This window comes from Apium graveolens, chromosome 6 (assembly GCF_009905375.1).
Source record: "Apium graveolens cultivar Ventura chromosome 6, ASM990537v1, whole genome shotgun sequence".
Classification (NCBI taxonomy): Eukaryota; Viridiplantae; Streptophyta; class Magnoliopsida; order Apiales; family Apiaceae; genus Apium; species Apium graveolens.
The window spans coordinates 3,911,924-3,984,012 of NC_133652.1; the positions used below are offsets into that span (position 1 = coordinate 3,911,924).

Genomic DNA, 72,089 nt, shown 5'->3' on the forward strand with positions numbered 1-72,089 from the left:
CACAGCTAGACCTCCCAGGACTAAACAATTACCTGCTCATTTTAAAGATTTCACTGGCTTACCATCTTCTACTGTAGGGCTTCCATCTCTGTCTACTTCTTCACCTGCAGCAAGTATGTTGTTATTCCTAGAGGACTAACAATGAGATTTACAGAAGGGGGGTTGAATGTAAATCTCAAAACTTTTTCAGGTTTTGAGAAGTTTATTAAAGCAGTGTGTTCTAGATGAACAAGTGTATGAATTGCTTTGAGCTAATGCAGACAGATATATATTCAAACACAAAATGTAAAGAACACAACAAACTTTAAAAACTTTTCTGGTGGATTTGTTGTTCCACCAGAGATGGTATATTAGAAAATCTGTGTTCAACAATGTTGATCACAGCTGCATCCTAGTACAAACTAGATGAATTTTCTCTCAAGATATTTCTTAACAGCTCTGGAAAATCTCTCTCTAATTACTAGCTTCTTCTTGGTTTATATATTACCAAGTGTACAAGTGAAAAACAATATAAAATTACAATAGTAAAATAAGTTCTTCACTTGCTTCTTTTCCTGTTCACTCCAGTACTTTGTTGACTATTGCATCTTTGTACTAAAGAAGAACGGCTGCTTTTTCTGTTGATCCTGAAATTCGGCTACCACATCTCAGTTTTCTCTGTCAACCCATGTGCCTCTGTCTGTAGGTACAACTACCACTTATCAACGGCTAATTAGCAGAACATCCGTTGAAGCTTTCATCCGTTAATGACTTCATCCGTTGAAGGATGTTATCCGTTGAAGTTTTCATCCGTTGATGCATTTATCCATTGATGCTCTCATCCGTTGAAGGATGTTATCCGTTGAAGCTTTAGAGACATCCGTTGAAGCTTAGCTTCTCATCCGTTGAAGGTCTTTAAGTCATCCGTTGATACCACTTCATTTATACAAAATTACAAGGCATAAAATATTTACAATTGGCCTTCCTATCTGCATATCATCTAGTAGTCAACATGACTTATAGTTTCTCTCAACTTCTAAGAATTACATTTTAAATACAGAGACTGAAATATGCTACAATACTAGACTTATTTCTAAGTAAAGCTACACCATCAACGGATAGCCAAAGTGGTCTTATCCGTTGAGGCTACTGACACTAAATTTCTACTTAAGTATTTTATTAAACATATCATCAAACTAATGCACATATATTCCTAACAATCTCCCCCTATTTATGTCTATAAGAATTGTAGGCATAAATTCAGGGTTAACTTGATGATAACAAAACACTTTAACAAATATTTGAATTGAAACTAAGTAGAAATATAAAAGTGCTGCAAAAGTGTATGTACTAGGAGGTAATTGAAGATTTACAGTATTTCCAAGGGTGCTCCTCTAGCCTGAGCAAATCATTATTTTCTTCTTTGTTCCCTGGTTTTCTTTCCTAGCCCTTTGTCATTTTCCTCAAATTGGAGTTGGAGTTGTCTGAAGAATTCAGCTTCATCTTCATCACTGATATCCAACTTAGATTGCATTTCTTTGAGAGTTTCATTGCTGGCAATCTTGAGTTGGTCTTCAAGTCTGAAAAATCTTCTGACTCCTTTGTCATCTCTAAATTCCATCAACCAATGAGGTGATTTGTGAATTTTAGTTCCCCTTTCTTGTATGAGTAAGGTTCTGGGCAAAGCATTTGGTTCCCTCCAAGTCTTCCTTATGTTGGCAATCTTGTTGAGAATTTCAGTCTTGGCTGTTCTGGTAAAGCCAGAATCCTTTTTGATGGCTGAAAAGACTCTGATCAAGGTAGAGTAGCCTTCATTTAGAATCCTGTAGAGAGGCCATGTTCTTTCCCCAGCTCCCTTATATCTGAAAACCAATCTCTCTGGTAGCTGTCTGTAGGCAGCTATTCCCCTTACTTCCTCCAGCTCATCCAGATAGAGATTAATGTCTGAAGCTTCTTTTATGTCACAGATGTGAACATAATCATCTTTAGAAATGGGTGGCTTAGGGTTAGGTTTTTGTTTTTGAGTGAATTTCTTAGAGGTTAGGGGAGGTGTAGATTTAGATTTTCTTTTCTGTTTCTTTGGTAGTGGTAGAGTGGTTAAAAAGGTAGGCAATGTGATGTTGTCCCAATCAATAGGTTCCTCTTTTGGAATGATTGGTTCACCATGGATATTTATAGAGGGATCAGCAACAAAAGGTTTAGGTATGGAAGGTAGTGGTTTAGATATAGATTTGGTATCTTCAGGGTTATCTTCACTCCTTCTGTGTGCCTTGGCCTTTCTTCTGTTTCCCTTCTGCCATTCCTCTCTTTCTTCCATATTTTCACCAAATATGCTCCCAAGAACCTCATCTAAGTTAGCAATCTTTTCTTCACCCCTGACTTCAATTCCTTTCATTTCTTCAACTTGGCTTGACTTTAGCTGTTTTTCAAGCTTTGCTTGTGCTCTTTTGTCAGCCTTGAGTTTTACAGCTTCTTTCTTCAACCTTCTGGTTTCTTCCCTTTTGGCCTTTAGAAATTTGGGATGTCCTTGCATCACACAGATACTCTTTCCCTCTCTATAGATAAAGGCCATGTCCATTCTCTCACCCTTGTCCTTGGTCTCCTTCTTCTTTATGATGCTTGCACTTAGAACTTTGTCTCCATCAGGTTTTGGAAGAGGAAAGTCTACTTCCTGCATCTGAGCAAAGTCTAGGGGATTCTTTGTGGAGTCCATACTGGATCTAGTGTTAGGCTTTAGAACCATAGGTTTTAAATTCTTGAAAGAAGTCTCTCCAACCTTATTTCTCCCTACTGGCTTGAGCTCCATGTTGATTGGTTCAATCTTTGTGCTAAATTTCACAGATGTTGATTTATTTTGTGTAGAACCAAACACCAATTGCAACCTTTCATCAATTCTCCTCCATTGTTCTTTCATTTGTATTTCAGCTGCTGCTAGCTGAATCAAATCAATTCCATCAGGTTTTCCCTTGATTTGAATAATTGGAGAGGTAGTGATGGCAGGAACTAGCACTTTAGATATCTGAATCTTTGTAGTGGGCTCTCCTTCCCCTTCCCTTTTATTCTCCCCCTTTTTGTTATCATCAAGGAGAGGGGTCAAGCCTTGTGCTTTTGCCAGCTGCATTAGGAGATTGGTTTGAGATTGTTGGTTGAGAAGAAGGGTGGCCACAGAATCTTCAATTCCTTGAACTCTGTCTTCCAACTTGGCCAGCCTTTGTTCAGTAACTGATTCCTTTTTCAATCTCGAAACCAAGTCCTGCAAAGTACCATAGGGCATGACTGAATCCAATTTTTCTGAAGTGAAGGATTTCAAGTCAGCAATATCTTTCCTGAGATCATCTAGACTCATATCTTGCTTTACTTTCTGCAACTTCATGAGATGCAGTGAGTCCAGGTGAGCTTGGAGGATAGCCTTGATATTTGCATTTGAAGTGTTCTGAATGGCCTGTTGAATAGTGATGATTTGTTTGACCAAGTGGACATTGAATTCACCTGTTCTATGCTCCTTAGTCAAGGCCCATTCAGGTAGATTAGGAATGGAATTAGGGTCTTCATCTCCCCCTATGTTCATGCTTCCATCAGAAGAAATAGAGTCATCATCATCAGAATTTACTCCAAATTCCTCAGATGGCTCACCAGCTGTAGAAGGCATCCTGTTAATAGCAGCTTTATCCCTTTGAAGAGATTCTGTTGAGTGCACTAGATGTAGTGTCCTCTCTGCCTCCTCATTGCCCTGAGCAGCCAACAGTTGATAGGCTGTCACAGGATGAGTAAAAGTGTCAGCATCCAAGGAAATGTTATCAATTACAGCTTTGTAATGTTGCTGAAATTGTCTTTCCTTTTCAGCATCATCCACAATCATTGACTCATGAGCAATGGCTGGTTCCACCCTTGTATCAACTGTACCTGCTTTTCTCTCTTTTTCTCTATGTTCTTGCATCAGGGGCTCCCCCTGGCTCACACATCTCACTCCCTCACCTTCACCTTCTAAGGTGGTACTCCACTCACTGACTTTTGCCATGCTGGAAGAAATAGCATGCATTTTTGTGCTCTCAATCTCTCCTTTTGCCTGGGAGCAACCCAGCCTCTCACTCAAATTTTCACTCCCTGCCCTCAATCCTAAAAGTGATTGCACAGTATTCATGTCTTCTACACTTGGAATCATTTCAGTTATTTGTGTAGAGACTATCAACGGATGTGGAATATCCGTTGAAGTTGAAACTGTTGTTATCAACGGATAACTGCTGTTAAGCTTATCCGTTGAAGAGCAACCACTTGTCAACGGATGAGTGATATCCGTTGAAGAAGGAAAAGAAGATGAAATTGAAAGTGATATAATTGTTGAATCTGTATAGATTGATTTGATATGTGTTGATACAGATCCTTCAATTATATCTGAAAGAATTTGCGGGTGATCCAACAAATCATCTAAAAGATGATGATCACCTGTATTTGAGTGGGGCTCCTCCCTGAGTTGTAAAGAGGGAGAATCAGGAATTGATGGGAATAACATATCCACATCCAGAGATGGTGAAGAAGTATTTGGTGATTGATGTGTAGTTATTGTGAGAGAATGGGGCTGTGACTCCACATTTATTGGAGTCACATCAAACTGAGTTTGAGAAGGCACAGAGACAGATGGATGTATCTGTGCAGTGTGTGCACCCTGTGTAGAAGATTGGGTTCTAGCCTTCTTCCTTCTAATAAAAGCTTTTGTAGGTGAGTGTGTGGCTTTAGTGTCCCTCCCTCTTTTGTTCTGTGTTCCTGGTTGGGAACTCTTTTCAATAGTAACATCCTTTTGGGAGGATGCTACTAGGGATGTGCTAGAAACCTTTTCAACCACCACAGCTTTTTGAGAAACTGGGGCTTGGCTAGCTTGGGAAGCACTCAACTCTCCTTCCTTATCCTGGGGGTTTCTTTGATGTTCACCCCTCCCCTCACCACTCACACCCTGTTCACTTCCCTCAGGGTTAATGGTTGTTGTTACAACTGTTGTCTTTTGAGAAACAACAGAGGTGGTTTTCTTTGTCTTGGATTTTGAAAGTTTAGATTTGGTGACCTTGGTAGAAATCTGTTGGGGCATTGACACAGATTTCATGGCCACACTAGAAGATAAAGAAATAGAGGGGTTGGAAGAAGTAGGAGTTGTAGAAGCAATTACCTCACCTACCTGGGGTGCATTCATGATTGGTAAATATACCAATTGCACACTGCTGTTTAGATCCATTCTCTTCAAGTCTGCAAGAACTCTTTTCTCTTGTGCCCAGCACTTGAGTTTATTATTCTCATTGATTATGACTAAACCTTCAGCAACATGGTTAGCCAATAACATAAAGAATCTAGCATAATAGATGTTATTAAGTCTATTAGCTTTGTTACCTAATCTAGTACCTAATTCTAGCATCACATAGTTGCTAAAGTTAAAGTACCTATCAGAAACAAGCATATAGAACATATTAACAAGAGATGAAGTTATGGCATCAAAATTACTAATTTTCCCAGAGAAAACCTTTATGAAGGCATCCCCAAGAAAACTCCATTCTTTCCTAAGGCCTTTTCGTCTAATACCCCCTAAATTAGCAGAGTTAAGAGAGTAACCTATGGAATCTAACATGCTGGATACATCACTATCAGTGTGTGGTGTCATGGCATTGTTCTCAGGTAATTTAAAACATGCTTGTAAGTCATCACAGTTAATACAGTGATTTTTACCTTTGAGAGTGAAGGAGATAGTCATATCCATGGAGTTGAACTCAGCAGTTGTCCAAATCTCCTCAACTACTTCACAGAAAATCGTTGGGGCTTCCAGCATTGCATAGCTAAGTTTACAGTTTTTGATGAAGTCCATCATTTTGTGATAATCTGAGTGGGCTTCATTCTTTTCTACCAGAGCTATGAAATTGTTCTTCTCGTAGATGAACCCAGATTGAGACATAATCTTCACGACTGGTGCCATTGTTGTGAGTAGAAATTGCAGAGAATAACTTGAAGGTTTTGCAGAGAGAAAATGGTAAATGCTTGAAATTCTAAGAAAGCGTAAAGTAATAATGAACAATCAGAAGGGCTTATATGCTTTCAAAGAAAAAGAAATAAATAAAGGATTAATCAATAAATAGGTGTTAGTGAATTTCAGCCGTTTAAGAATAAACTGTAAGTATTCTAATAACTACCTTTAAAACCAATACATACAGATGTATGTATGGTATCAACGGTTAAGAAAATAGAATCAACGGCTGTGAAACACCTCAAACGTCTGATGTGACATTTCAACGGATAATGTAAATTGTCATCCGTTGAAAGGTACTTCAGCTTTATCCGTTGACGGATAAAAGTTCCAGAGATATACTTGTCTTTCAACGGATAATGAATATCCGTTGATAGAGCAATTTTGACTTTCAACGGATAGGGAACATCCGTTGATGGAATATACTTTGTTAAAAGTCAAATTTGTTCTAGCAACTAATATATTTCAGGCTTCTCATCAAATTGCAAAGAAGACATGAATTTTAAGAGTAATTAAGCATACCTAGCTCACTTACCAATCTTGTGAATGTTGATTCATCAAGTGGCTTGGTAAATATGTCAGCAATTTGTTGTTCACTTGGAACAAAATGTAGTTCCACTGTACCATTCATGACATGCTCCCTAATGAAGTGGTACTTGATATCAATGTGCTTGGTCCTTGAGTGCTGTACAGGATTCTCTGTTATGGCTATGGCACTTGTGTTGTCACAAAAGATAGGTATTCTATCAACATGAAGTCCATAATCAAGGAGTTGATTCCTCATCCATAACATTTGAGAACAGCAACTTCCAGCAGCAATGTATTCAGCCTCAGCTGTAGAAGTAGAGACTGAATTTTGCTTTTTGCTAAACCATGATACAAGCTTGTTTCCCAGGAATTGGCAGGAGCCTGTTGTACTTTTCCTGTCTATTTTGCAACCTGCATAGTTTGCATCTGAATAACCAATTAGATCAAAGCCAGATTCTCTAGGATACCAAATTCCTAAATTTGGTGTACCCTTGAGATATCTGAAAATTCTCTTGATAGCAATTAAGTGAGACTCCCTAGGATCAGCTTGAAATCTAGCACACAGACATGTAGCAAACATTATATCTGGTCTGCTAGCAGTTAAATATAAAAGTGAACCAACCATGCCTCTATAACTTGTAATGTCCACAGACCTTTCAGTCTTATTTAATTCAAGTTTGGTGGCAGTGGCCATGGGAGTTTTTGCTGATGAGCATTCCATTAAGTCAAACTTCTTTAAAAGATCATAAATATATTTAGTTTGACTAATGAAAATTCCATCACTAACTTGTTTAACTTGTAAACCAAGAAAATAGGTTAGTTCTCCCATTAGGCTCATTTCATATTTACTTTGCATTAGCTTAGCAAACTTTTTGCAAAGTTTATCATCTATAGAGCCAAATATTATGTCATCTACATAAATTTGAACAAGTATACTAGAGCCATTAACATCCCTAAAGAAGAGAGTTTTATCAACAGTACCTCTAGTGAAGTGATTCTCCAAAAGAAATTTTGATAAGGTTTCATACCAGGCTCTAGGTGCTTGCTTCAGTCCATAGAGTGCTTTCAACAGATAATACACATAGTCTGGAAAATTTGGATCTTCAAATCCTGGAGGTTGACTTACATAGACTTCTTCCTCTAATTTCCCATTTAGAAATGCACTCTTGACATCCATTTGATAGACTTTGAAATTGGCATGGGCTGCATGGGCTAGAAATATTCTGATGGCTTCAAGTCTTGCAACAGGAGCATATGTTTCATCAAAATCTATTCCCTCTTGCTGAGAATAGCCTTTAGCAACCAGTCTGGCTTTATTCTTTATGATAATGCCATTTTCATCCATCTTGTTTCTGAATACCCACTTTGTGTCAATAGGACTCTTGTTCTTTGGTTTGGGTACCAGCTTCCAAACTTGGTTTCTCTCAAATTGGTTTAGCTCTTCCTGCATAGCTAATATCCAATCTGGATCCAATAGAGCTTCTTCCACTTTCTTAGGTTCCTCCTGAGATAGAAAACTACTGTACAGACATTCATCTTGAGTAGCTCTTCTTGTTTGCACTTTAGATGATGCATCACCAATGATCAGTTCAAAGGGATGATTCTTGGTCCATTTCCTTTGTGGTGGAAGATGTGCTCTAGATGAGGTGGCCTCAGTATTGTCATGATGTGAGACAGAGTGTTGACTAGTTGAAACTCCCCCTGAGTTGTTGGTCCTTTGCAGGGAACTTGGAGTTCTATCAACTGATGATGTAAATCGATTATCCGTTGATGAACTATGATCAACGGATGCTTCATTTTGTACTTCAACGGATGATGCACTATGTCTTTCAACGGATACTGCATTGCTTCTATCAATGGATGCAGTATTTTGTGCATTATCCAGGGGCATGTTTTGAATCCCTTTTGAAGTGTCATCTCCATCAGTCTCCTCTTCACTATCATCACAATATATCTTAATATTGTCAAATTTGAGTCTCTCATTATGTCCCTCATCTGTTAGTCCATCAATCTTTTTATCATCAAACACAACATGCACAGATTCCATAACAATGTTGGTTCTTAGATTGTAGACCCTATAAGATTTTCCAGCTGAATAACCAACAAATATTCCTTCATCAGCCTTTGCATCAAACTTCCCTTTATGGTCAGATTGATTCCTCAGTATAAAGCATTTACATCCAAAGACATGAAGAAAGTTTAGAGTTGGTTTTCTTCTCTTGAACAACTGATAAGGAGTCATGCCTTTAGCTTGATTGATCAAAGAAATATTCTGAGTGAAGCAGGCACAATTAACAGCTTCATCCCAGAAATATGTTGGTAACTTTGATTCTTCAAGCATTGTTCTGGCAGCTTCAATTAAAGATCTGTTCTTTCTTTCAACAACCCCATTTTGTTGAGGTGTTCTTGGAGCTGAGAACTCATGCATGATTCCATTTTCTTCACAGAACAGCCTTAATGTCAAATTCTTGAACTCAGTTCCATTGTCACTCCTGATATTTCTAACCTTCAAGTCAGGATGATTGTTGACTTGCCTGATGTGATTGATAATGATTTCACTTGCTTCATCCTTTGATCCAAGAAAACAGACCCATGAGAACTTAGAGAAATCATCTACAATCACTAAGCAATATCTTTTTCTTGCTATTGACAATACATTGACTGGTCCAAACAAATCCATATGTAGCAGCTGTAATGGTTCATCAATTGTTGTTTCAAGCTTCTTCTGAAATGATGCTTTCCTTTGTTTGCCTTTCTGACAAGCATCACACAGACCATCCCTTGAGAATTCAACAAGAGGAATTCCTCTTACTAAGTCCTTTTTGACTAGATCATTCATTGTTTTGAAATTCAAATGGGATAGCTTCTTGTGCCATAGCCAACTCTCAACTGAACTTGCTTTGCTGAAGAGACAAGTAATAGATTCTGCATCTGTAGAGTTGAAGTCAGCTAAGTACACATTTCCTTTTCTAACTCCAGTTAGAACCACTTTGTTGTCTTCCTTACTAGTGACAACACAGGCTTCAGAATTGAAGGAAACTGTATTCCCTCTATCACATAGTTGACTGATACTCAGTAAGTTGTGCTTGAGACCATCAACTAATGCAACTTCTTCAATGATGACATTCCTTGTTGAAATCAAGCCATATCCCATAGTAAACCCTTTGCTGTCATCTCCAAAGGTTATGCTGGGGCCAGCTCTCTCTTTAAACTCTGTGAGCAGGGAGAAATCTCCAGTCATGTGTCTTGAACAGCCACTGTCCAAGTACCATAGATTTCTTCTATTTTCCTGCACACCACAAAATCAATCAATTTGATTTTGGTACCCAAGTTTCCTTGGGTCCATTCTTGTTAGCCTTTCTCCTAGACTTCATTCCTCCTGCATCTTTAGACTTAGGTGAGTTTGAGTCAACCTTGGTCTTAGATGTGGTTGGTTGAGGTGTAGGGTTAGTCACAACATTATCCATCACATTTATAGAATTATTAGGCATGGATTGTGCATACATGTTATTCCACATTGGCATATTGTATGGCATTTGAGGCATACTGAATGCAGCAAGATAAGGATTGTTAAAATATGGCATGTTTGCAAAATGTGCATAAGGATTTTGTTGAGACATAACAGGCATAGCATGTAGAGGTGATACAGACATGTTAGGCATGGAAGAGGGTACAGTTATGGGAGATTTCTTAATAGATTTACAGTTAGCAGATAGATGATTAACACTACTACAATGCACACAGCTTTTTCTAGGAGCATACTTGTCAGGTGTGTAATTGTTATGTTTGTTAACTCCTACCTTCCCATTTCTGTTGGATTTCCTTTTGGATTCCTTTTTATCCTCAACCATCTTGAGCCTATTGTTTAACTGTTCTAAGGTCATGTGCCCTATATTCACCTTTCTGACATCTTTGGATGTGCTTGCTCCTTCTTTGACAAAGTTCTTTGAAGTTGAACCAAACTTTTTGTTGAGTTTCTTTAGATTTTCTCTTTTAGAAACATCTGCCTGTTTTAATTGAGGAACCTTCAACGGATGTTCCTTTTCTTCCTTCAACGGATAACTTTCATCATCCGTTGATTCCACATCCGTTGACAGTCCATCAATTAATTCCAGTTTCTTTTTATTTTTATCCCAGGCAGTTTCACAGAATGATTCAATTCCTTGGACTTTGGCAATTTGAGCACTTACATCCCTAGATGTTTTCCAGGCTTTAATCACCTCTTGCTCTTTCTCTAATTGATTGGAAAGTATTTCTACTTTCTTAACAGATTCAGCTAGTTCATTTTCAACAGATATACAATGCAATTTGGTTTTCTCTAGGTCAATCAACTTATTTTCTAACACAGTATTTCTATTACTTAAAAACAGATTGTTCTCTTTGATCCTACTATTTTCTTTAGCAAGAGATTTAAGAGACACACGCAAATGATACAATTCAGTAGACATGTCATTGAAAGCATCATTGCACTCTTCTTTAGTAAGCTGTGTTAAATCAGTAGTGATTACCTGATTGCTTGATGAACTAACTTCGTTTTCTTCAGAATCAGCCATGAGAGCAAGGTTGACATAATCCACATCTTCATCCTCTTCATCTCCATCAGCTGCCCAATCCTTTTCTTGAGTAATGAAAGCCCTTTCCTTCTGTTTGAGTAGATCAAAATATTTCTTTTTGTAATCTACTTGTTCAAATTTCTTCTTTTCAGAGGTTGGCTTTCTGCACTCACTTGCAAAGTGTCCACTTATACCACAATTAAAACACTTGAACTTGGATTTGTCCACCATGTTCTTATAGGGTTTAGTGGTTCTAGTGTTTTTCCTGAACTTCATCTTTGTAAATCTCCTGGACAGAAATGCAAGATGCTCATCAATACCATCAGAGTCATCTTGACTGGAGTTGTCTTCATTTTCAGCAACTTGCTCTTTACCCTTGTCTGATTCTGGATTTCTTACACCATCTTTGGAGCTTGATGTAGATCTCACAGTTTCTTTTCTGCATTCTTTCTCATTTTCAGCTACCAATGCAACTGAACCTCCTTTCTTTCTCCCCCTCTCCAATACCTCATCCTGTTCCAACTCTAGTTCATAAGTCTTCAAGATTCCATATAATCTTTCAAGAGTAAAGTCCTTATAATCCTGAGAGTTTCTTAAGGAAACAGTCATGGGTTTCCATTCCTTTGGTAAGGATCTCAAAAATTTAAGATTTGAATCCTTCACCTGGTACACTCTACCATACAGCTTCAGTCCATTCAACAGCTTTTGGAATCTATTAAATGTGTCATTTAAAGATTCATTCTCTTCAAAATGAAAGTACTCATACTGTTGAATGAGAAGCTGCATTTTGTTCTCTTTTACTTGTTCTGTACCTTCACACAGCAACTGAACTGTGTCCCAAACCTCTTTGGCAGTTGAACAATTTATCACATTATCAAACATATCCTTGTCAAGACCATTAAACAAAATGTTCATAGCCTTCTTATCCTTGTGGACTTCTTCTGTGTCTTCCATTGTCCATTCTGCTCTAGGTTTTGGAATGGATTGACCAACAGCAATTGTGGCCGTAGCAACTGTGGCTACTTTGTGGGGAATGTGAGGACCATTCTCAATGCAGTTTACATAACCTTCATCTTGGGAGAGTAGATGAAGGTGCATTTTCACCTTCCAGTGGTGATAACTGTCTTTGTCAAGAACTGGGATCTTTACTCCAATATCCTTCTTACTCATCTTTGTTAGATTCCAAGATCTTTAAACTCTTTGTGTGTCAAGAGCTTGCTCTGATACCAATTGTTATTCCTAGAGGACTAACAATGAGATTTACAGAAGGGGGGTTGAATGTAAATCTCAAAACTTTTTCAGGTTTTGAGAAGTTTATTAAAGCAGTGTGTTCTAGATGAACAAGTGTATGAATTGCTTTGAGCTAATGCAGACAGATATATATTCAAACACAAAATGTAAAGAACATAACAAACTTTAAAAACTTTTCTGGTGGATTTGTTGTTCCACCAGAGATGGTATATTAGAAAATCTGTGTTCAACAATGTTGATCACAGCTGCATCCTAGTACAAACTAGATGAATTTTCTCTCAAGATATTTCTTAACAGCTCTGGAAAATCTCTCTCTAATTACTAGCTTCTTCTTGGTTTATATATTACCAAGTGTACAAGTGAAAAACAATATAAAATTACAATAGTAAAATAAGTTCTTCACTTGCTTCTTTTCCTGTTCACTCCAGTACTTTGTTGACTATTGCATCTTTGTACTAAAGAAGAACGGCTGCTTTTTCTGTTGATCCTGAAATTCGGCTACCACATCTCAGTTTTCTCTGTCAACCCATGTGCCTCTGTCTGTAGGTACAACTACCACTTATCAACGGCTAATTAGCAGAACATCCGTTGAAGCTTTCATCCGTTAATGACTTCATCCGTTGAAGGATGTTATCCGTTGAAGCTTTCATCCGTTGATGCATTTATCCATTGATGCTCTCATCCGTTGAAGGATGTTATCCGTTGAAGCTTTAGAGACATCCGTTGAAGCTTAGCTTCTCATCCGTTGAAGGTCTTTAAGTCATCCGTTGATACCACTTCATTTATACAAAATTACAAGGCATAAATATTTACAATTGGCCTTCCTATCTGCATATCATCTAGTAGTCAACATGACTTATAGTTTCTCTCAACTTCTAAGAATTACATTTTAAATACAGAGACTGAAATATGCTACAATACTAGACTTATTTCTAAGTAAAGCTACACCATCAACGGATAGCCAAAGTGGTCTTATCCGTTGAGGCTACTGACACTAAATTTCTACTTAAGTATTTTGTTAAACATATCATCAAACTAATGCACATATATTCCTAACATATGTGTTCTGTTCCTTATCCTATCCAAAATCATCTTTGCTATACTCATTTTGCACCTAAATATCAAGCCTTCATTGTTGTTGTTTCCACTATTCCTACACCCTATACTTTTCAACAAGCTGCCCCTCATGCTCACTGGTTTAAGGCTATGAAAGCTGAAATTCAGGCCTTGGAGGACAACCACACTTGGGATTTGGTACTAAAACCCAAAAATCAACATATTGTTGATTGTAAGTGGCTTTTTAAAGTCAAATATCACTCTAATGGAACTATTGAACGTTACAAAGCTAGGCTTGTAGCTCGAGGTTTTACTCAAACTCTGGGTATAGACTATTATGATACGTATGCTCCAGTTGCCAAGATGGTCACAGTTCGTTTACTTCTCACCATTGCTGCCTCAAAACAATGGAATATGTACCAACTCGATGTAAATAATGCATTTTTGAACGGTGATCTTCGGGAGACTGTGTATATGAATCTTCCTTTTGGCTACTCCTTTCTGTCCACTTTATGTCCGGCTAATCCTCAGGATTATGTTTGTAAGCTATGCAAGTCTTTATATGGTCTTAAACAAGCCCCACGGTGTTGGTTTGTGAAATTCTCGAATGCTCTTAAACAATATGGTTTTCAGCAATCTCACAGTGACAATAGCCTATTTACTTTCAAGACTCCATCTGTGTTTCTTGATGTTCTTGTGTATGTCGATGACATTCTCTTTACTGGTTCGTCTGAGTCACACATTACAGATGTCAAGCAGTTTCTTAACACGCAATTCAAGATTAAAGACCTTGGATCAGTCAAGTACTTTCTTGGCATTGAGGTGGCCAGGTCTGCTCAAGGTTTTTACTTGAATCAACATAAATATGCTCTTGATTTGCTTCGTGATTCTGGTCTTACAGCAGCCAAACCTTCTCTCATTCCTCTGGAACAGAACCATCATTTGCTGGATAATTCTTCAGCTCTGCTGTCGACTGCTGATGCATCTACTTATCGTCAACTAGTTGGTCGTTTGATTTATTTGACCATTACTCGCCCTGATCTTTCTTACATTGTCCACATCTTATCTCAATTTATGAATGCTCATCGTCTGGATCATATGTTAGTTGTGTTCAAAACCTTGCGATACATCAAACAGTCTCCTGGCAAAGGTCTCTTTCTTTCTGCTCATTCCACTTTGTCTCTTACTGCCTTCTGTGACTCTGACTGGGGGGTGATCCTGTTTCTCGACATTCCTTAACTGGATACTGTGTGTTACTTGGTCAGTCTCTTGTTTCATGGAAATGTAAAAAGCAGCACACCCTATCTAGATCCTCAGCTGAAGCGGAATATCGTGCAATGGCTGACACTTGCTGTGAGATTCTATGGTTGCTTGCTGTCCTTAAAGATTTCCAGGTTGTCCCTCCTCTTCCAATTCCTTTTCACTGTGACTCCAAATCAGCTATCTATATTGCATCCAATCCAGTATATCATGAACGCACCAAACACATCGAAATTGATTGTCATTTGGTGCGTGAAAATATTGATAAAGGCTTGCTTCTTCCTACTCACATTTCTACCACTGCTCAACCAGCTGATATGTTTACTAAAGCTATTGGTTCTGCTGCTTTAGCTGCTCTTAGTTCCAAGTTGCAAGTCCGTGACTATTTTAAGCCTTCCAACTTGAGAGGGGATGTTATATCTACTAGTGAGAAACATGCCAATGTTGATGTCAGCTAAGTTGTCATTCAAGTTAGTTACAATATTGTCAGGATGTATAAATATAGACTCTGTGTGTTCATTCTGTAACAACTTTTCATTATCAATACATTTTTTAGTTCTTCATCATTATCATCTGCAATGTAATCACAGTATACTCATCTTCTTCAATTCAACTTAGAGATATCTGTATAATTAGTTTGTCAGTTGTATTAGTATACCTAAGAAAAGGTGATACTTGTTCATGCTGGTTTGAATTGCTCTTTTCATAAAACAGCTGCATGGTGTGGGTTGTTGATTATACTTGTTCGTAATCATAATTTCTTATTTTAACTAAAAACTCATTCATTCATTCATTCGCAATAGTACAGAATTTAATGAATAAGCTATAAATCATGAAAAAATACATTCAAAAAGATTCATTTACCAGTAAAAGAATCAACTAATTAGTGCGGGAAGATCTCAAACTCTTCGTAGAAGAATGGAGGATGCTTCAAGCTCATGGGGGTGATCACCATCTTTGTCTTGCAGTTTACTCATGACAGAAGAAATCCTTCTTGTAGTTCTCTTCAAAACCATTGTAAGCGTTTGTTGTTGATTGCCAGTTTTGTGTTTGACGGTTCTCTCCTGACTTGACATTTCCATCAATATAGATGCAACCATTGATTGTTAACTTGGTCTTCATACACCTCACAGTAGATTACTCCCTCGTAGAAGAATGGAAGATATTATTTCAAACTAAGGGGATGATCATCATATCTGTGTTCCATCCCACTACATACGGTAGAAGTTCTTCCCAGTATTCTCATATTCTTCTACTTTTCCTCCTTCCTTTATAGCCTTTCTTATCCTTTACAGTTTTCCATACTATTTTTAGCAGATATCTTTGAGTGAAAGCGAGTTTATTATGCAAATTAATGCTTCCGGTGTGACCTCTGATTAGGGGTGATCATCGAACAACACAAACCGCGTGCACCGCTTCACACCGCACCGCAAAATGCAGTTTTTGTTTTTTTGTGGTGCGGTTGCGGTTTGTGTTTTTGATAAACTGTGCGGTGCGCTTGCGGTTTGAGTTTTTATAAACTGTGCGGTGCGTTGCGGTTTTATAATATTTATAATATATATATAATGTACACACACATATATATATATATTTAAATATTATAGATTCTTTCTTATTTACTATAGTTTTGTGTTACAAATATTAGCTTACAATTATAAATTATCGACATATTTTTATTTTTAATCAAAAACATATTATTTTTAACTTTCTTAATTTTTTTGAATAAATAAACCGTACAAACCGCACCACATCGCACCACATTCTTCGTGGTGTGGTTTTTGACGTTACACGGTACGGGTGCGGTTTGAGCAAACTACTGCAACGCCCGCACCGGGATCACCCCTACCTCTTATGCCATCCTGAAAATTAAGTCTGCAGGGAATATTTTGCATTTTTTTCATTTGCTTTACTTCAGAAGAAAACACACCCAATTGGAACGTGATTTTGTTTTCTTGTTACTTCACATGGCTAAAATAATTTATCTACATTCATGTGAACAACATGAATATAATTCTTAGACATATAGTTCTCGTAATATTAATCATATTTTGAAATTCATAGTCTCAATCGAATTAGTTAAAGTGCAACTGTTCACGAATGAGACAGTCTCTTTTGTATTAGCAAATGAGACAGGCTGTATCTAAATGAGACAGATACTATATATTCAGCAGAATGTAAATTGCAGAAATATAAACATGCAATACTGGAAATATGTTAATGCAAGAACACCAAATCTTTTCACTTGGTTCGGCCCATATACCTAGTCTATGGCCTACATCCAAGTCCCCATGCCAACTAGCATAGATAATGTATTATATCCACTTAAATAAAGTACTTACAAACTTTCCTTGATTACAATCTTGGCCCTGAATGAAAGAACCCTTTTCCTAGCACACAGCTACTTGGCCTTGATCTTGTAATCAATATTCCCACAACCCGGGACAAGTGATACAATACACCTTTCTTTCAAATACAAAGATAATAATGTGAAAGATTACAACTCGACTATAAACTCTTAATTAACTGGATAATCAATGAATGTAATTAAGAGGATGTTTTTCTCAGAAAAATATAAGATGGAAAGTGCAGAGAGTTGTGTATTTCTGAAAAACATCAAGTCGGTTTATATAGAAAACATGTAACGGATATATTGTATTTCAAACTCTTTTAAAGATAATAAAAGATAAGATTAGGTTTGAAATATTTGAATGTGTAAAACAAGTAATCCGTTAGTTTGTTTCTTGAAAGAGATAAACCTGATAAAGATTGAATATTTGAAATAGGTTAGGTTTATCCAAAATAGAGTTTGTTTTGAAAAGATAAGTCAAAGGTTATCCAGTTAAATAAGTTAACATTTAAACAAAACTCTAATACTTATCTAACTAACTAACAATCTGATTTGCTGTAGACTTCTTCAATGCATCATCAGAAATCACGGATTAACATTCTCCCCCTTTTTATGATGATGCCAAGGGTAAAGAAGTGCTATGCTCCCCCTATCAAAAACACTTTAATCTCCTGTTGCAATATGTTAGATAATAACAGTGTATATATGCAGCAATCAGTTGATAATCATGAGAATATGCAAATGAAACATATGACTTATCAAATGAGATAAGTAAACAAATGAGACAACAAATACGATTAAAAACCAAGCACCCAACAGTACTTAAAGTTATAAAACCTTAAACAATTAATCCAGCACATAAACCAGTGTTATCCAAACAAAATCATCCAATCATCCAGATAAATAAACCAAGATTAAGTCTTAAGTCAAATGAAGCAGTCGTCTTAAAAAAACAAACACATTAAAATTCTCCCCCTCAACATCATAAAAGGCAGGTAAAGAAACTAGTCAGAATCATCAACGTCGACAGGAGCAGAATCTCGAGTCTTTCTCTTTCCCTTGTTGTGGTAAACTGGAGGATCACCATACTCAGAGAATAGCTTGTCCAACTTGCCTTCATCTGGATCTTTCCCATCCCTCTTGCGAAGCCATTCCAAGATATATGAACGATATTCAGCACGAGTCATCCCAAAGGCTTCGGGTGGAGGAACTGCAGGCAGGGGCAAAGGAGAAGTAATCTCGGTCAGAGTCATATCACCAAGCCAATCCTTTTTCTGGTGCCATGGCATGCTACGAGTAGAGACCTGCTGAGATATGTACTTGGTTTCTGTACCAAGTTTATAAAAGAGCTTGACAAATTCTTCCTCCCAAGCCTTGGCAGTGGTAACCATCCCCTCATGTAGCGCACCAAACTCAAAATCTATAGCCCTACTCACCTTCTTATCATGGACATGTAAAATCTCCAACTTAGCATTTATTGATTCAAGAGAAGCAGTAACAGACTTATTAAACATCTCGTAGGAGGCACGCATCATACTGACTTGTGAAGTCAGGGATGCCAAAGACTCATTAGAAGCAAACTGAGTTTTTAGAGACTCCAAGAGATTGTTGTTTTCAAAAACTTTTGACAACAACGATTTCAATAAAACAGAGTCCTCTTGATCAGGATCAGACATATAGTGAGGAGACTCAGGAAACGAACCAAACGACTTATGACCCTCACCAAAAATAAGAACACCAGACTCAATAATCTCAATATTATTAGCAGACAGGACAGACAGATCAAACATAGTAGACACTGGCTCAGTGCTATCATCATCAGAAACAATAGAAAAATGTCTAAAGATCTTTGTCAACAAAGCAGGAAAGGACAAGTTCATAGACTCATGAGACGCACAATGACTCATGTATTTGATAATCAACGAAGCAATATCACAAGGAGTTTTAGTCATGAAAACCGAAATTAAAACAACATCTTGATAAGTGACACAGTCACGACCACTCTTACGAGGCAAAAGATTTGTATGAAACAATTTAAAAAGCAATAAAGCAAGTGGAGTAAGATCATGTACCATGGGCTTAAGAGAGGTACCGATAAAGTTCTCACCAAGAATCACTTCCAGTTGTTCTTCATACTGTAATCCTGGAAACTCCATGTAAGCTGCATGCGTGGTATACGAACAGACACCGGAGCACGAGATACCACAAACTCGAGACAATAGATTAGCATTGAACACAATCGGAACACCTTGATCCTCAGAATAAACCATATCCTCCTTCATCATTGAGAAATTAGAATAAAATTCCCGGACTAAAGAAGGGTAAATAACATCTGGTGGGGATAAAAGAGGCAAAGAAAAAGAAGTTGAGATTAAATAGAACAAGAGAAGAATATGAAGAGTTAGAAGTGAGATAGAAGTAGAAAGGTGGAGTGTATCTCAAAAAACGAGGAGACACACAGAGATTGAGAAGAAATAGATGGAGTAGTCAAATCAAAGTTAAAGACTTGAAGGAAAATGCATGCAACTCGGTTCAGTTCCAAAGTTCAAGAGTCCCAGCAAATAATTACATATAAAATATATAATTAAGACTGAAACACGCAAACTAATTAAACCAAACACGGCAATTAATTCACAAAAATTCATCAATAAATTCCATAGATAAATCAGCATTAAATTAATCAATTAATTAAACACTCGATTATACAATTTCAGTCACAAAGATGAATTATGCAAATAATTGACACAAATAAGCTAAATAGTATGCATGCAGGGATGTAAAAATGAATTAATGAGAGATAGTGTACATACCAAGTTCACGTCTCATAAGGCAAAAACGATCTTCACCTAAAGGTTTGGTGAAAATGTCTGCCCTTTGCTTATCAGTTGAGATATAAATTAACTCAATATTACCTTTTGAGACATTATCTCGCAGAAAATGGTGACGAACATCAATGTGCTTAGTACGAGAATGCATAACAGGATTTTTAGAAATATTAATAGCGGAGGTATTATCACAATAAATTGGAATATTTGTATAAGAAATACAAAAATCCTACAATGTTTGTTGCATCCACAAAATTTAAGCACAGCAACTACCAGCTGCAATGTATTCTCCTTCAGCAGTAGAAAGAGCTACAGATGTTTGCTTTTTACTGTGCCATGCAACCAAACAATCACCTAAATATTCACACGCACCACTTGTACTTTTTCTATCAACCTGTGACCCTGCATAGTCAGCATCTGAAAAACCAATTAAGTTAAAAGAAGTAGAACTAGGATAAAATATTCCAAGATCTCTAGTTCCCTTAAGATACTTAAAAATCCGTTTAACTGCATTCAGATGAGATTCTTTCGGTTGAGATTTAAAACGAGCACAAAGACAAACACTATACATAATATCAGGACGAGAAGCAGTTAAATATAATAACGAGCCGATCATAGCTCGATATTTAGTAATGTCTACAGGTGTACCTTGTTCATCCTTAGTGAGCTTGACAGTTGTACTCATCGGAGTAGCTTTAGCTGAAATATTTTCTAACGCAAATCTCTTAAGCAAATCATTAACATACTTACTTTGATGTATGAAAATGCCTACAGCAGATTGGTTAATTTGCAAGCCTAGAAAATATTGCAATTCACCCATTAAACTCATATCAAATTCTTTATGCATGCAGTCAGAAAACCACTTACACAAAGATTCATCAGTTGATCCAAACACAATATCATCTACATAAACCTGTACTAATAGAAAATGATGGCGTTTATGAAAAATAAAAAGAGTTGGATCGAGTGTACCACGAGTGAAACCATTCTTTAGCAAAAACTGACTGAGACGCTCATACCAACATCGAGGGGACTGTCTCAATCCATAAACAGACTTTTTGAGCTTGTAGACATAGTGTGGATATTTTTCATGAATGAAACCTGGAGGCTGCTTCAAATAAACTTCTACCTTAAGATGACCATTTAAAAATGCGCTTTTAACATCCATTTGGTAAAGCTTGAATCATTTGTGAGCTGCAAATGCCATTAGAATCCGAATAGCTTCGAGACGAGCTACAGGGGCATATGTCTCGTCGAAATCAATTCCTTCCTGTTGGTTGTATCCCTGAGCCACCAAACGAGCTTTATTCCGAATAATGTTACCATCTTCATCCTTCTTGTTCTTGAAAACCCAACGAGTACCGATGACTTTTGCCTTAGAAGGAGGAGAGACAAGTTCCCAGACTTGACAACGTTCGAACTGGTTCAATTCTTCTTGCATGGCAACCGACCAACATTCATTTGCAACAGCTTCTTGAGCATTTTTCGGTTCAAATTCAGCAACAAAGGCACAGAATGCACATAAGTTATGAAGCCTGCTTCACGTAGAAATCCCTTGATCTAAATCAGTAAGAAGATTATCTGGTGGATGATTCTTCACAGTCCTAGAAGATTTAGGAAGTTGAATATTACTCATCTCTTCCTCATTAGAATTGTCTGCCTGGAAATGAATAGGAGTTGTCTCATTCAAAAGAGACTGCCTCATTTCCGCTTGTGAAGATTTATCCAGAGGAGTAACAGAATTCACATTTGAAACACTATCGGGAGTCTTTGGAGAGCCAGAAGATTCATCTGAAGCTTGAGTAGATCCCGAAGAATTATCAGAAGACTGAGATGGACCTGGAGAGTCTTGACTGCTTGATTTATCAAAATGAGACTGACTCTTTTCAGAATTAGACTGTCTCATTTGGGAATGAGACGATAGATCCGCAATATCTTCTTCAATTTGAGATATCTTCAAGGCAGATTCATTAAATGCAATGTTGATAGATTCTTCAACTTTGAGCTTGATAGAATTATAAACTCTATAGGCCTTGCTTGTAGTGGAATATCCCAAGAAAATTCCTTCCGTAGACTTAGCATCAAATTTTCCTCGAGTGTTTTGTGTATCTAAGATAAAACATTTTGAACCAAATACTCGAAAATAACTGATGTTAGGCGTTTAATTCTTAAACAATTCATAAGGAGTTTTAAGCAAAATAGGACGAATAAGCACTCTATTTAACACATAACAGGAAGTGTTTACCGCTTCTGCCCAGAATTTACGTGGCAGATTACTTTCATGAAGAAGAGTACGAGCAGTTTCCTGTAGAGTTCTGTTCTTGCGTTCAACAACTCCGTTTTGTTGAGGTGTACGTGGGGCAGAGAATTCATGAGTAGTGCCTCTAGATTTGCAGAAAGTCACGAAATCTTTCTCGAATTCTCCTCCATGATCACTACGAATAGTCTTGAGCTTTAAAGAATACTTAGTCTCAAGGTTAGTAATAAGATCTTTGAATTCACTAAAAGCTTCATCTTTAGTACGCAAGAATAACACCCAAGTAAAACGAGAGTAATCATCTACTATAACAAAAACATAATTCTTACCTCCCAAACTTACATATCTTTCTGGACCAAAAAGATCTAGATGTAACAACTGCAAAGGAACAGAAGTTGATACTTTATTCTTCGCAGTAAAGGAAGTTTTCACCTGTTTTCCAAGCTGGCAAGCTGAACATGGTTCTGACTTCTTGTATTTCAGCTTTGGTAAACCTCGAACTAACTCATGTGAAGATATCTTTCGAAGTAGATCCATATGAACATGACCAAGACGCCTATGCCACAAATTCTGTTGCTCTTGAACGGTAGCTAGACAGATTTCTTCTTGCTGCTCATCAAAATCTAACACAAAGATGTTTCCTTTTCTTTTGGCTACTAAAGCAAACTCGTTAGCTTTATTACCAATATAACAAACATTTTTATCGAACTTAACACTATGACCAACATCAGTTAACTGACTTACACTAATAAGATTATATTTTAGACCATCAACTAGACGAACATTATTAATAGCAAACTTGTCGTTACCTATGGTACCTTTACCTACGATACGTACGGTAGTGGAATCTCCAAGAGTAACTAAGCCTCCCTCTTTAGCGATTAATGAGAGAAACTTTGATTTATCTCCAGTCATGTGACAAGAGCAACCGCTATCAATAATCCACTTGTTTCGAGGAACATGGACTTTAAAACAGACCTGCAAAAGATCCTTTATCTCTTAGGTACCCACGTGACTTTGGGTCCTTGAATGTTAGTATCATAAATCTTATACAAATTCTTGTCAGATTTCTTAATCCACATTTGAACAATATTAACAGATTTATGCACATATTTAGATCTAGTTGTTGAGTTAGTATCGTGGCCCTTAATACCACATAACCGAGATGCAGAATTAGTGTGACCAGATTTGCCACAGTCTTGACATTTTTCATAAGGCATCTTGTATTTCATAGGAGTTCTTTTGTAGCCACTTTGAAAAACCTTCTTCTTGTTGGCTGATCCATACCCCAAACCTTCTTTGTCAAGAGAAGATTTCTGTTGGGCAAGTAAAGCATTCAAGGTTCCTTCTCCATGAAAATATTTGGCTAGATCAGTTTCCAGCTGGGCAACCTTTTGCTTGAGTTTAGGAACTATAGAATCAGAAGATGCATTTGATTCGGCAGAAAAAGTTTCCTTCTTTAATGCATCAAGACATGCATCCTTCATCTCGATCTCATTCTTGAGGTAGTTGACTTCTTCTTTCAGCTTAGAGACCTTCTCAGATAGTAGCTTGTTGTCTTCTACTAAGGATTCATCTTTGATGGAATCATCAACCTCATTGAGAACCTCACTCAATGCTTGTTTAAGATAAACATTCTTTTCTCTTAACTTTCTATTTTGAGCCTGCAAGGTTAGTACATCCTGAGATATATATGAATTTTTATTAATTTGAACAGTATGTACCTCATCATTGTCACTAGAGTCAGACTCAAGTCCAGCAAAGCATAGTTGATCTAATTCATCGTCTGAGTCAATTTCTACTTCAGAATCATCATCACTCCATGTGAGTAAAGCTTTCTTTTTGGCTTTGAGCTTGTAGCAATCTTTCTTGAAGTGACCTTTCTTTCCACACTCAAAGCATGCATCCTTGTTTTAATTATTTTTGCCTTCCTTACTTGAACTAGGTCTGAATTCTTTCTTTGGAAATGAAGACTTCATGGGTCGTTTAGATGCATTCTTTTTGGCCAGAAATTTGTGGAACTTCTTAGTGAGAAGTGCAATCTCCTCATCAGAATCTTCAGAAGAATCACCTACATCTGCATTAAGAGTCAGAGTCTTTTTCCTGGGGGCTTCATCTTCTTCATCATATCTACGTAGTTGGTTCTCGAATTCTTCCAATTCACTGAACAGTGTTAGAGTATCCATAGTCGAAAGTAGTGTCGAATCCTGCAGAATGGTAACCTTTGGAGCAAATTTCTTTGGCATTGCTCTGAGGATTTTCCTATTGATCTCAGATTGAGGAATGATCCTTTCCAGTGAGATAGAGTTCATTAATGTCAGAAACCTCCCTTGAGCATCTCGAACGCTTTCATCTCTTTCCAACCTGAAACCTTCATAGTCACTCATTAGCATACTTAATTTTACATCACGTACCTTAGACGTGCCTTCGTGGCTGACTTTGATCGTATCCCAGATCTGCTTGGCAGTAGTACATGCTGATACTTTTCTTAATTCTGTAGCTACCATGCCATTGAGAAGAGAATTCATAGCTTTAGCATTGGAGTTCATTGCATTCACTTCTTCAGGAGAAAGATCCTTGAGAGATTTTGGCTTCCCTTCTTTCATGGGAATGGTAAAACCATTTTCTACAGCATCCCATTCGAAAGCATCACGCTGAAGAAAAATTTTCATCCGAAACTTCCAGTCATTGTAGTTTTCAGCACCATGAAGCAATGGCGGATAATTGTTTGAATACCTATCTGGTTGAGCCATGGATCGCTAGCAAAATAAACACTAAAAAGAGAATTAAATGCACCTGCTCTGATACCAAATGAAATTCGTAGGCTCAATAGCTTTAGTAAGTCTGCAGGGAATATTTTGCATTTTTTCATTTGCTTTACTTCAGAAGAAAACACACCCAATTGGAACGTGATTTTGTTTTCTTGTTACTTTACATGGCTAAAATAATTTATCTACATTCATGTGAACAACATGAATATAATTCTTAGACATACAGTTCTCGTAATATTAATCATATTTTGAAATTCGTAGTCTCAATCGAATTAGTTAAAGTGCAATTGTTCACGAATGAGACAGTCTCTTTTGTATTAGCAAATGAGACAGGCTGTATCCAAATGAGACAGATACTATATATTCAGCAGAATGTAAATTGCAGAAATATAAACATGCAATACTGGAAATATGTTAATGCAAGAACACCAAATCTTTTCACTTGGTTCGGCCCCTATACCTAGTCTATGGCCTACATCCAAGTCCTCATGCCAACTAGCATAGAGAATGTATTATATCCACTTAAATAAAGTACTTACAAACTTTCCTTGATTACAATCTTGGCCGTGAATGAAAGAACCCTTTCCCTAGCACACAGCTACGTAGCACACAACTACTTGGCCTTGATCTTGTAATCAATATTCCCACAACCCGGGACAAGTGATACAATACACCTTCCTTTCAAATACAAAGATAATAATGTGAAAGATTACAACTCGACTATAAACTCTTAATTAACTGGATAATCAATGAATGTAATTAAGAGGATGTTTTTCTCAGAAAAATATAAGATGGAAAGTGCAGAGAGTTGTGTATTTCTGAAAAACATCAAGTCGGTTTATATAGAAAACATGTAACGGATATATTGTATTTCAAACTCTTTTAAAAATAATAAAAGATAAGATTAGGTTTGAAATATTTGAATGTGTAAAACAAGTAATCCGTTAGTTTGTTTCTTGAAAGAGATAAACCTGATAAAGATTGAATATTTGAAATAGGTTAGATTTATCCAAAATAGAGTTTGTTTTGAAAAGATAAGTCAAAGGTTATTCAGTTAACTAAGTTAACATTTAAATAAAACTCTAATACTTATCTAACTAACTAACAATCTGATTTCTTCAATGCATCATCAGAGGATTAACATATTTATCAACCACTGTTATGACTTTCGAATGATCCGAATATACTAGTTTCAAGGCTAATATATATTTTAATTTGGCCCCAGGTAGAAGTTTAATGGAGCAACTCAAAATTGTTTGTAGCTTAACAATCCTGAAGTTTTACTTAAAATAAAATGTACTAATGGTTAGGATCATAATAACTTTTGCTTGCTGCAGAAACTGAAGAATTTATCAGGAATAAAACAACACTAAAACATAAAAATCCTGCTGCTTGCTGGTCTAGAAGATATAATTTTGCACAAGACAATCAGGTTGGTTCTATAATTTTCTTTGCTTATTTTGTGTAATTAATTTTGTTGCATCTTGTTTCTAAAGCTTCATTAGCATAATGTATAATTTCATGTTGGCTCCCTGTTTTCGCTTCAGATATTACGATCAGGTCTTCCAAAGGAGGTTGAATCGTAAGATTTGTAGATGTTACTTGATGATCTCTGCAGAGATCAGTATTGTGGTTTTCTACTCTTATAGTGTTAAAAATTATAATGTACTGATTTTGTTTTTGTTTGTTCATAATATCTTATTTAAATTGAAAAGTCTTTCATTCAGTCGCAATATTACAAGATATTATGATAACAAAACGAAGGCGGAGATCCAAATTAGCATCTGAAACTCTTTACCGGCCATATTTTTCTCTAATACAGAAGACACAGGCAAGATATCCACATCCATCACATTCGAAAAAGTACTGAATCTCGTAGCCAGCTTCACAGATTCTACATAAGTACGAGGGACAATCTCTTTTTGTGGTCCTCTTTATAACCAAAGCAAGCGTGTGTGCTTGATTGTCAATACTATGTTTGATCGTCTCTCCTAACTTGACATTTAGGCATGAAATGGGGCAATATTCATGAAAAGATTGATCACATTCATCACAATGATAAAGCAACCTCTGGTTGTTAACTTGTTCTTCGCATATTTGACAGTAGAATACTCCCTCGTAGAAGAATGGAGGGTGCCTCAAGATTAGGGAGTGATCATCATATCTGTGTTTTACACTACTTGGATAAAATACACATTCTATACTAATCCGGAAGTTACTACAAGTTTCACATGCGTATTCCACTCCTTTGGAAATATGGTAGTTTCTGATACTACATTTAGAATCGGAGAAGGGACGCTGAACAAGGGAGTGGTGTTTGTGAGATTTATGTCTAATCCTAGTGGATAAGAATGCACAGCGGATATCAATTACGATATCACAAGTCTCGCATATATAATAGAATCCGTTTGTGACATAGTTGCAAATTCCACATGCCACATAACTATAAAAGTATTTCTTATGCCTATAGCGAAGAGAGAGTGTATGCTGCGGGTGGAACGGGGATGCTCCTACTGGGAGCTCATCTGGCAACTGATTGGCACAGAAGGAGTGGAGAAAGAAGCCACATTGGATGCATGCATAGTAACTCGGATGGGATATTGTAATGGGTTGAACGCACCCGTCGCATATCAACACCCTTCTATCAACATCATCATCATCGTCATCATCATTGTTATCGTTTACACTTATTGTAAGCTGATGCAGTTCTAATGGATGGTCCGGGTGACTCCAGTGTTTTTTAATAATATGCGGATCATTAGCTATCAATGGTATATTGGCACTGTTTCCGCCCTCACCTTGAAATTCAACTCGCAACTTGCTACACTGGGTGATAATTAGATCGAATAGTGATTCCTCGCTAGGAAGAGGAAATTGAACCAGTTCAGGTTCATCGTCAACAATGCCTTCTTCTTCAATCTCATTTCTAAAAACAGCAAATTGGAATTTAGTCAAGGGGTGATAATTGTAAAGACATTAGCTCATGCCAAATAAGAAAACAATTGATTTACTTAGCATAAATATAAACAATAAAGATACTAACCCCAAAGATATTGTGGACTTCGAACATTGAATATGCACAAAAAATGTGCATTTGTGACAGTAATAAGACCAGCACAAGGATTGAACTCGTTTATTGCAGATGGCACATAATCGACCAAAATAACGATGCATGACAGGAATTGAGAAGATAAGAGTGAGAGGGTGATGGTGATAAGTAGGAGCTGGAATGATGGGAGGAGAAGAAGCACACTTCTCGTGTATCCAGAAATCACAGGTGTAGCATACATAGGAATAATCTTTATCTTCCTCCCAACAAGCATCACACTTAAACAAAGCCTGCCTCTGTGATGTCAATGAATGCTCCTTGTGACCTTCATGGTGAATCACTTTCTGTTCATGAACATAAATAGAAAGAAAAGCACAGACAACACACACGTCAAAATCACATTGAACACAAGCATAAGCAAAACGAACGTGACTACTACAAACATCACAAGTGCATGTTTTAGAGCGTGGTTGTAGAACAAGGGGGTGTAAGTCCAGCTTATCGCGAATAATCTCTTTAGGCAATTCAGCACAACTCTTGTGGAGGTAAAATTTCCGACAACGAGAACTACCACCCTTAGTACATGTATATGCAGGTGAGCCTATAACAGATTTGTCACAAACAGAGCAAGTAACATCGGATCCGATAACATCATCTTCTTTTAGTACCAGCGGGTGCTCCGGGTGGCTAAAGTGCTCTATCTCTACTGTTGAACTACTCATTTTTTACTTGTAATGGATACTGTATTGGAGCTTCAACTTCTTTACAAAACATACGAAAAAAATGTACCTCCCTCCCTCCCTCCCAATTCTTATCGTTTCTAAACAGTGTCTGACACGCATTTTAAGATGAATAAAAAGTATGGTTGTATAATTTTTTTTAAAATTTTTCTTTTTCAGAATAAATGTTTAAACATTCTATTTTTATTCAGAAAAATAAAAAATTTTAAAAAAGTTATAGAAATATACTTTATATTTATTTTAAAATGCGTGCCCGATACTCTCACAGAAACGATAACAAATGGACGGGACTGATGGAGTATCATTTAATTCATTATCTTTGAGTAGAAATTTCAAAGGAATTTAACAGGCTATTCCATATTTTACTTTGAACTTTTTCAAAGTTTCCCGACACCACCCATGTGCTACCTAACCTTTTTCATAAAGTTTTTTCTTTAAGAACTTTGATATTGTAGTGATACTTTACTTTATTTCTAATTCACCTAACTTCACTAGAAAAATCATCCTGTTGTTAACACAATTTTCAGTACTAAAACTATTAGCAACAAATTATACTCCCTCCATCCCATTGGGAAGCATACGTTTGATTTTAACACGAAAATTAAGATAAAGTGAAATGTTGAGAGAAAAAATAAGAAAAATTGATAAAGTGATGAGTTTAATCAATATTTAATGGATAAAATTAGTATAGTAAAAGAAAATAGTGAGTATGCCTGGTGGTGATTAAATTTTATATTATAAAATATTTGCTATTTTTTATAAGTGCTAAAATATATAGAATTGAATGAAATTTCTCAAAAAATGAAGTGTATAAAAATGAATGAGATAGAGGGGAGCAGCTGATAGATGGTTGCATAAATAGCAAAAATCGAGTTTGTCACGAACCACCAGTACCCACAAACCATGTTACCATGTCATACTGGATGCATGCATAGTAACACGGATCAAATAACGTAATGGGTTGAACACACCCATCGCATATCAACACCCTTCTATCATCACCACCACCATCATCATTATCATCATTGTCATTGTTATTATTCACACTAACTGTAAGCTGATGCAGTTCTAATGGATGTTCCTGGTGACTCCAGTGTTTTTCAATAATATGTGGATCATTAGCTATCATTGATGTATTAGCATTGTTTCCGCCCTCACCTTGAAATTCAACTCGCAACTTGCTACACTGGGTGATAATTAGATCGAATAATGATTCTTTGCCAGGCAGAGGAAATTGTACCAAGTCAGGTTCATCGTCAACAATGCCATTTTCTTCAATCTCATTTCTGAAAACAGCAAATTGGAATATAGTCGAGGGGTGATAATTGTAAAGACATTAGCTCATGCCAAATTAGAAAACAATTAATCTTCTTAGCAAATATATATAAAAAAATAAAGATACTAACCCCAAAGATATTGTGGACGTTGAACAATTAATATGCACAAAAAATGTGCATTTGTGACAGTAATAAGACCAGCACAAGGAGTGAACTCGTTTATTGCAGATGGCACATAATCGACCAAAATAACGATGCATGACAGGAATTGAGAAGATAAGAGTGAGAGGGTGATGGTGATAAGTAGGAGCTGGAATGATGGGAGGAGAAGAAGCACACTTCTCGTGTATCCAGAAATCACAGGTGTAGCATACATAGGAATAATCTTTATCTTCCTCCCAACAAGCATCACACTTAAACAAAGCCTGCCTCTGTGATGTCAATGAATGCTCCTTGTGACCTTCATGGTGAATCACTTTCTGTTCATGAACATAAATAGAAAGAAAAGCACAGACAACACACACGTCAAAATCACATTGAACACAAGCATAAGCAAAACGAACGTGACTACTACAAACATCACAAGTGCATGTTTTAGAGCGTGGTTGCACTCTGACATGAATAGTTGGTTGTTACACAGGTACATTTTGGAATAGGTGCTAGATTATCAATTTCAGCAACAAGTGTCTTGAACTTAGTAAGGTAAGATGTAACAGAGAGATTGCCTTGTTGTAGAGAAGACAAATCTTTGCGAAATTGAAATGTCCTAGGCATGTTGCTCTGAGAGAATCTAGTAGCCAAATCTTCCCAGATTTGTTGAGCAGTAGAGAGATAAGCCACACTATTTCTTATTTCAGTGGATATTGAATTCGACAACCAAGACACAACCATATCATTGCAGCGATTCCACATTGCAATTTGAATGTTATTATCAGTAGGCTTGCTAACAGAGCCATCAATGAATCCTAGCTTAAGTTTAGCAGATAAGGCTATAGACACAGATCGACTCCATTGATGATAATTTTGCTCAGTTAAGAGCATTGTAACCAAAGGTGTGCCAGGATTATCAGAACTTTGTAGAAAATAAGGATGATTAGTATCAATTGATACAGTATTAGATGATGTACCAGCAGTTGCAGTAGCATATGATCGAGTCATGATCAAAACACAATTAGATGCACACAATAAGCAGATAACAGATGCTATACAATACGTATAACAATTGTACGTATGATCAGAACAACAATATTACAATACTGAACAAGGATTGATAACAAATGAGTATGAGAAAGACTTAGAGTTTGTAGAGATTACAATCGCAGAGATCTCGCTCTTGAAGAAATCACAGATTGATAGCGGAAGTAAATGTTGTGTTCAGCAGTCGATTTCTCGCTCTGATACCATGTCAAATGTAATGCAGTTTCAGAGATTGAGCAAGAGATAGTGAGAGAGAGAGAAAGAGAATGAGAGAGAGAGAACATTGTAACTAAATTGTAAATCTAAATCTCTTAAAATGATTCTGTTATAAGAAAAGAGTTATATAGGCTTGGAGCCATACAAGTGTGATACTACATTTCTAACTAACTTTCCCCCCATTTCTCTATTTCTATATTTCAATATTTAATAGTCTAATAATCACATTCATCACAATGATAAAGCAACTCCTGGTTGTCAACTTGTTCTTCGCATATTTGACAGTAAATTACTCCCTCGTAGAAGAAGGGAGGCCTCAGCTTAGGGAGTGATCATCATATCTGTGTTTCACCATACTTGGAAAAAATACACACCATATGCTAATCTGGAAGGCACTACAAGTTTCACATGCGTATTCCATTTCTTTAGAAATACGATAGTTACTTAGACTACATATAAAATCGGAGAAGGGACGCTGAACAAGGGAGTGGTGCTTATGAGATTTATGTCTAATCCTGGTGGGTAAGAATGCACATCGGATATCAATTCCGATATCACAAGTCTGGCATAAATAATAGAATCCATTCGTGGCATACTTGCAGATTCCACATGTCAGATAACTATATAACTTTTTCTTATTCCTATATAAAAGAGAGAGTAAATGCTGGGGTGAAATGGGGATGCTCCTATTGGTAGCTTATGTGGCAACTTATTGGCACAGAAGGAGTGGAGAAAGAAGTCATACTGGATGCATGCATAGTAACACGGATCAAATAACGTAATGGGTTGAACACACCCATCGCATATCAACACCCTTCTATCATCACCACCACCATCATCATTATCATCATTGTCATTGTTATTATTCACACTAACTGTAAGCTGATGCAGTTCTAATGGATGTTCCTGGTGACTCCAGTGTTTTTCAATAATATGTGGATCATTAGCTATCATTGATGTATTAGCATTGTTTCCGCCCTCACCTTGAAATTCAACTCGCAACTTGCTACACTGGGTGATAATTAGATCGAATAATGATTCTTTGCCAGGCAGAGGAAATTGTACCAAGTCAGGTTCATCGTCAACAATGCCATTTTCTTCAATCTCATTTCTGAAAACAGCAAATTGGAATATAGTCGAGGGGTGATAATTGTAAAGACATTAGCTCATGCCAAATTAGAAAACAATTAATCTTCTTAGCAAATATATATAAAAAAATAAAGATACTAACCCCAAAGATATTGTGGACGTTGAACAATTAATATGCACAAAAAATGTGCATTTGTGACAGTAATAAGACCAGCACAAGGAGTGAACTCGTTTATTGCAGATGGCACATAATCGACCAAAATAACGATGCATGACAGGAATTGAGAAGATAAGAGTGAGAGGGTGATGGTGATAAGTAGGAGCTGGAATGATGGGAGGAGAAGAAGCACACTTCTCGTGTATCCAGAAATCACAGGTGTAGCATACATAGGAATAATCTTTATCTTCCTCCCAACAAGCATCACACTTAAACAAAGCCTGCCTCTGTGATGTCAGTGAATGCTCCTTGTGACCTTCATGACGAATCACTTTCTGTTCATAAACATAAATAGAAAGAAAAGCGCAGACAACACACACGTCAAAATCACATTGAACACAAGCATAAGCAAAACGAACGTGACTACTACAAACATCACACGTGCAGGATGCAGGGCGTGGTAGTAGAACAAGGGGGTGTAAGTCCAGCTTATCACGAATAATCTGTTTGGGTAATTCAGCACAAGTCTTGTGGAGGTAGTAATTTTGACAATTTATATAAACAATGTTACTACAGGTATACGTTGGAGAGCCAATAACAGGTTTGTTACAAAGACAACATTTAGCATCAGCTCCAATAACATCATCCTCTTTTAGCACCAGTGGGTGCTTCGGATGGCTAAAGTGCTCTATCTCTACTGTTGAACAACTCATTATTCCAGATGAGAGAGGACAAGAAATGAGTTTAGACTTTGTTGTAGTGTTTGTGTCGGAACTGTAACATCAGTAGCAAGTTCACACTTCCCATAAGTTCAATACATAAATTTACAGTATTTTTTTATCATCGGTAGGAGGAAATTCCGGATCAAGGCATGTTGTTGCCGCATGAAGGTCAACTTTTCACATGCTATTATTCTTATTTCTCAATTTTCAAGATCAAACTCTATTTTCAAGTGAATTATTGGAGAAGATGACTAATTTTCTGAAGATGCCTGATAAACAAGTAAAATAAAAAAAACAACAGGAATGCAAAAACTTGCAAGTGACTTCAAACTGTTTACTCAGCATGTAGACTTACCAGAGCATCAAGTTTGCCAATATTCGCCGCTCATCAATAATATTAATATATTGGTTTATTTTTATACAACTGTAATTTTGATACCATAGGGCCGAACGAAACGGAACCGAAACCGAAACCGAAAAACCGAATCGAACTGTGCTAATTCGGTTCAGTTCGTTCCCGATTTTTCAGAAATCCGGTCTATTCGGTCCGGACTGAATAGACCGAAATAAAATCCAGTGCAATCCGATTCTTTTAAAAAATATTTCGGTCCGGACCGAATAGACCAAATTATATATATATATACTATAATTTTATATTATATACATTTTACATTTATCTTAAAAATTATAATCATAATTTTTAGTTTATAATTGTATTTATACACTTTTAGTACTTTATATATCACCTTACTCTAATTATATTCTAGATTTTAAAATTTTTGGTTTAAAATTTCAATACAATTTTATTTTTGAAAAATATTCGGTCCGTTCAGTCCAAAAACGGATCGAACTAAATTATTTCGATTTGATTCGGTCCGGTCCGGTCCATATTACAACTTCGGTCCAGTCTGGTCCAAAAAAATTGATAATTCGGTTTTTTAGTATATTCGGTCCGGTCCGGTTTTAGACCGAACCGACCGAATGCTCACTCCTAATCATATTTTTTTAAAAAAATACTCTAATAATTATCACTCAAAATTGTCAAACTATAATTAGCAAAAAAAATTGTTATCAAATAATTCATGCACAAATATAATTTAAAATAGATAAGAAGGTACAAAATATAAATTAGTACTTTTTTGGCATGACAATTTAGCCCTTTTTTGACATCCTCAGAAGATGCTCCAATACAGAAGCATGCAAGATATTTACGTCATTTCCTTCTAGTATTCCTCTATAAAACCGGTGCAAGTTTGTGCTTGATTTTATTCAAAAATAAAATGTCATATTAAGGTCAAATTATTTATCATTAGGCCTATCATACTTTGATAATCCCAAATCTCAACTACATTTAATTATATATATCATGTTGTTGTTAGTTAAATCATGAATTGATTTATTAATATAATATATTAATATATTAAATTTATGTTTCGAAAAATTATGAGGTTTAACTCTCTTTAAATATAATTTGATTTTTTTATCTCGATATCCGTGCTTAGCCCGGGCTACCGACTAATATACTTCCATAGTAAAAGTGCTTAACGTAACTGCCCTCGTTATGCTATTAATTTACGTGTAACTTGTTCCTTTAGTTCTGTATGGATTACGATTGTTAAAAGTTTGCTTCATTTTTAAATTACTAATTCTTAATCTCCAAGTTGTTTTAAGTTTTAAAACAGTCATAAAGGTCATTCAATACAAAGACTTAGTCTCTAACAAAGGCAAAAGCATATCTTCCAATCTAAGTATGGCTGTAATTCGGGCCGAGCGAGTCGAGTTTTGAGCCGGACATAATTCGAGCCAAGATTAATCGAGTTGAACCGAACCGACTCGTTCAGTTAAACGAGCCTAAATCTCTGCCCGAACTCGACTCATTTAATTTCACGAGTCGAGCCGGCTAGTTTAGCTAAATGAGCCGGTTTTAACGAGTCCGGCGAGCTGGTTTATTTAATTTTACACTTAATCGAACCTAAAACTTTACCCGAACTCGGCTCGTTTAATTTTATGAGTCGAGCCGAGCCGGCTCGAGTAATTAAACGAGCCGGAACCTCTGTCCGAACTCGGCTCGTCTAATTAAACAATTCGAGCCGAGCCCCTTAAACGAATTCGAGCCGGGCGAGCTCGCGAGCCGCTCGCCTCGAATTACAACCCCAAATCCAAGTAACCCCCAGATCCACCATTTTTTTTGGAGTTGTACGTTTTATATATAACTAGTCTGACAAAAGCTGGTGCGACATTGTGGAACCTAATATGAAAGCAGAGTTTTTTTTCTGTCACTGTTCGATTCCTGTAAGATCATTGACATTCCTGTGCTTAACTACATCTTGACAAGGACTATTCCTTATGCACATGTTTTACATTTTTTAGCTGGCCAGTAAAATTTTGCGGTGGAAAATGGTGGCATTCCTTATACTCAAGATGCCCTTTCCTCATTTTGATGCAAGTATTGGTTGGTGTGCACTCAAAAATTTAGATTAGATTTCATGATATGCCGCAACCAAATGCTTTAAAGAGGATATGAAACAACTTGATCTAGAGAAAACACAGTTTTAATACCAAGGTATGTTGTTGTTATATCTACCGGTGAGAAACATGCCAATGCTGATGTCAGCTAAGTTGTCATTCAAGTTAGTTACAATATTGTCAGGATGTATAAATATAGACTCTGTGTGTTCATTCTGTAACAACTTTTCATTATCAATACATTTTTTTTAGTTCTTCATCATTATCATCTGCAATGTAATCACAGTATACTCATCTTCTTCAATTCAACTTAGAGATATCTGTATAATTAGTTTGTCATGGTATCAGAGCCTTACATCGTTCCTTGTTGTTTATCCGCTGCTTACTGATCTGCATATGTTGATTATCATCTTCCTCACGATTTTGATATTTTATGATTTCAATCTCTTCTGCGATTTCGATCTCTCTCGCTATTCTTATCTCTCTCGTGCTTACAATCTCTCTCACTGTGTTCATTTCACTTGCCTCTTAAACTAATCAATCTAAGACCTGTTCTGTGTTCAGTTCTATTACTGTGATGGCCTCTTATGCAGCTGCTACAATTGGTACTACTTCAGGCTCCACCTCTACTTTATCATCTACAATCATTGATGCAAATCATCCTTATTTTTTGCAAACATCAGACAATCCAGGTATTCCTCTGGTTACTCAACTTCTTACTGATCAGAATTATTATCAATGGAGTAGATTTGTATCAATTGCGTTATCTGCTAAGATGAAATTAGGTATGATAGATGGAAGTCTACCTAAACCTCTTTCTACATCTAATCATTATGCGTTATGGTCACGATGCAATGACATGGTGTTGTCCTGGTTGCTAAACTCCATGACTACTGAAATCCGTAATAGTGTTGCATATTTTTCAACTGCGAAGGAGATTTGGGACGATCTCGCTGTGAGATTTTCACAGTCAAATATGCCTCGTGTTTTTCATCTTCGAAAAGAGCTTAGTTCTCTTACTCAAGGCTCAATGAGTATAACTGCATATTTTACCAAATTTCGTACTTTACTTGCTGAAATTGACACTTTGAACCCTATGCCTAAGTGCATATGTGCATCCTGCAACTGTGCTTGTAACAGTGCTAAGAAACTGGACAACTATGCAGATATGTTTAAGCTCAGTCAGTTTCTTATGGGGCTTAGTGATGAGTACACCTCTGTGCGAGGTCAGCTTTTAATGATGCAACCTATGCCTTCTCTCAGTCAGGTGTTTTCATTGCTATTGCAAGAGGAATCTTAAAGAGGATTTGCTAAAATTGGTCAATCTCCTCTAGCTGACAACAATCTTTCCAAGTTTAGGAATAATACTGGTCAACAATCAGGTTCTCAGAAGAAAGCTAATACTGATGTAGTGTGTGATTACTGTCACACAGCTGGTCACTCTAGAGATAAATGTTTTTGTTTGCATGGTTATCCTGATTGGCATAAGCTTTATGGCAAGCCCAAGCCTAAACCTCGAAAGAATGTTTCTGCTGTTGTCAAATCTGCAGCTCAAGTCTCTACAATCTCTCATTCTTCAGAAGCGTCTACTGATAATTCTGAGAAACCTACAATGCTCTTCACAGATGCTCAGTGTCAACAATTATCAAAAATGATTCAAGACTCTCTTAGGCAAACAAATACTTGGAATACCAATTCTTCTACAGCTCAAATGACTGGTACTGATATATGTCCATTTAATAATACTTATTCTTGTTCAGTTATAACTGTGCATTCAGTTGTCACTCCTGACAGCTCTTAGTTTACTACTTGGATCCTTGATTTAGGAGCCACAAATCATATTACTTGTCATCAGCATATTCTGCATAACTTGCAACCTATGCAGGCTGACTTGTATTTACCAAATGGAAAATCTGTTGTCATTACTCATTCTGGAAATTTGCAATTAACCAAAGACATTTTATTAACCAATGTCCTTTGTGTGCCTGGTTTTAATTGTAATCTCATTTCAGTTGCAAAATTACTTTCTCATCCTTCACTTGCCATTGTTTTTTCTGCTACTACTTGCATTTTGCAGGACCTTACTTTGAAGAAGGAGAGAGAGAGATTGGTAGCCTACAGAATGGTCTTTACAAATTCACAGTCCCTAGCTTGTTTCAGTATGCTGATGCTACTACTTCTAGAGTTCTTATTAATAGTGCTACACCTACTCTTAGTGCTAAGCCACTTTGTAATTCTGTTTCTGATTCTGAAATACAATTGTGGCATTTTAGAATGGGCCATCCCTCTGCAATGATTCTTAATAAAATTTCTATTATTCCTTCTCATTCTCATACATTTAGTGATTGTGATACCTGTCATTTCTCTAAACAACATAGACAACCTTTTCCTACTAGCACTCATCATAGTACTACTATATTTGATTTAATTCATTTAGATGTTTGGGGGCCTTATAGACAAGCAACTCATAATAATTTCAGATATTTCTTGACAATTATTGATGATTTTTTAAAAGCAACTTGGGTTTTTTTGTTCACTTCTAAAACTCAAGTCCCTACTCTTGTTAAGAATTTTTTTGTCTATGTTAATAATCAGTTTGCAAAATCTGTAAAAATAATCAGGTCAGACAATGGTACTGAGTTTACCAATACTGATCTTCAATCTCATTTTTAGTCCTTAGGCATAATACATCAAACATCTTGCCCTGCTACACCACAACAGAATGGTCAGCCTGAAAGAAAACACCAACACATTCTCAATGTGGCTAGAGCTTTAAAATTTCAGTCTCATTTACCCACATCATTCTGGGGTGATTTTGTCCTTACAGCCACTCATATAATCAATCTGTTACCTGTCATATCTCTGCATTTCAAAACTCCATTTGAATTATTGTATCAATAATCTGCTGATTACATGAAACTCAAGGCATTTGGTTATTTATGTTTTGCTACTAAACTAAATGTTCATGATAAGTTTGAGTCTAAAGCAATCAAGGGGGTGTTTTTGGGTTATCCTTTTGGGAAGAAAGGATATAAAATTCTTGATCTGCATATCAAGAAGTGTGTCTACTCTAGAGATGTTGTTTTTGTTGAAACAGTTTTCCCTTATGCATCTTTACCTCAATCTTCTGTCATTCCTTGTGACTCTCCCCTGTTTTCTCCTACTTCTGACTCTTCCTCACCATCTTCTGTAATTCATGTGCCTTCTGATAATACTCTTTCCTCGGATCATTCAGACACTTCTGTTCCTCAGTTGTCACCTAATTCCCCTGTGCTTTCAGATGCATCAGTTCCCTCACCGTCTACTCATGACTTACTTGATACTGAGAATACCAACCCTATTGTTCCTTTAGTCACAGCTAGACCTCCCAGGACTAAACAATTACCTGCTCATTTTAAAGATTTCACTGGCTTACCATCTTCTACTGTAGGGCTTCCATCTCTGTCTACTTCTTCACCTGCAGCAAGTATGTTGTTATTCCTAGAGGACTAACAATGAGATTTACAGAAGGGGGGTTGAATGTAAATCTCAAAACTTTTTCAGGTTTTGAGAAGTTTATTAAAGCAGTGTGTTCTAGATGAACAAGTGTATGAATTGCTTTGAGCTAATGCAGACAGATATATATTCAAACACAAAATGTAAAGAACACAACAAACTTTAAAAACTTTTCTGGTGGATTTGTTGTTCCACCAGAGATGGTATATTAGAAAATCTGTGTTCAACAATGTTGATCACAGCTGCATCCTAGTACAAACTAGATGAATTTTCTCTCAAGATATTTCTTAACAGCTCTGGAAAATCTCTCTCTAATTACTAGCTTCTTCTTGGTTTATATATTACCAAGTGTACAAGTGAAAAACAATATAAAATTACAATAGTAAAATAAGTTCTTCACTTGCTTCTTTTCCTGTTCACTCCAGTACTTTGTTGACTATTGCATCTTTGTACTAAAGAAGAACGGCTGCTTTTTCTGTTGATCCTGAAATTCGGCTACCACATCTCAGTTTTCTCTGTCAACCCATGTGCCTCTGTCTGTAGGTACAACTACCACTTATCAACGGCTAATTAGCAGAACATCCGTTGAAGCTTTCATCCGTTAATGACTTCATCCGTTGAAGGATGTTATCCGTTGAAGCTTTCATCCGTTGATGCATTTATCCGTTGATGCTCTCATCCGTTGAAGGATGTTATCCGTTGAAGCTTTAGAGACATCCGTTGAAGCTTAGCTTCTCATCCGTTGAAGGTCTTTAAGTCATCCGTTGATACCACTTCATTTATACAAAATTACAAGGCATGAAATATTTACAATTGGCCTTCCTATCTGCATATCATCTAGTAGTCAACATGACTTATAGTTTCTCTCAACTTCTAAGAATTACATTTTAAATACAGAGACTGAAATATGCTACAATACTAGACTTATTTCTAAGTAAAGCTACACCATCAACGGATAGCCAAAGTGGTCTTATCCGTTGAGGCTACTGACACTAAATTTCTACTTAAGTATTTTGTTAAACATATCATCAAACTAATGCACATATATTCCTAACAATCTCCCCCTATTTATGTCTATAAGAATTGTAGGCATAAATTCAGGGTTAACTTGATGATAACAAAACACTTAACAAATATTTGAATTGAAACTAAGTAGAAATATAAAAGTGCTGCAAAAGTGTATGTACTAGGAGGTAATTGAAGATTTACAGTATTTCCAAGGGTGCTCCTCTAGCCTGAGCAAATCATTATTTTCTTCTTTGTTCCCTGGTTTTCTTTCCTAGCCCTTTGTCATTTTCCTCAAATTGGAGTTGGAGTTGTCTGAAGAATTCAGCTTCATCTTCATCACTGATATCCAACTTAGATTGCATTTCTTTGAGAGTTTCATTGCTGGCAATCTTGAGTTGGTCTTCAAGTCTGAAAAATCTTCTGACTCCTTTGTCATCTCTAAATTCCATCAACCAATGAGGTGATTTGTGAATTTTAGTTCCCCTTTCTTGTATGAGTAAGGTTCTGGGCAAAGCATTTGGTTCCCTCCAAGTCTTCCTTATGTTGGCAATCTTGTTGAGAATTTCAGTCTTGGCTGTTCTGGTAAAGCCAGAATCCTTTTTGATGGCTGAAAAGACTCTGATCAAGGTAGAGTAGCCTTCATTTAGAATCCTGTAGAGAGGCCATGTTCTTTCCCCAGCTCCCTTATATCTGAAAACCAATCTCTCTGGTAGCTGTCTGTAGGCAGCTATTCCCCTTACTTCCTCCAGCTCATCCAGATAGAGATTAATGTCTGAAGCTTCTTTTATGTCACAGATGTGAACATAATCATCTTTAGAAATGGGTGGCTTAGGGTTAGGTTTTTGTTTTTGAGTGAATTTCTTAGAGGTTAGGGGAGGTGTAGATTTAGATTTTCTTTTCTGTTTCTTTGGTAGTGGTAGAGTGGTTAAAAAGGTAGGCAATGTGATGTTGTCCCAATCAATAGGTTCCTCTTTTGGAATGATTGGTTCACCATGGATATTTATAGAGGGATCAGCAACAAAAGGTTTAGGTATGGAAGGTAGTGGTTTAGATATAGATTTGGTATCTTCAGGGTTATCTTCACTCCTTCTGTGTGCCTTGGCCTTTCTTCTGTTTCCCTTCTGCCATTCCTCTCTTTCTTCCATATTTTCACCAAATATGCTCCCAAGAACCTCATCTAAGTTAGCAATCTTTTCTTCACCCCTGACTTCAATTCCTTTCATTTCTTCAACTTGGCTTGACTTTAGCTGTTTTTCAAGCTTTGCTTGTGCTCTTTTGTCAGCCTTGAGTTTTACAGCTTCTTTCTTCAACCTTCTGGTTTCTTCCCTTTTGGCCTTTAGAAATTTGGGATGTCCTTGCATCACACAGATACTCTTTCCCTCTCTATAGATAAAGGCCATGTCCATTCTCTCACCCTTGTCCTTGGTCTCCTTCTTCTTTATGATGCTTGCACTTAGAACTTTGTCTCCATCAGGTTTTGGAAGAGGAAAGTCTACTTCCTGCATCTGAGCAAAGTCTAGGGGATTCTTTGTGGAGTCCATACTGGATCTAGTGTTAGGCTTTAGAACCATAGGTTTTAAATTCTTGAAAGAAGTCTCTCCAACCTTATTTCTCCCTACTGGCTTGAGCTCCATGTTGATTGGTTCAATCTTTGTGCTAAATTTCACAGATGTTGATTTATTTTGTGTAGAACCAAACACCAATTGCAACCTTTCATCAATTCTCCTCCATTGTTCTTTCATTTGTATTTCAGCTGCTGCTAGCTGAATCAAATCAATTCCATCAGGTTTTCCCTTGATTTGAATGATTGGAGAGGTAGTGATGGCAGGAACTAGCACTTTAGATATCTGAATCTTTGTAGAGGGCTCTCCTTCCCCTTCCCTTTTATTCTCCCCCTTTTTGTTATCATCAAGGAGAGGGGTCAAGCCTTGTGCTTTTGCCAGCTGCATTAGGAGATTGGTTTGAGATTGTTGGTTGAGAAGAAGGGTGGCCACAGAATCTTCAATTCCTTGAACTCTGTCTTCCAACTTGGCCAGCCTTTGTTCAGTAACTGATTCCTTTTTCAATCTCGAAACCAAGTCCTGCAAAGTACCATAGGGCATGACTGAATCCAATTTTTCTGAAGTGAAGGATTTCAAGTCAGCAATATCTTTCCTGAGATCATCTAGACTCATATCTTGCTTTACTTTCTGCAACTTCATGAGATGCAGTGAGTCCAGGTGAGCTTGGAGGATAGCCTTGATATTTGCATTTGAAGTGTTCTGAATGGCCTGTTGAATAGTGATGATTTGTTTGACCAAGTGGACATTGAATTCACCTGTTCTATGCTCCTTAGTCAAGGCCCATTCAGGTAGATTAGGAATGGAATTAGGGTCTTCATCTCCCCCTATGTTCATGCTTCCATCAGAAGAAATAGAGTCATCATCATCAGAATTTACTCCAAATTCCTCAGATGGCTCACCAGCTGTAGAAGGCATCCTGTTAATAGCAGCTTTATCCCTTTGAAGAGATTCTGTTGAGTGCACTAGATGTAGTGTCCTCTCTGCCTCCTCATTGCCCTGAGCAGCCAACAGTTGATAGGCTGTCACAGGATGAGTAAAAGTGTCAGCATCCAAGGAAATGTTATCAATTACAGCTTTGTAATGTTGCTGAAATTGTCTTTCCTTTTCAGCATCATCCACAATCATTGACTCATGAGCAATGGCTGGTTCCACCCTTGTATCAACTGTACCTGCTTTTCTCTCTTTTTCTCTATGTTCTTGCATCAGGGGCTCCCCCTGGCTCACACATCTCACTCCCTCACCTTCACCTTCTAAGGTGGTACTCCACTCACTGACTTTTGCCATGCTGGAAGAAATAGCATGCATTTTTGTGCTCTCAATCTCTCCTTTTGCCTGGGAGCAACCCAGCCTCTCACTCAAATTTTCACTCCCTGCCCTCAATCCTAAAAGTGATTGCACAGTATTCATGTCTTCTACACTTGGAATCATTTCAGTTATTTGTGTAGAGACTATCAACGGATGTGGAATATCCGTTGAAGTTGAAACTGTTGTTATCAACGGATAACTGCTGTTAAGCTTATCCGTTGAAGAGCAACCACTTGTCAACGGATGAGTGATATCCGTTGAAGAAGGAAAAGAAGATGAAATTGAAAGTGATATAATTGTTGAATCTGTATAGATTGATTTGATATGTGTTGATACAGATCCTTCAATTATATCTGAAAGAATTTGCGGGTGATCCAACAAATCATCTAAAAGATGATGATCACCTGTATTTGAGTGGGGCTCCTCCCTGAGTTGTAAAGAGGGAGAATCAGGAATTGATGGGAATAACATATCCACATCCAGAGATGGTGAAGAAGTATTTGGTGATTGATGTGTAGTTATTGTGAGAGAATGGGGCTGTGACTCCACATTTATTGGAGTCACATCAAACTGAGTTTGAGAAGGCACAGAGACAGATGGATGTATCTGTGCAGTGTGTGCACCCTGTGTAGAAGATTGGGTTCTAGCCTTCTTCCTTCTAATAAAAGCTTTTGTAGGTGAGTGTTTGGCTTTAGTGTCCCTCCCTCTTTTGTTCTGTGTTCCTGGTTGGGAACTCTTTTCAATAGTAACATCCTTTTGGGAGGATGCTACTAGGGATGTGCTAGAAACCTTTTCAACCACCACAGCTTTTTGAGAAACTGGGGCTTGGCTAGCTTGGGAAGCACTCAACTCTCCTTCCTTATCCTGGGGGTTTCTTTGATGTTCACCCCTCCCCTCACCACTCACACCCTGTTCACTTCCCTCAGGGTTAATGGTTGTTGTTACAACTGTTGTCTTTTGAGAAACAACAGAGGTGGTTTTCTTTGTCTTGGATTTTGAAAGTTTAGATTTGGTGACCTTGGTAGAAATCTGTTGGGGCATTGACACAGATTTCATGGCCACACTAGAAGATAAAGAAATAGAGGGGTTGGAAGAAGTAGGAGTTGTAGAAGCAATTACCTCACCTACCTGGGGTGCATTCATGATTGGTAAATATACCAATTGCACACTGCTGTTTAGATCCATTCTCTTCAAGTCTGCAAGAACTCTTTTCTCTTGTGCCCAGCACTTGAGTTTATTATTCTCATTGATTATGACTAAACCTTCAGCAACATGGTTAGCCAATAACATAAAGAATCTAGCATAATAGATGTTATTAGGTCTATTAGCTTTGTTACCTAATCTAGTACCTAATTCTAGCATCACATAGTTGCTAAAGTTAAAGTACCTATCAGAAACAAGCATATAGAACATATTAACAAGAGATGAAGTTATGGCATCAAAATTACTAATTTTCCCAGAGAAAACCTTTATGAAGGCATCCCCAAGAAAACTCCATTCTTTCCTAAGGCCTTTTCGTCTAATACCCCCTAAATTAGCAGAGTTAAGAGAGTAACCTATGGAATCTAACATGCTGGATACATCACTATCAGTGTGTGGTGTCATGGCATTGTTCTCAGGTAATTTAAAACATGCTTGTAAGTCATCACAGTTAATACAGTGATTTTTACCTTTGAGAGTGAAGGAGATAGTCATATCCATGGAGTTGAACTCAGCAGTTGTCCAAATCTCCTCAACTACTTCACAGAAAATCGTTGGGGCTTCCAGCATTGCATAGCTAAGTTTACAGTTTTTGATGAAGTCCATCATTTTGTGATAATCTGAGTGGGCTTCATTCTTTTCTACCAGAGCTATGAAATTGTTCTTCTCGTAGATGAACCCAGATTGAGACATAATCTTCACGACTGGTGCCATTGTTGTGAGTAGAAATTGCAGAGAATAACTTGAAGGTTTTGCAGAGAGAAAATGGTAAATGCTTGAAATTCTAAGAAAGCGTAAAGTAATAATGAACAATCAGAAGGGCTTATATGCTTTCAAAGAAAAAGAAATAAATAAAGGATTAATCAATAATAGGTGTTAGTGAATTTCAGCCGTTTAAGAATAAACTGTAAGTATTCTAATAACTACCTTTAAAACCAATACATACAGATGTATGTATGGTATCAACGGTTAAGAAAATAGAATCAACGGCTGTGAAACACCTCAAACGTCTGATGTGACATTTCAACGGATAATGTAAATTGTCATCCGTTGAAAGGTACTTCAGCTTTATCCGTTGACGGATAAAAGTTCCAGAGATATACTTGTCTTTCAACGGATAATGAATATCCGTTGATAGAGCAATTTTGACTTTCAACGGATAGGGAACATCCGTTGATGGAATATACTTTGTTAAAAGTCAAATTTGTTCTAGCAACTAATATATTTCAGGCTTCTCATCAAATTGCAAAGAAGACATGAATTTTAAGAGTAATTAAGCATACCTAGCTCACTTACCAATCTTGTGAATGTTGATTCATCAAGTGGCTTGGTAAATATGTCAGCAATTTGTTGTTCACTTGGAACAAAATGTAGTTCCACTGTACCATTCATGACATGCTCCCTAATGAAGTGGTACTTGATATCAATGTGCTTGGTCCTTGAGTGCTGTACAGGATTCTCTGTTATGGCTATGGCACTTGTGTTGTCACAAAAGATAGGTATTCTATCAACATGAAGTCCATAATCAAGGAGTTGATTCCTCATCCATAACATTTGAGAACAGCAACTTCCAGCAGCAATGTATTCAGCCTCAGCTGTAGAAGTAGAGACTGAATTTTGCTTTTTGCTAAACCATGATACAAGCTTGTTTCCCAGGAATTGGCAGGAGCCTGTTGTACTTTTCCTGTCTATTTTGCAACCTGCATAGTCTGCATCTGAATAACCAATTAGATCAAAGCCAGATTCTCTAGGATACCAAATTCCTAAATTTGGTGTACCCTTGAGATATCTGAAAATTCTCTTGATAGCAATTAAGTGAGACTCCCTAGGATCAGCTTGAAATCTAGCACACAGACATGTAGCAAACATTATATCTGGTCTGCTAGCAGTTAAATATAAAAGTGAACCAACCATGCCTCTATAACTTGTAATGTCCACAGACCTTTCAGTCTTATTTAATTCAAGTTTGGTGGCAGTGGCCATGGGAGTTTTTGCAGATGAGCATTCCATTAAGTCAAACTTCTTTAAAAGATCATAAATATATTTAGTTTGACTAATGAAAATTCCATCACTAACTTGTTTAACTTGTAAACCAAGAAAATAGGTTAGTTCTCCCATTAGGCTCATTTCATATTTACTTTGCATTAGCTTAGCAAACTTTTTGCAAAGTTTATCATCTATAGAGCCAAATATTATGTCATCTACATAAATTTGAACAAGTATACTAGAGCCATTAACATCCCTAAAGAAGAGAGTTTTATCAACAGTACCTCTAGTGAAGTGATTCTCCAAAAGAAATTTTGATAAGGTTTCATACCAGGCTCTAGGTGCTTGCTTCAGTCCATAGAGTGCTTTCAACAGATAATACACATAGTCTGGAAAATTTGGATCTTCAAATCCTGGAGGTTGACTTACATAGACTTCTTCCTCTAATTTCCCATTTAGAAATGCACTCTTGACATCCATTTGATAGACTTTGAAATTGGCATGGGCTGCATGGGCTAGAAATATTCTGATGGCTTCAAGTCTTGCAACAGGAGCATATGTTTCATCAAAATCTATTCCCTCTTGCTGAGAATAGCCTTTAGCAACCAGTCTGGCTTTATTCTTTATGATAATGCCATTTTCATCCATCTTGTTTCTGAATACCCACTTTGTGTCAATAGGACTCTTGTTCTTTGGTTTGGGTACCAGCTTCCAAACTTGGTTTCTCTCAAATTGGTTTAGCTCTTCCTGCATAGCTAATATCCAATCTGGATCCAATAGAGCTTCTTCCACTTTCTTAGGTTCCTCCTGAGATAGAAAACTACTGTACAGACATTCATCTTGAGTAGCTCTTCTTGTTTGCACTTTAGATGATGCATCACCAATGATCAGTTCAAAGGGATGATTCTTGGTCCATTTCCTTTGTGGTGGAAGATGTGCTCTAGATGAGGTGGCCTCAGTATTGTCATGATGTGAGACAGAGTGTTGACTAGTTGAAACTCCCCCTGAGTTGTTGGTCCTTTGCAGGGAACTTGGAGTTCTATCAACTGATGATGTAAATCGATTATCCGTTGATGAACTATGATCAACGGATGCTTCATTTTGTACTTCAACGGATGATGCACTATGTCTTTCAACGGATACTGCATTGCTTCTATCAATGGATGCAGTATTTTGTGCATTATCCAGGGGCATGTTTTGAATCCCTTTTGAAGTGTCATCTCCATCAGTCTCCTCTTCACTATCATCACAATATATCTTAATATTGTCAAATTTGAGTCTCTCATTATGTCCCTCATCTGTTAGTCCATCAATCTTTTTATCATCAAACACAACATGCACAGATTCCATAACAATGTTGGTTCTTAGATTGTAGACCCTATAAGATTTTCCAGCTGAATAACCAACAAATATTCCTTCATCAGCCTTTGCATCAAACTTCCCTTTATGGTCAGATTGATTCCTCAGTATAAAGCATTTACATCCAAAGACATGAAGAAAGTTTAGAGTTGGTTTTCTTCTCTTGAACAACTGATAAGGAGTCATGCCTTTAGCTTGATTGATCAAAGAAATATTCTGAGTGAAGCAGGCACAATTAACAGCTTCATCCCAGAAATATGTTGGTAACTTTGATTCTTCAAGCATTGTTCTGGCAGCTTCAATTAAAGATCTGTTCTTTCTTTCAACAACCCCATTTTGTTGAGGTGTTCTTGGAGCTGAGAACTCATGCATGATTCCATTTTCTTCACAGAACAGCCTTAATGTCAAATTCTTGAACTCAGTTCCATTGTCACTCCTGATATTTCTAACCTTCAAGTCAGGATGATTGTTGACTTGCCTGATGTGATTGATAATGATTTCACTTGCTTCATCCTTTGATCCAAGAAAACAGACCCATGAGAACTTAGAGAAATCATCTACAATCACTAAGCAATATCTTTTTCTTGCTATTGACAATACATTGACTGGTCCAAACAAATCCATATGTAGCAGCTGTAATGGTTCATCAATTGTTGTTTCAAGCTTCTTCTGAAATGATGCTTTCCTTTGTTTGCCTTTCTGACAAGCATCACACAGACCATCCCTTGAGAATTCAACAAGAGGAATTCCTCTTACTAAGTCCTTTTTGACTAGATCATTCATTGTTTTGAAATTCAAATGGGATAGCTTCTTGTGCCATAGCCAACTCTCAACTGAACTTGCTTTGCTGAAGAGACAAGTAATAGATTCTGCATCTGTAGAGTTGAAGTCAGCTAAGTACACATTTCCTTTTCTAACTCCAGTTAGAACCACTTTGTTGTCTTCCTTACTAGTGACAACACAGGCTTCAGAATTGAAGGAAACTGTATTCCCTCTATCACATAGTTGACTGATACTCAGTAAGTTGTGCTTGAGACCATCAACTAATGCAACTTCTTCAATGATGACATTCCTTGTTGAAATCAAGCCATATCCCATAGTAAACCCTTTGCTGTCATCTCCAAAGGTTATGCTGGGGCCAGCTCTCTCTTTAAACTCTGTGAGCAGGGAGAAATCTCCAGTCATGTGTCTTGAACAGCCACTGTCCAAGTACCATAGATTTCTTCTATTTTCCTGCACACCACAAAATCAATCAATTTGATTTTGGTACCCAAGTTTCCTTGGGTCCATTCTTGTTAGCCTTTCTCCTAGACTTCATTCCTCCTGCATCTTTAGACTTAGGTGAGTTTGAGTCAACCTTGGTCTTAGATGTGGTTGGTTGAGGTGTAGGGTTAGTCACAACATTATCCATCACATTTATAGAATTATTAGGCATGGATTGTGCATACATGTTATTCCACATTGGCATATTGTATGGCATTTGAGGCATACTGAATGCAGCAAGATAAGGATTGTTAAAATATGGCATGTTTGCAAAATGTGCATAAGGATTTTGTTGAGACATAACAGGCATAGCATGTAGAGGTGATACAGACATGTTAGGCATGGAAGAGGGTACAGTTATGGGAGATTTCTTAATAGATTTACAGTTAGCAGATAGATGATTAACACTACTACAATGCACACAGCTTTTTCTAGGAGCATACTTGTCAGGTGTGTAATTGTTATGTTTGTTAACTCCTACCTTCCCATTTCTGTTGGATTTCCTTTTGGATTCCTTTTTATCCTCAACCATCTTGAGCCTATTGTTTAACTGTTCTAAGGTCATGTGCCCTATATTCACCTTTCTGACATCTTTGGATGTGCTTGCTCCTTCTTTGACAAAGTTCTTTGAAGTTGAACCAAACTTTTTGTTGAGTTTCTTTAGATTTTCTCTTTTAGAAACATCTGCCTGTTTTAATTGAGGAACCTTCAACGGATGTTCCTTTTCTTCCTTCAACGGATAACTTTCATCATCCGTTGATTCCACATCCGTTGACAGTCCATCAATTAATTCCAGTTTCTTTTTATTTTTATCCCAGGCAGTTTCACAGAATGATTCAATTCCTTGGACTTTGGCAATTTGAGCACTTACATCCCTAGATGTTTTCCAGGCTTTAATCACCTCTTGCTCTTTCTCTAATTGATTGGAAAGTATTTCTACTTTCTTAACAGATTCAGCTAGTTCATTTTCAACAGATATACAATGCAATTTGGTTTTCTCTAGGTCAATCAACTTATTTTCTAACACAGTATTTCTATTACTTAAAAACAGATTGTTCTCTTTGATCCTACTATTTTCTTTAGCAAGAGATTTAAGAGACACACGCAAATGATACAATTCAGTAGACATGTCATTGAAAGCATCATTGCACTCTTCTTTAGTAAGCTGTGTTAAATCAGTAGTGATTACCTGATTGCTTGATGAACTAACTTCGTTTTCTTCAGAATCAGCCATGAGAGCAAGGTTGACATAATCCACATCTTCATCCTCTTCATCTCCATCAGCTGCCCAATCCTTTTCTTGAGTAATGAAAGCCCTTTCCTTCTGTTTGAGTAGATCAAAATATTTCTTTTTGTAATCTACTTGTTCAAATTTCTTCTTTTCAGAGGTTGGCTTTCTGCACTCACTTGCAAAGTGTCCACTTATACCACAATTAAAACACTTGAACTTGGATTTGTCCACCATGTTCTTATAGGGTTTAGTGGTTCTAGTGTTTTTCCTGAACTTCATCTTTGTAAATCTCCTGGACAGAAATGCAAGATGCTCATCAATACCATCAGAGTCATCTTGACTGGAGTTGTCTTCATTTTCAGCAACTTGCTCTTTACCCTTGTCTGATTCTGGATTTCTTACACCATCTTTGGAGCTTGATGTAGATCTCACAGTTTCTTTTCTGCATTCTTTCTCATTTTCAGCTACCAATGCAACTGAACCTCCTTTCTTTCTCCCCCTCTCCAATACCTCATCCTGTTCCAACTCTAGTTCATAAGTCTTCAAGATTCCATATAATCTTTCAAGAGTAAAGTCCTTATAATCCTGAGAGTTTCTTAAGGAAACAGTCATGGGTTTCCATTCCTTTGGTAAGGATCTCAAAAATTTAAGATTTGAATCCTTCACCTGGTACACTCTACCATACAGCTTCAGTCCATTCAACAGCTTTTGGAATCTATTAAATGTGTCATTTAAAGATTCATTCTCTTCAAAATGAAAGTACTCATACTGTTGAATGAGAAGCTGCATTTTGTTCTCTTTTACTTGTTCTGTACCTTCACACAGCAACTGAACTGTGTCCCAAACCTCTTTGGCAGTTGAACAATTTATCACATTATCAAACATATCCTTGTCAAGACCATTAAACAAAATGTTCATAGCCTTCTTATCCTTGTGGACTTCTTCTGTGTCTTCCATTGTCCATTCTGCTCTAGGTTTTGGAATGGATTGACCAACAGCAATTGTGGCCGTAGCAACTGTGGCTACTTTGTGGGGAATGTGAGGACCATTCTCAATGCAGTTTACATAACCTTCATCTTGGGAGAGTAGATGAAGGTGCATTTTCACCTTCCAGTGGTGATAACTGTCTTTGTCAAGAACTGGGATCTTTACTCCAATATCCTTCTTACTCATCTTTGTTAGATTCCAAGATCTTTAAACTCTTTGTGTGTCAAGAGCTTGCTCTGATACCAATTGTTATTCCTAGAGGACTAACAATGAGATTTACAGAAGGGGGGTTGAATGTAAATCTCAAAACTTTTTCAGGTTTTGAGAAGTTTATTAAAGCAGTGTGTTCTAGATGAACAAGTGTATGAATTGCTTTGAGCTAATGCAGACAGATATATATTCAAACACAAAATGTAAAGAACATAACAAACTTTAAAAACTTTTCTGGTGGATTTGTTGTTCCACCAGAGATGGTATATTAGAAAATCTGTGTTCAACAATGTTGATCACAGCTGCATCCTAGTACAAACTAGATGAATTTTCTCTCAAGATATTTCTTAACAGCTCTGGAAAATCTCTCTCTAATTACTAGCTTCTTCTTGGTTTATATATTACCAAGTGTACAAGTGAAAAACAATATAAAATTACAATAGTAAAATAAGTTCTTCACTTGCTTCTTTTCCTGTTCACTCCAGTACTTTGTTGACTATTGCATCTTTGTACTAAAGAAGAACGGCTGCTTTTTCTGTTGATCCTGAAATTCGGCTACCACATCTCAGTTTTCTCTGTCAACCCATGTGCCTCTGTCTGTAGGTACAACTACCACTTATCAACGGCTAATTAGCAGAACATCCGTTGAAGCTTTCATCCGTTAATGACTTCATCCGTTGAAGGATGTTATCCGTTGAAGCTTTCATCCGTTGATGCATTTATCCATTGATGCTCTCATCCGTTGAAGGATGTTATCCGTTGAAGCTTTAGAGACATCCGTTGAAGCTTAGCTTCTCATCCGTTGAAGGTCTTTAAGTCATCCGTTGATACCACTTCATTTATACAAAATTACAAGGCATAAAATATTTACAATTGGCCTTCCTATCTGCATATCATCTAGTAGTCAACATGACTTATAGTTTCTCTCAACTTCTAAGAATTACATTTTAAATACAGAGACTGAAATATGCTACAATACTAGACTTATTTCTAAGTAAAGCTACACCATCAACGGATAGCCAAAGTGGTCTTATCCGTTGAGGCTACTGACACTAAATTTCTACTTAAGTATTTTGTTAAACATATCATCAAACTAATGCACATATATTCCTAACATATGTGTTCTGTTCCTTATCCTATCCAAAATCATCTTTGCTATACTCATTTTGCACCTAAATATCAAGCCTTCATTGTTGTTGTTTCCACTATTCCTACACCCTATACTTTTCAACAAGCTGCCCCTCATGCTCACTGGTTTAAGGCTATGAAAGCTGAAATTCAGGCCTTGGAGGACAACCACACTTGGGATTTGGTACTAAAACCCAAAAATCAACATATTGTTGATTGTAAGTGGCTTTTTAAAGTCAAATATCACTCTAATGGAACTATTGAACGTTACAAAGCTAGGCTTGTAGCTCGAGGTTTTACTCAAACTCTGGGTATAGACTATTATGATACGTATGCTCCAGTTGCCAAGATGGTCACAGTTCGTTTACTTCTCACCATTGCTGCCTCAAAACAATGGAATATGTACCAACTCGATGTAAATAATGCATTTTTGAACGGTGATCTTCGGGAGACTGTGTATATGAATCTTCCTTTTGGCTACTCCTTTCTGTCCACTTTATGTCCGGCTAATCCTCAGGATTATGTTTGTAAGCTATGCAAGTCTTTATATGGTCTTAAACAAGCCCCACGGTGTTGGTTTGTGAAATTCTCGAATGCTCTTAAACAATATGGTTTTCAGCAATCTCACAGTGACAATAGCCTATTTACTTTCAAGACTCCATCTGTGTTTCTTGATGTTCTTGTGTATGTCGATGACATTCTCTTTACTGGTTCGTCTGAGTCACACATTACAGATGTCAAGCAGTTTCTTAACACGCAATTCAAGATTAAAGACCTTGGATCAGTCAAGTACTTTCTTGGCATTGAGGTGGCCAGGTCTGCTCAAGGTTTTTACTTGAATCAACATAAATATGCTCTTGATTTGCTTCGTGATTCTGGTCTTACAGCAGCCAAACCTTCTCTCATTCCTCTGGAACAGAACCATCATTTGCTGGATAATTCTTCAGCTCTGCTGTCGACTGCTGATGCATCTACTTATCGTCAACTAGTTGGTCGTTTGATTTATTTGACCATTACTCGCCCTGATCTTTCTTACATTGTCCACATCTTATCTCAATTTATGAATGCTCATCGTCTGGATCATATGTTAGTTGTGTTCAAAACCTTGCGATACATCAAACAGTCTCCTGGCAAAGGTCTCTTTCTTTCTGCTCATTCCACTTTGTCTCTTACTGCCTTCTGTGACTCTGACTGGGGGGTGATCCTGTTTCTCGACATTCCTTAACTGGATACTGTGTGTTACTTGGTCAGTCTCTTGTTTCATGGAAATGTAAAAAGCAGCACACCCTATCTAGATCCTCAGCTGAAGCGGAATATCGTGCAATGGCTGACACTTGCTGTGAGATTCTATGGTTGCTTGCTGTCCTTAAAGATTTCCAGGTTGTCCCTCCTCTTCCAATTCCTTTTCACTGTGACTCCAAATCAGCTATCTATATTGCATCCAATCCAGTATATCATGAACGCACCAAACACATCGAAATTGATTGTCATTTGGTGCGTGAAAATATTGATAAAGGCTTGCTTCTTCCTACTCACATTTCTACCACTGCTCAACCAGCTGATATGTTTACTAAAGCTATTGGTTCTGCTGCTTTAGCTGCTCTTAGTTCCAAGTTGCAAGTCCGTGACTATTTTAAGCCTTCCAACTTGAGAGGGGATGTTATATCTACTAGTGAGAAACATGCCAATGTTGATGTCAGCTAAGTTGTCATTCAAGTTAGTTACAATATTGTCAGGATGTATAAATATAGACTCTGTGTGTTCATTCTGTAACAACTTTTCATTATCAATACATTTTTTAGTTCTTCATCATTATCATCTGCAATGTAATCACAGTATACTCATCTTCTTCAATTCAACTTAGAGATATCTGTATAATTAGTTTGTCAGTTGTATTAGTATACCTAAGAAAAGGTGATACTTGTTCATGCTGGTTTGAATTGCTCTTTTCATAAAACAGCTGCATGGTGTGGGTTGTTGATTATACTTGTTCGTAATCATAATTTCTTATTTTAACTAAAAACTCATTCATTCATTCATTCGCAATAGTACAGAATTTAATGAATAAGCTATAAATCATGAAAAAATACATTCAAAAAGATTCATTTACCAGTAAAAGAATCAACTAATTAGTGCGGGAAGATCTCAAACTCTTCGTAGAAGAATGGAGGATGCTTCAAGCTCATGGGGGTGATCACCATCTTTGTCTTGCAGTTTACTCATGACAGAAGAAATCCTTCTTGTAGTTCTCTTCAAAACCATTGTAAGCGTTTGTTGTTGATTGCCAGTTTTGTGTTTGACGGTTCTCTCCTGACTTGACATTTCCATCAATATAGATGCAACCATTGATTGTTAACTTGGTCTTCATACACCTCACAGTAGATTACTCCCTCGTAGAAGAATGGAAGATATTATTTCAAACTAAGGGGATGATCATCATATCTGTGTTCCATCCCACTACATACGGTAGAAGTTCTTCCCAGTATTCTCATATTCTTCTACTTTTCCTCCTTCCTTTATAGCCTTTCTTATCCTTTACAGTTTTCCATACTATTTTTAGCAGATATCTTTGAGTGAAAGCGAGTTTATTATGCAAATTAATGCTTCCGGTGTGACCTCTGATTAGGGGTGATCATCGAACAACACAAACCGCGTGCACCGCTTCACACCGCACCGCAAAATGCAGTTTTTGTTTTTTTGTGGTGCGGTTGCGGTTTGTGTTTTTGATAAACTGTGCGGTGCGCTTGCGGTTTGAGTTTTTATAAACTGTGCGGTGCGTTGCGGTTTTATAATATTTATAATATATATATAATGTACACACACATATATATATATATTTAAATATTATAGATTCTTTCTTATTTACTATAGTTTTGTGTTACAAATATTAGCTTACAATTATAAATTATCGACATATTTTTATTTTTAATCAAAAACATATTATTTTTAACTTTCTTAATTTTTTTGAATAAATAAACCGTACAAACCGCACCACATCGCACCACATTCTTCGTGGTGTGGTTTTTGACGTTACACGGTACGGGTGCGGTTTGAGCAAACTACTGCAACGCCCGCACCGGGATCACCCCTACCTCTTATGCCATCCTGAAAATTAAGTCTGCAGGGAATATTTTGCATTTTTTTCATTTGCTTTACTTCAGAAGAAAACACACCCAATTGGAACGTGATTTTGTTTTCTTGTTACTTCACATGGCTAAAATAATTTATCTACATTCATGTGAACAACATGAATATAATTCTTAGACATATAGTTCTCGTAATATTAATCATATTTTGAAATTCATAGTCTCAATCGAATTAGTTAAAGTGCAACTGTTCACGAATGAGACAGTCTCTTTTGTATTAGCAAATGAGACAGGCTGTATCTAAATGAGACAGATACTATATATTCAGCAGAATGTAAATTGCAGAAATATAAACATGCAATACTGGAAATATGTTAATGCAAGAACACCAAATCTTTTCACTTGGTTCGGCCCATATACCTAGTCTATGGCCTACATCCAAGTCCCCATGCCAACTAGCATAGATAATGTATTATATCCACTTAAATAAAGTACTTACAAACTTTCCTTGATTACAATCTTGGCCCTGAATGAAAGAACCCTTTTCCTAGCACACAGCTACTTGGCCTTGATCTTGTAATCAATATTCCCACAACCCGGGACAAGTGATACAATACACCTTTCTTTCAAATACAAAGATAATAATGTGAAAGATTACAACTCGACTATAAACTCTTAATTAACTGGATAATCAATGAATGTAATTAAGAGGATGTTTTTCTCAGAAAAATATAAGATGGAAAGTGCAGAGAGTTGTGTATTTCTGAAAAACATCAAGTCGGTTTATATAGAAAACATGTAACGGATATATTGTATTTCAAACTCTTTTAAAGATAATAAAAGATAAGATTAGGTTTGAAATATTTGAATGTGTAAAACAAGTAATCCGTTAGTTTGTTTCTTGAAAGAGATAAACCTGATAAAGATTGAATATTTGAAATAGGTTAGGTTTATCCAAAATAGAGTTTGTTTTGAAAAGATAAGTCAAAGGTTATCCAGTTAAATAAGTTAACATTTAAACAAAACTCTAATACTTATCTAACTAACTAACAATCTGATTTGCTGTAGACTTCTTCAATGCATCATCAGAAATCACGGATTAACATTCTCCCCCTTTTTATGATGATGCCAAGGGTAAAGAAGTGCTATGCTCCCCCTATCAAAAACACTTTAATCTCCTGTTGCAATATGTTAGATAATAACAGTGTATATATGCAGCAATCAGTTGATAATCATGAGAATATGCAAATGAAACATATGACTTATCAAATGAGATAAGTAAACAAATGAGACAACAAATACGATTAAAAACCAAGCACCCAACAGTACTTAAAGTTATAAAACCTTAAACAATTAATCCAGCACATAAACCAGTGTTATCCAAACAAAATCATCCAATCATCCAGATAAATAAACCAAGATTAAGTCTTAAGTCAAATGAAGCAGTCGTCTTAAAAAAACAAACACATTAAAATTCTCCCCCTCAACATCATAAAAGGCAGGTAAAGAAACTAGTCAGAATCATCAACGTCGACAGGAGCAGAATCTCGAGTCTTTCTCTTTCCCTTGTTGTGGTAAACTGGAGGATCACCATACTCAGAGAATAGCTTGTCCAACTTGCCTTCATCTGGATCTTTCCCATCCCTCTTGCGAAGCCATTCCAAGATATATGAACGATATTCAGCACGAGTCATCCCAAAGGCTTCGGGTGGAGGAACTGCAGGCAGGGGCAAAGGAGAAGTAATCTCGGTCAGAGTCATATCACCAAGCCAATCCTTTTTCTGGTGCCATGGCATGCTACGAGTAGAGACCTGCTGAGATATGTACTTGGTTTCTGTACCAAGTTTATAAAAGAGCTTGACAAATTCTTCCTCCCAAGCCTTGGCAGTGGTAACCATCCCCTCATGTAGCGCACCAAACTCAAAATCTATAGCCCTACTCACCTTCTTATCATGGACATGTAAAATCTCCAACTTAGCATTTATTGATTCAAGAGAAGCAGTAACAGACTTATTAAACATCTCGTAGGAGGCACGCATCATACTGACTTGTGAAGTCAGGGATGCCAAAGACTCATTAGAAGCAAACTGAGTTTTTAGAGACTCCAAGAGATTGTTGTTTTCAAAAACTTTTGACAACAACGATTTCAATAAAACAGAGTCCTCTTGATCAGGATCAGACATATAGTGAGGAGACTCAGGAAACGAACCAAACGACTTATGACCCTCACCAAAAATAAGAACACCAGACTCAATAATCTCAATATTATTAGCAGACAGGACAGACAGATCAAACATAGTAGACACTGGCTCAGTGCTATCATCATCAGAAACAATAGAAAAATGTCTAAAGATCTTTGTCAACAAAGCAGGAAAGGACAAGTTCATAGACTCATGAGACGCACAATGACTCATGTATTTGATAATCAACGAAGCAATATCACAAGGAGTTTTAGTCATGAAAACCGAAATTAAAACAACATCTTGATAAGTGACACAGTCACGACCACTCTTACGAGGCAAAAGATTTGTATGAAACAATTTAAAAAGCAATAAAGCAAGTGGAGTAAGATCATGTACCATGGGCTTAAGAGAGGTACCGATAAAGTTCTCACCAAGAATCACTTCCAGTTGTTCTTCATACTGTAATCCTGGAAACTCCATGTAAGCTGCATGCGTGGTATACGAACAGACACCGGAGCACGAGATACCACAAACTCGAGACAATAGATTAGCATTGAACACAATCGGAACACCTTGATCCTCAGAATAAACCATATCCTCCTTCATCATTGAGAAATTAGAATAAAATTCCCGGACTAAAGAAGGGTAAATAACATCTGGTGGGGATAAAAGAGGCAAAGAAAAAGAAGTTGAGATTAAATAGAACAAGAGAAGAATATGAAGAGTTAGAAGTGAGATAGAAGTAGAAAGGTGGAGTGTATCTCAAAAAACGAGGAGACACACAGAGATTGAGAAGAAATAGATGGAGTAGTCAAATCAAAGTTAAAGACTTGAAGGAAAATGCATGCAACTCGGTTCAGTTCCAAAGTTCAAGAGTCCCAGCAAATAATTACATATAAAATATATAATTAAGACTGAAACACGCAAACTAATTAAACCAAACACGGCAATTAATTCACAAAAATTCATCAATAAATTCCATAGATAAATCAGCATTAAATTAATCAATTAATTAAACACTCGATTATACAATTTCAGTCACAAAGATGAATTATGCAAATAATTGACACAAATAAGCTAAATAGTATGCATGCAGGGATGTAAAAATGAATTAATGAGAGATAGTGTACATACCAAGTTCACGTCTCATAAGGCAAAAACGATCTTCACCTAAAGGTTTGGTGAAAATGTCTGCCCTTTGCTTATCAGTTGAGATATAAATTAACTCAATATTACCTTTTGAGACATTATCTCGCAGAAAATGGTGACGAACATCAATGTGCTTAGTACGAGAATGCATAACAGGATTTTTAGAAATATTAATAGCGGAGGTATTATCACAATAAATTGGAATATTTGTATAAGAAATACAAAAATCCTACAATGTTTGTTGCATCCACAAAATTTAAGCACAGCAACTACCAGCTGCAATGTATTCTCCTTCAGCAGTAGAAAGAGCTACAGATGTTTGCTTTTTACTGTGCCATGCAACCAAACAATCACCTAAATATTCACACGCACCACTTGTACTTTTTCTATCAACCTGTGACCCTGCATAGTCAGCATCTGAAAAACCAATTAAGTTAAAAGAAGTAGAACTAGGATAAAATATTCCAAGATCTCTAGTTCCCTTAAGATACTTAAAAATCCGTTTAACTGCATTCAGATGAGATTCTTTCGGTTGAGATTTAAAACGAGCACAAAGACAAACACTATACATAATATCAGGACGAGAAGCAGTTAAATATAATAACGAGCCGATCATAGCTCGATATTTAGTAATGTCTACAGGTGTACCTTGTTCATCCTTAGTGAGCTTGACAGTTGTACTCATCGGAGTAGCTTTAGCTGAAATATTTTCTAACGCAAATCTCTTAAGCAAATCATTAACATACTTACTTTGATGTATGAAAATGCCTACAGCAGATTGGTTAATTTGCAAGCCTAGAAAATATTGCAATTCACCCATTAAACTCATATCAAATTCTTTATGCATGCAGTCAGAAAACCACTTACACAAAGATTCATCAGTTGATCCAAACACAATATCATCTACATAAACCTGTACTAATAGAAAATGATGGCGTTTATGAAAAATAAAAAGAGTTGGATCGAGTGTACCACGAGTGAAACCATTCTTTAGCAAAAACTGACTGAGACGCTCATACCAACATCGAGGGGACTGTCTCAATCCATAAACAGACTTTTTGAGCTTGTAGACATAGTGTGGATATTTTTCATGAATGAAACCTGGAGGCTGCTTCAAATAAACTTCTACCTTAAGATGACCATTTAAAAATGCGCTTTTAACATCCATTTGGTAAAGCTTGAATCATTTGTGAGCTGCAAATGCCATTAGAATCCGAATAGCTTCGAGACGAGCTACAGGGGCATATGTCTCGTCGAAATCAATTCCTTCCTGTTGGTTGTATCCCTGAGCCACCAAACGAGCTTTATTCCGAATAATGTTACCATCTTCATCCTTCTTGTTCTTGAAAACCCAACGAGTACCGATGACTTTTGCCTTAGAAGGAGGAGAGACAAGTTCCCAGACTTGACAACGTTCGAACTGGTTCAATTCTTCTTGCATGGCAACCGACCAACATTCATTTGCAACAGCTTCTTGAGCATTTTTCGGTTCAAATTCAGCAACAAAGGCACAGAATGCACATAAGTTATGAAGCCTGCTTCACGTAGAAATCCCTTGATCTAAATCAGTAAGAAGATTATCTGGTGGATGATTCTTCACAGTCCTAGAAGATTTAGGAAGTTGAATATTACTCATCTCTTCCTCATTAGAATTGTCTGCCTGGAAATGAATAGGAGTTGTCTCATTCAAAAGAGACTGCCTCATTTCCGCTTGTGAAGATTTATCCAGAGGAGTAACAGAATTCACATTTGAAACACTATCGGGAGTCTTTGGAGAGCCAGAAGATTCATCTGAAGCTTGAGTAGATCCCGAAGAATTATCAGAAGACTGAGATGGACCTGGAGAGTCTTGACTGCTTGATTTATCAAAATGAGACTGACTCTTTTCAGAATTAGACTGTCTCATTTGGGAATGAGACGATAGATCCGCAATATCTTCTTCAATTTGAGATATCTTCAAGGCAGATTCATTAAATGCAATGTTGATAGATTCTTCAACTTTGAGCTTGATAGAATTATAAACTCTATAGGCCTTGCTTGTAGTGGAATATCCCAAGAAAATTCCTTCCGTAGACTTAGCATCAAATTTTCCTCGAGTGTTTTGTGTATCTAAGATAAAACATTTTGAACCAAATACTCGAAAATAACTGATGTTAGGCGTTTAATTCTTAAACAATTCATAAGGAGTTTTAAGCAAAATAGGACGAATAAGCACTCTATTTAACACATAACAGGAAGTGTTTACCGCTTCTGCCCAGAATTTACGTGGCAGATTACTTTCATGAAGAAGAGTACGAGCAGTTTCCTGTAGAGTTCTGTTCTTGCGTTCAACAACTCCGTTTTGTTGAGGTGTACGTGGGGCAGAGAATTCATGAGTAGTGCCTCTAGATTTGCAGAAAGTCACGAAATCTTTCTCGAATTCTCCTCCATGATCACTACGAATAGTCTTGAGCTTTAAAGAATACTTAGTCTCAAGGTTAGTAATAAGATCTTTGAATTCACTAAAAGCTTCATCTTTAGTACGCAAGAATAACACCCAAGTAAAACGAGAGTAATCATCTACTATAACAAAAACATAATTCTTACCTCCCAAACTTACATATCTTTCTGGACCAAAAAGATCTAGATGTAACAACTGCAAAGGAACAGAAGTTGATACTTTATTCTTCGCAGTAAAGGAAGTTTTCACCTGTTTTCCAAGCTGGCAAGCTGAACATGGTTCTGACTTCTTGTATTTCAGCTTTGGTAAACCTCGAACTAACTCATGTGAAGATATCTTTCGAAGTAGATCCATATGAACATGACCAAGACGCCTATGCCACAGATTCTGTTGCTCTTGAACGGTAGCTAGACAGATTTCTTCTTGCTGCTCATCAAAATCTAACACAAAGATGTTTCCTTTTCTTTTGGCTACTAAAGCAAACTCGTTAGCTTTATTACCAATATAACAAACATTTTTATCGAACTTAACACTATGACCAACATCAGTTAACTGACTTACACTAATAAGATTATATTTTAGACCATCAACTAGACGAACATTATTAATAGCAAACTTGTCGTTACCTATGGTACCTTTACCTACGATACGTACGGTAGTGGAATCTCCAAGAGTAACTAAGCCTCCCTCTTTAGCGATTAATGAGAGAAACTTTGATTTATCTCCAGTCATGTGACAAGAGCAACCGCTATCAATAATCCACTTGTTTCGAGGAACATGGACTTTAAAACAGACCTGCAAAAGATCCTTTATCTCTTAGGTACCCACGTGACTTTGGGTCCTTGAATGTTAGTATCATAAATCTTATACAAATTCTTGTCAGATTTCTTAATCCACATTTGAACAATATTAACAGATTTATGCACATATTTAGATCTAGTTGTTGAGTTAGTATCGTGGCCCTTAATACCACATAACCGAGATGCAGAATTAGTGTGACCAGATTTGCCACAGTCTTGACATTTTTCATAAGGCATCTTGTATTTCATAGGAGTTCTTTTGTAGCCACTTTGAAAAACCTTCTTCTTGTTGGCTGATCCATACCCCAAACCTTCTTTGTCAAGAGAAGATTTCTGTTGGGCAAGTAAAGCATTCAAGGTTCCTTCTCCATGAAAATATTTGGCTAGATCAGTTTCCAGCTGGGCAACCTTTTGCTTGAGTTTAGGAACTATAGAATCAGAAGATGCATTTGATTCGGCAGAAAAAGTTTCCTTCTTTAATGCATCAAGACATGCATCCTTCATCTCGATCTCATTCTTGAGGTAGTTGACTTCTTCTTTCAGCTTAGAGACCTTCTCAGATAGTAGCTTGTTGTCTTCTACTAAGGATTCATCTTTGATGGAATCATCAACCTCATTGAGAACCTCACTCAATGCTTGTTTAAGATAAACATTCTTTTCTCTTAACTTTCTATTTTGAGCCTGCAAGGTTAGTACATCCTGAGATATATATGAATTTTTATTAATTTGAACAGTATGTACCTCATCATTGTCACTAGAGTCAGACTCAAGTCCAGCAAAGCATAGTTGATCTAATTCATCGTCTGAGTCAATTTCTACTTCAGAATCATCATCACTCCATGTGAGTAAAGCTTTCTTTTTGGCTTTGAGCTTGTAGCAATCTTTCTTGAAGTGACCTTTCTTTCCACACTCAAAGCATGCATCCTTGTTTTAATTATTTTTGCCTTCCTTACTTGAACTAGGTCTGAATTCTTTCTTTGGAAATGAAGACTTCATGGGTCGTTTAGATGCATTCTTTTTGGCCAGAAATTTGTGGAACTTCTTAGTGAGAAGTGCAATCTCCTCATCAGAATCTTCAGAAGAATCACCTACATCTGCATTAAGAGTCAGAGTCTTTTTCCTGGGGGCTTCATCTTCTTCATCATATCTACGTAGTTGGTTCTCGAATTCTTCCAATTCACTGAACAGTGTTAGAGTATCCATAGTCGAAAGTAGTGTCGAATCCTGCAGAATGGTAACCTTTGGAGCAAATTTCTTTGGCATTGCTCTGAGGATTTTCCTATTGATCTCAGATTGAGGAATGATCCTTTCCAGTGAGATAGAGTTCATTAATGTCAGAAACCTCCCTTGAGCATCTCGAACGCTTTCATCTCTTTCCAACCTGAAACCTTCATAGTCACTCATTAGCATACTTAATTTTACATCACGTACCTTAGACGTGCCTTCGTGGCTGACTTTGATCGTATCCCAGATCTGCTTGGCAGTAGTACATGCTGATACTTTTCTTAATTCTGTAGCTACCATGCCATTGAGAAGAGAATTCATAGCTTTAGCATTGGAGTTCATTGCATTCACTTCTTCAGGAGAAAGATCCTTGAGAGATTTTGGCTTCCCTTCTTTCATGGGAATGGTAAAACCATTTTCTACAGCATCCCATTCGAAAGCATCACGCTGAAGAAAAATTTTCATCCGAAACTTCCAGTCATTGTAGTTTTCAGCACCATGAAGCAATGGCGGATAATTGTTTGAATACCTATCTGGTTGAGCCATGGATCGCTAGCAAAATAAACACTAAAAAGAGAATTAAATGCACCTGCTCTGATACCAAATGAAATTCGTAGGCTCAATAGCTTTAGTAAGTCTGCAGGGAATATTTTGCATTTTTTCATTTGCTTTACTTCAGAAGAAAACACACCCAATTGGAACGTGATTTTGTTTTCTTGTTACTTTACATGGCTAAAATAATTTATCTACATTCATGTGAACAACATGAATATAATTCTTAGACATACAGTTCTCGTAATATTAATCATATTTTGAAATTCGTAGTCTCAATCGAATTAGTTAAAGTGCAATTGTTCACGAATGAGACAGTCTCTTTTGTATTAGCAAATGAGACAGGCTGTATCCAAATGAGACAGATACTATATATTCAGCAGAATGTAAATTGCAGAAATATAAACATGCAATACTGGAAATATGTTAATGCAAGAACACCAAATCTTTTCACTTGGTTCGGCCCCTATACCTAGTCTATGGCCTACATCCAAGTCCTCATGCCAACTAGCATAGAGAATGTATTATATCCACTTAAATAAAGTACTTACAAACTTTCCTTGATTACAATCTTGGCCGTGAATGAAAGAACCCTTTCCCTAGCACACAGCTACGTAGCACACAACTACTTGGCCTTGATCTTGTAATCAATATTCCCACAACCCGGGACAAGTGATACAATACACCTTCCTTTCAAATACAAAGATAATAATGTGAAAGATTACAACTCGACTATAAACTCTTAATTAACTGGATAATCAATGAATGTAATTAAGAGGATGTTTTTCTCAGAAAAATATAAGATGGAAAGTGCAGAGAGTTGTGTATTTCTGAAAAACATCAAGTCGGTTTATATAGAAAACATGTAACGGATATATTGTATTTCAAACTCTTTTAAAAATAATAAAAGATAAGATTAGGTTTGAAATATTTGAATGTGTAAAACAAGTAATCCGTTAGTTTGTTTCTTGAAAGAGATAAACCTGATAAAGATTGAATATTTGAAATAGGTTAGATTTATCCAAAATAGAGTTTGTTTTGAAAAGATAAGTCAAAGGTTATTCAGTTAACTAAGTTAACATTTAAATAAAACTCTAATACTTATCTAACTAACTAACAATCTGATTTCTTCAATGCATCATCAGAGGATTAACATATTTATCAACCACTGTTATGACTTTCGAATGATCCGAATATACTAGTTTCAAGGCTAATATATATTTTAATTTGGCCCCAGGTAGAAGTTTAATGGAGCAACTCAAAATTGTTTGTAGCTTAACAATCCTGAAGTTTTACTTAAAATAAAATGTACTAATGGTTAGGATCATAATAACTTTTGCTTGCTGCAGAAACTGAAGAATTTATCAGGAATAAAACAACACTAAAACATAAAAATCCTGCTGCTTGCTGGTCTAGAAGATATAATTTTGCACAAGACAATCAGGTTGGTTCTATAATTTTCTTTGCTTATTTTGTGTAATTAATTTTGTTGCATCTTGTTTCTAAAGCTTCATTAGCATAATGTATAATTTCATGTTGGCTCCCTGTTTTCGCTTCAGATATTACGATCAGGTCTTCCAAAGGAGGTTGAATCGTAAGATTTGTAGATGTTACTTGATGATCTCTGCAGAGATCAGTATTGTGGTTTTCTACTCTTATAGTGTTAAAAATTATAATGTACTGATTTTGTTTTTGTTTGTTCATAATATCTTATTTAAATTGAAAAGTCTTTCATTCAGTCGCAATATTACAAGATATTATGATAACAAAACGAAGGCGGAGATCCAAATTAGCATCTGAAACTCTTTACCGGCCATATTTTTCTCTAATACAGAAGACACAGGCAAGATATCCACATCCATCACATTCGAAAAAGTACTGAATCTCGTAGCCAGCTTCACAGATTCTACATAAGTACGAGGGACAATCTCTTTTTGTGGTCCTCTTTATAACCAAAGCAAGCGTGTGTGCTTGATTGTCAATACTATGTTTGATCGTCTCTCCTAACTTGACATTTAGGCATGAAATGGGGCAATATTCATGAAAAGATTGATCACATTCATCACAATGATAAAGCAACCTCTGGTTGTTAACTTGTTCTTCGCATATTTGACAGTAGAATACTCCCTCGTAGAAGAATGGAGGGTGCCTCAAGATTAGGGAGTGATCATCATATCTGTGTTTTACACTACTTGGATAAAATACACATTCTATACTAATCCGGAAGTTACTACAAGTTTCACATGCGTATTCCACTCCTTTGGAAATATGGTAGTTTCTGATACTACATTTAGAATCGGAGAAGGGACGCTGAACAAGGGAGTGGTGTTTGTGAGATTTATGTCTAATCCTAGTGGATAAGAATGCACAGCGGATATCAATTACGATATCACAAGTCTCGCATATATAATAGAATCCGTTTGTGACATAGTTGCAAATTCCACATGCCACATAACTATAAAAGTATTTCTTATGCCTATAGCGAAGAGAGAGTGTATGCTGCGGGTGGAACGGGGATGCTCCTACTGGGAGCTCATCTGGCAACTGATTGGCACAGAAGGAGTGGAGAAAGAAGCCACATTGGATGCATGCATAGTAACTCGGATGGGATATTGTAATGGGTTGAACGCACCCGTCGCATATCAACACCCTTCTATCAACATCATCATCATCGTCATCATCATTGTTATCGTTTACACTTATTGTAAGCTGATGCAGTTCTAATGGATGGTCCGGGTGACTCCAGTGTTTTTTAATAATATGCGGATCATTAGCTATCAATGGTATATTGGCACTGTTTCCGCCCTCACCTTGAAATTCAACTCGCAACTTGCTACACTGGGTGATAATTAGATCGAATAGTGATTCCTCGCTAGGAAGAGGAAATTGAACCAGTTCAGGTTCATCGTCAACAATGCCTTCTTCTTCAATCTCATTTCTAAAAACAGCAAATTGGAATTTAGTCAAGGGGTGATAATTGTAAAGACATTAGCTCATGCCAAATAAGAAAACAATTGATTTACTTAGCATAAATATAAACAATAAAGATACTAACCCCAAAGATATTGTGGACTTCGAACATTGAATATGCACAAAAAATGTGCATTTGTGACAGTAATAAGACCAGCACAAGGATTGAACTCGTTTATTGCAGATGGCACATAATCGACCAAAATAACGATGCATGACAGGAATTGAGAAGATAAGAGTGAGAGGGTGATGGTGATAAGTAGGAGCTGGAATGATGGGAGGAGAAGAAGCACACTTCTCGTGTATCCAGAAATCACAGGTGTAGCATACATAGGAATAATCTTTATCTTCCTCCCAACAAGCATCACACTTAAACAAAGCCTGCCTCTGTGATGTCAATGAATGCTCCTTGTGACCTTCATGGTGAATCACTTTCTGTTCATGAACATAAATAGAAAGAAAAGCACAGACAACACACACGTCAAAATCACATTGAACACAAGCATAAGCAAAACGAACGTGACTACTACAAACATCACAAGTGCATGTTTTAGAGCGTGGTTGTAGAACAAGGGGGTGTAAGTCCAGCTTATCGCGAATAATCTCTTTAGGCAATTCAGCACAACTCTTGTGGAGGTAAAATTTCCGACAACGAGAACTACCACCCTTAGTACATGTATATGCAGGTGAGCCTATAACAGATTTGTCACAAACAGAGCAAGTAACATCGGATCCGATAACATCATCTTCTTTTAGTACCAGCGGGTGCTCCGGGTGGCTAAAGTGCTCTATCTCTACTGTTGAACTACTCATTTTTTACTTGTAATGGATACTGTATTGGAGCTTCAACTTCTTTACAAAACATACGAAAAAAATGTACCTCCCTCCCTCCCTCCCAATTCTTATCGTTTCTAAACAGTGTCTGACACGCATTTTAAGATGAATAAAAAGTATGGTTGTATAATTTTTTTTAAAATTTTTCTTTTTCAGAATAAATGTTTAAACATTCTATTTTTATTCAGAAAAATAAAAAATTTTAAAAAAGTTATAGAAATATACTTTATATTTATTTTAAAATGCGTGCCCGATACTCTCACAGAAACGATAACAAATGGACGGGACTGATGGAGTATCATTTAATTCATTATCTTTGAGTAGAAATTTCAAAGGAATTTAACAGGCTATTCCATATTTTACTTTGAACTTTTTCAAAGTTTCCCGACACCACCCATGTGCTACCTAACCTTTTTCATAAAGTTTTTTCTTTAAGAACTTTGATATTGTAGTGATACTTTACTTTATTTCTAATTCACCTAACTTCACTAGAAAAATCATCCTGTTGTTAACACAATTTTCAGTACTAAAACTATTAGCAACAAATTATACTCCCTCCATCCCATTGGGAAGCATACGTTTGATTTTAACACGAAAATTAAGATAAAGTGAAATGTTGAGAGAAAAAATAAGAAAAATTGATAAAGTGATGAGTTTAATCAATATTTAATGGATAAAATTAGTATAGTAAAAGAAAATAGTGAGTATGCCTGGTGGTGATTAAATTTTATATTATAAAATATTTGCTATTTTTTATAAGTGCTAAAATATATAGAATTGAATGAAATTTCTCAAAAAATGAAGTGTATAAAAATGAATGAGATAGAGGGGAGCAGCTGATAGATGGTTGCATAAATAGCAAAAATCGAGTTTGTCACGAACCACCAGTACCCACAAACCATGTTACCATGTCTATTTGATAATTCTCTCTCATGATAATTGCCATTGTTACCATCTGAGGGTCTGGACCATGGGAGCCTAGAACTGGTACCTAAATTCGTGAAACATAATTTTTAAAAATTTTATACGATTCATTCAATATATTTTTCTAATACAGATGTATGCAAGATATCCACGTCCATGACATTCGAAAAACTGCATAAACTTGGAGCCTTTCCCGCAAATGACACATAAATACGGGGAAGAATTCTTTCTTGTAGTCCTCTTCAAAACCATTGCAAGTGTGTTGTAGATCGCCAATAGTATCCTTGATTGCTAAGTTACCCGCACTCTTCAATTTTGCCTTCATATGTCATGAGTGTGAGTATGGGATTTGAGTCGGATCCTTCATATGAAAATCGGACACTTTGATCTTAAGAAATCTAGTTCAAAATGATTTAAAGGGTCTCACAACAACTGCATTCTCTTGTTTCTAGAGAGGGATATCTATAAATTACTATTTTTGTGTTATTCTTTTGATTTATGTTATAAATATGACATAAATAATTACGTACATGTTTATTTTATGTGTTAGGAGACACGACTTTACAAAATTAATGTATAAAAAGTAGGTATAATTTCGCTTATGTGAAGGTTATATGCCGAATCCCCGCACCCGTGTTCGATTTTGGATCCACACCCATAAATCCTAATTTTTTAAAAACTAAAAGTCTGACACTTGAATCTGCACCCATATCCGACACATGTACCAGAGTCTGGGTAACTTAGTTTGATTGTTCTTCCGAACTTGACCTTTTGTACCAACTGATGGAACGATGGTGAAAAAATGATCACATTTATCAAAATGATAAAGCAACCAGTAGTGATTGTTAACAGGGTTTTCACATATCTCACAGTAGATCACTCCGTCGTAAAAGAATGAAGGATGTTTCAAACTAATGGGATGATCATCATATCCATATCCGTGTTTTAGTCTACTGGGGTAATATGCACATATTATAGGAATTTTGAAGGAACAACGAGTTTCACATGCATATTCCACGCCTTTAGAAATCCTAAAGTTACTTATACTGCAATCAGTATTGGAAAGACGATGTTGAACAAGGAAGTGTTGATTGTGAGATTTATGTCTGATCCTGGTGGGCAAGAATGCACAACGAATTTCAATTTTGATATCACAAATTTCACACATATAGTAGAATCCATTTGCGATGAAGTCACAAATTCCACATCTAAAAAAATCATAGAATTTATTGTACCGACCAAGCTTGAACAAATGCTGGAGTAAAATGAACAAGCTCGCAACTTGGTGGCACAATAGGCATGGAGAAAGTAGTGACATTAGATACAAGCATAGTAATGCGGACGAGAAACAGTTATAGGTTGAATGCACCCATCACTATGGAAACCTCCTCATTTTGAACTAAAAGCAACAGATGACATTTTTCTAGCGTAAGAATCCAGGGGATAAAACAGGGGTGGAGCAACAATGGCAGTTCTAGAGGTTTTTTCTAACCCTCCTCTCCGCTCCCTCGCCCTATTCCCTGTTTTCGCGTTTACTTCAGTCAATGGTTTATTTTCTCTCCTGCCGGATGTAATCAAACCAATTCGTTTTGCTACTACTAGATAACCTAGTTTTTGACAGATTTTTTTAACAACTACTGTAAGATGATTAACTTGTGACTTGCTACACGGCATGAAAAACAGATCAAATTAATAAGATATGAGGGTGGTATAGACTTTTACTACTATAATTATTTGTATATTTTTAAGACTTTTTTGCACTTTGTTGGCTTGTACTATAATTAAATCGCACGGAGATGGCTAAATCAATAATTGTGCCATTGTGATGGCTAAATGTAAAATTACGTAGCGTTTTGGGTGCTCCGCGTCCCTTCCGTTAGTTTCACATTTAGATTGTAACGGCTGCAGGGGTATTTTCGGCAGATGAAGTTTATAAAGCCAAACCCATGCAGTATCCCAAATCGATAGACTCCCGAAGAGAATGACAAAAGCACAGCAAGTCCTCCATTCCGGCAAGAAAAACCAGAACATAGAACGCCCCTGTTGTACTAAGATGAAATCGTGTTGCCACACCCTCACAAAATCACTATCTCTCCCCTCAAATTCGACCCCAACAACAATCCACTACCCTTACCCAGCTTCCCAAAAGTTCCCACCACCCAGACTAATCCTAAACCTACTATCTGGAAAAAGACCCAAGCAACCAGACCAGAAAAAGCAACCCCTCCTCCTCGAGCTACCCTGACAAAATCCGAGAACTACACCCTGTTCCAAACTACTAAACCCATCCCAACAAAAATAAAAATCCACCACCCCCCTGTCTACAACATTTGCACCACCCCAACAGCCACCTAACAGACCCAAGCCAAAGACCCCACCCAAGGACAACAAGCCTACCCTGAGAAAAACCTACCCCCCCACGAACACCCACACACACACACACACTCAGACCACACACACTCACACCAGACACACACATCAGAGCACAACCCAACCAAGAGAAAACAGCTCATGCACGAACAAGAACTCCGTCCGAGTAAAAAACCAGCGCAAATAAAATCCCAGAAATTGAAGATTTCACTCTGAGCAGCAAATTACAGACTAAAACCACTCCCTCTTGATTAGAAGAACCATTCCAATGAAACGCACCCTAGCAATCTGAAAGAATACACACAGGAGGCAAAACAGTATCACAATACAACCGAATAAAAATCTTCCACCCGTCTAAAATTCGCAGCACCCATCCAATATGAGACACTCTGTACCAGAAACTTTCATTTACCGCCTCACCTCTATGCTCCCTCAACCAGACACTAACACCCCAAAATAGATAAACTACAGCCCAACCTCTCCCTAACTTCGAGTACCTACTAACCAACCCCCCAAGACGAGACAGCCAAACCAAAAACTCTACACCAAAACCCGTCAACAATAAAACTCCAGACTTCAACCATCCTGATTTACTAACAACTGAACCACCATAAACAAAATCCAAAAGCAAAAGACCCCAACTTTTACTACTACCCTATGTAGCCTCCTCAAAAAATAACTAAACTCAAGAAAACACAAGCAAAGAACATCAGAATCTCATTACAAATCTGCAGCACTCGACCAAAAATCAAGCCACAAAGGAATTATCTCCTAGTACAAAATTCGAAACCACTCAAAACTACCAATAAATCTTACTCCCACACAAATTCACCTACACTAAAGCACCCTTCAATCAAGCAAATAATCAGAAGCACGGAGATAAAATCCTTTCGATCTTAATGCAAGGATGAGAGCTTCCGTTCGTCCCTGATTTTGAACTCCTGTATGAAGATACAAAGAATAAAGTGTTTGAAAGGATTACAGATTTGTTTGAAGAATAGACACACATACATGGATACAAGATTGAGGGTATACCTGAAATGGGTTTTGCCGAAGATCCAAGAAAGAAGCAAATACAAGAA

The 72,089-nt window shown here is 36.9% G+C and overlaps 3 protein-coding genes across 4 annotated transcripts; all 3 read right to left on the reverse strand.

The window, feature by feature from the left end:
• Positions 1-26,526: 26,526 nt before the first annotated feature.
• On the reverse strand, positions 26,527-28,636 carry LOC141663568 (uncharacterized). Its single transcript, XM_074469349.1, has 2 exons — positions 27,872-28,636; positions 26,527-27,754 (listed from the first exon to the last, which is right to left on the reverse strand). The coding sequence occupies exons 1-2, from the start codon at positions 28,597-28,599 to the stop codon at positions 26,623-26,625; spliced, it is 1,860 nt and encodes a 619-aa protein (XP_074325450.1). The 5' UTR covers positions 28,600-28,636; the 3' UTR covers positions 26,527-26,622.
• A 905-nt stretch (positions 28,637-29,541) lies between these two features.
• LOC141664197 (uncharacterized) lies at positions 29,542-33,318 on the reverse strand. 2 transcript variants are annotated; one of them, XR_012551879.1, is made up of 3 exons: positions 32,539-33,318; positions 30,024-32,418; positions 29,542-29,903 (listed from the first exon to the last, which is right to left on the reverse strand). XR_012551879.1 is itself a non-coding variant. In XM_074470099.1 (2 exons), exons 1-2 carry the CDS (start codon positions 33,264-33,266, stop codon positions 31,920-31,922), a joined length of 1,227 nt encoding a protein of 408 aa, XP_074326200.1. In that variant the 5' UTR covers positions 33,267-33,318; the 3' UTR covers positions 29,542-31,919. The 2 variants fall into 2 exon arrangements, 1 of the variants encoding a protein (XP_074326200.1); XM_074470099.1 differs by having other exon boundaries at positions 29,542-32,418.
• A 32,301-nt stretch (positions 33,319-65,619) lies between these two features.
• LOC141663573 (uncharacterized) lies at positions 65,620-67,729 on the reverse strand. The gene is made up of 2 exons (XM_074469354.1): positions 66,965-67,729; positions 65,620-66,847 (listed from the first exon to the last, which is right to left on the reverse strand). Exons 1-2 carry the CDS (start codon positions 67,690-67,692, stop codon positions 65,716-65,718), a joined length of 1,860 nt encoding a protein of 619 aa, XP_074325455.1. The 5' UTR covers positions 67,693-67,729; the 3' UTR covers positions 65,620-65,715.
• Between the last annotated feature and the right edge of the window lie 4,360 nt (positions 67,730-72,089).

Bases quoted from the DNA above. Each gene is read 5' to 3' on its own strand.
- LOC141664197 (XM_074470099.1), bottom strand. From the start codon at position 33,266: ATGAGTTGTTCAACAGTAGAGATAGAGCACTTTAGCCATCCGAAGCAC. The intron at 32,419-32,538 runs GTTAGTATCTTT...TGCTGTTTTCAG, and splicing joins ACGTCCACAATATCTTTGGG to AAATGAGATTGAAGAAAATG.
- LOC141663573 (XM_074469354.1), bottom strand. From the start codon at position 67,692: ATGAGTAGTTCAACAGTAGAGATAGAGCACTTTAGCCACCCGGAGCAC. The intron at 66,848-66,964 runs GTTAGTATCTTT...TGCTGTTTTTAG, and splicing joins AAGTCCACAATATCTTTGGG to AAATGAGATTGAAGAAGAAG.
- LOC141663568 (XM_074469349.1), bottom strand. From the start codon at position 28,599: ATGAGTAGTTCAACAGTAGAGATAGAGCACTTTAGCCACCCGGAGCAC. The intron at 27,755-27,871 runs GTTAGTATCTTT...TGCTGTTTTTAG, and splicing joins AAGTCCACAATATCTTTGGG to AAATGAGATTGAAGAAGAAG.